The sequence below is a fragment of the Pseudophryne corroboree genome, chromosome 6 (genome assembly GCF_028390025.1).
Source record: "Pseudophryne corroboree isolate aPseCor3 chromosome 6, aPseCor3.hap2, whole genome shotgun sequence".
In the NCBI taxonomy this organism is placed as follows: Eukaryota; Metazoa; Chordata; class Amphibia; order Anura; family Myobatrachidae; genus Pseudophryne; species Pseudophryne corroboree.
The window spans coordinates 685,618,799-685,690,887 of NC_086449.1; the positions used below are offsets into that span (position 1 = coordinate 685,618,799).

At 44.4% G+C, this 72,089-nt stretch overlaps 1 pseudogene; it reads right to left on the reverse strand.

The window, feature by feature from the left end:
- Positions 1 to 39,805: 39,805 nt before the first annotated feature.
- Positions 39,806 to 39,925, reverse strand: LOC134937222 (5S ribosomal RNA; annotated as a pseudogene).
- Positions 39,926 to 72,089: the final 32,164 nt, after the last annotated feature.

Sequence of the window (72,089 nt, forward strand, 5' to 3'; positions counted from 1 at the left end):
TGCGGAGCCGCTATTCCCCATGGTCCTTTCAGGAACCCCAGCATCCACTAGGACGATAGAGAAAATGTAAATTTCGGCTCATACTGTTTGGTATAATGTGATTTTCGGCTCATTCTTTTTTGCTATAATGTGAATTTCGGCTTATACCGTGTGCTATAATGTGAATTTCAGCTCATACCGTGTGCTATAATGTAAATTTCGGCTCATACCGAGTGGTATAATGTGAATTTCGGTTCAAATCGTGTGCTATAATGTGAATTTCGGCTCATTCTGTGTGGTATAATGTGAATAACGGCTCATACCGCGTGGTATAATGTGAATTTCGGCTCATACCGTGTGCTATAATCTGAATTTTTGCTCATATTGTGTGCTATAATGTGAATTTTTGCTCATACTGTTGGGTATAATGTGATTTTCGGCTCATTCTGTGTGCTACAATGTGAATTTCGGCTCATACCGTGTGCTATAATGTGAATTTCGGCTCATACCGTGTGCTATAATGTGAATTTCAGTTCACTCCGAGTGCTATAATGTGAATTTCGGCTCATACTGTGTGCTATAATGTGAATTTAGGCTCATACCGTGTGGTATAATGTGAATTTCGGCTCATATTGTGTGCTATAATGTGAATTTTGGCTCATTCCGTGTGCTATAATGTGAATTTTGGCTCATTCCGTGTACTATAATGTGAATTTTGGCTCATACCGTGTGCTATAATGTGAATTTCGGCTCATACCGAGTGCTATAATGTGAATTTCGGCTCATACCGTGTGCTATAATGTGAATTTAGGCTCATACCGTGTGGTATAATGTGAATTTCGGCTCATACCATGTGCTATAATGTGAATTTTTGCTCATACTGTGTGCTATAATGTGAATTTTGGCTCATTCCGTGTGCTATAATGTGAATTTCGGCTTATACCGTGTGGTATAATGTGAATTTCGGCTCATACCGTGTGCTATAATGTGAATTTTTGCTCATACTGTTGTGTATAATGTGAATTTCGACTCATACTGTGTGCTATAATGTGAATTTTGGCTCATACTGTGTGCTATAATGTGAATTTCGGCTCATACTGTTGGGTATAATGTGATTTTCGGCTCATTCTGGGTGCTATAATGTGAATTTCAGCTCATACCGTGTGCTATAATGTGAATTTCGGCTCATACCGTGTGCTATAATGTGAATTTCGGTTCACTCCGTGTGCTATAATGTGAATTTAGCCTCATACTGTTTGGTATAATATGGAACAGGCACCAGTAAGGGGTCCTACTATTGTGGTGCATAATGTGTTTAAGGCGTATATGGTGTGGTAGACTACACAGAAGGACACGCCCCCTTCTGAGTGGCCATGCCCCCTTTTCCAGAGCGCACATAATTACAGCCTTCACTTGTCCATACTCGCACTTCAAAATTTCCACCTAAACCACTGGGTGCTACTACTGTGGACATTATTACTATTGTGTGACCACCTTACTATTGTGTGACCACTACCTTTATTGCATGGGCGCCGTGGGTTGGGGGGGGGGGTGAGTTCCACCACCTCTCTATGACCACTTTAAGCACTGGATATAACATGTGCAGAAAGAGTTAGATTTGGGTGGGTTATTTTGTTTCTGTGCAGGGTAAATACTGGCTGCTTTATTTTTACACTGCAAATTAGATTGCAGATTGAACACACTCTCTCTGCACATGTTAAATCTGCCTCCCCTGCAGTGCACATGGTTTTGCCCAACTGCTAACAAAATTCCTGCTGCGATCAACTTGCAATTACACCCTATGCCTTTGGCCCAGGTGAGTCATACAGTTATTTTAAATGAGGATCCCTCCAAAGAAAGATCTTTGGACGTGGACTGCCTCTATCAGGAGGTCAGATTCCCTTTTTGTACTTTTTGTTTTTTCACAAATGTGGCTGGCCTGCGAATAAGCAGACCTTGGCCAGATGGATTAGAATGGTGATTGCTCAAGCTTATGTGCAGGCTGGGCTCCCAGCTCCTGCTGCTATCAAGGCCCATTCTACTCGGTTGGACCTTCTTGGGCGGCCCGCCGTAGCGCGTCCGCAGAACAATTGTGCAAGGCGGCTAAATGGTCCTCAGTGAACACATTCATCAGGTTCTATGCTTTTGATACTTCCACCTCCCAGGATGCTTCCTTTGTACGCCGGGTTCTTGTGCCCGCTACAGGGCATCCCATCCCATGAGGAACTGCTTTAGGACATCCCTGATGTTATTCCCTGTGAAATACCAGTGTAACCCGCTGCAGAAATGACATAAGCTCTAAGGGGCTGATGCAGAGTTAAGGCAAAGTCGGCTGTATTTGATCCTACATTGCATACATGGAACTAAATGCGTATATACCTGTACACAGGGTCCTGGTGCCCTTGCTTCTGGCTAACAGGGTGCCTGAATGGTATCCTGCAGCTAGAATCACTGCTGTAGTGCAGCTCCGGGCATTAACTCTGCACTCTCTGCAGCCGCTCGGAGCTGCATTTCTCAGTGCTGGTGGCCCCTCTGTAGAGATATATGCATATTTGCAAATTGACTATCCCTAAACGTATACTTGGTTAGCTATACTTCATATTCATCGGTGTCCACTGTCACCATGCACAGGGTCAGACTGTTCTACAGGGGTACAGGGGGAAACCCTGGTCGGCCCCACTGCCTAAAAGGGCCCTACCCCTTCCTCTGTCAGGTTCCAGACAGTGCTCTCAAATTTGACATTTTAACTCTATTAGAGGGTCAGATACATGGTCTCTAATAGTTGTGGAAAATTCTGTGCAGGCTGTTCTAACCCTGCGGTAAATGGTCACACTGTTTAAGCATGGGCCCCTACCACGGCATTCACCAACGTGGGGCCTTCATGTCCCAGTCTGACACTGACCATGCATATACTAAGTGCAAAAGATGACAGCCGTATGCTTCCAGCTCACTGAGAAGCGGACAGGATGCGGGAGAGTCGCCAACCCTTCCAGAGCTGAGGGGGACTGCTCCAAATATCGGAAGCTTCCCACAGCTTCCGTGAGGGTAGGCAAGTATGATGTAGTGTCATATGCTCAGTTTTGGAGAATAAGCTGTGTAAAAACATACAAGATACACTCTGCCAACTAGTGTATGTTCATCTGTGCTTCAGTCCCTACAGTATGGAATTAGGATTTCATGAAAGCCTGACTCCTAATATGGAACAGGAAATCGAGTTTACAAAGTCATTTGTGTTCTGTGTGGTAATTGTTTTCTCAACAAAGTTATTTCTAAGTGCTTTTTATTGTCTATTATATTGTCAACACACTCTGGCAGTAATGCATTTAAACAACTTAATATTCCAGACCTGTAAATGACCTGTAGGTCATAGAAAAATACATTATCAGTTTTCTTTTAGAGCCATCAGACTTCGAATAGAGAAAATAGAATGTCTGGAACCTGGAGATTAAAATTTGAATCTACTGGATGAAAGTACATTTTATGCAACGTCAAATCAGCAGAATTTTCATAATAATGACAAGCAATAGTATTTTGTTATTGTCTGATCACAGCAGTATCTGCATACAGGTGTCAACCCATACCTTTTTGTTCCAGGTTACGTAAAACAGAGCTCTAGATTTTGTGCCTCAGGGCAAAAGAGCAAAGCAAAAAGACGAATAGAATGTGACAATCTTTCTACAACAAATATGTAATAAACAACAGCATGTTAAAACAGCATGCTTCAGCTTATGAAAAATCCCAATAAACAAATACTGTATACATAAAAAATACAATAAAATAATTTTGCTAGGCAAAGACAATAGATATCAGCTTGCTGTAAATGCAATGAGGTCATAGATCTTTGGTCAGATATTATTTTCAAATATTTATCACTTGCTGCCAGGAGGTGGCGCCATGATTGAATCTATCGCTGACAACACATCCGAGTACTTCCTAGAAAAGCTACAGGTACATTCAATTATTTATGGTCACAACTCTGTCAGACAAACACTATATATCGCATTCCCGACCTTGGTATCTATGCGGTATGCCACATTTTTCAGCTTCCTGCATCCCACCCATAGTGATATGGACATGGCATATAGTGAAATAGATATGATAAATGTAGCAATTGATTTTATATCAAATAAATGGATGTCATATGATTAAATGAATATGATACATAATGAAATGAATATGATACATGGTGAAATGAATATGACACATGGTGAAATAATTATGAGATACAGTGAAATTAATATGACACATGGTGAAATGAATTTGGTACATGGTGAAATGAAAATAACACATGGTGAAATGAATATGAGACATGGTGAAATTAATTTGATACATGGTGAAATGAATATGAGATATGGTGAAATGAATATGAGATACGGTGAAATGAATAGGACACGGTGAAATATATATGACACATGATGGTATGACTATGAGATATGACGAAATGAATATGACTTATGGCAAACCTGCTATAATAAATATGGGGGTGATTCAGAGTTGATCGTAGCTGTGCTAAATTGAGCACAGCTACGATCAGAAGCACTGACATGCAGGGGTAGGGGGGGGGGGGGGCAGCCAGCACAGGGCTAGCCCGCCCTGCATGTCAGTCCCTGCACCACTGCAGAAGTACAAAAGCATCGCAAAGTGGTGATGCTTTTGTTCTTCAGGAGTAGCTCCCGGCCAGTGCAACTCCTGCGTTGGCCGGACCGTGCCCCTTAAACGGCGGCTTTATGCCACCATCCCACTCCCTCCTGCCCAGCGACCCTCCTGCCCAGCCGTCGGCTGTCTGGCATGCACAGTTCAGGCCTGACCACTGCTGTGCAAACACGCACAGCACCGATCAGGTCTGAATTAGCCCCATAGTAAATGAATATGGAGTACATTGGAACAAATATACCTTCCTACCTCTCTGTCTGTTTTTACCCAGTTTTGTTCTATTACTGTTGTTCCAATTGTAAAGCGCAACGGAATATGCTGCGCTATATAAGAAACTGTTAATAAATAAATAAATAAAATAAATAAACCAGGAATAAACAAAATGTTTGCACAGCTTCCATCAGGCAGATGCTACAGGTCCATTCCCGCAAAGTCAACCAGATCCATTAAAAGCTTCTTCCCACTAGCTTTCCACCAGCTGAACAATATATAACAAGTCTAACATGTATAATATGTCTAATATGTCCAGTCTATCGTACAGTTGCAATATGCAGTATGAACTCATACGTGTAATGTTTGTAATGTATGCTACGTTTTTCCCCCTTCTTATGCTATGTATTCCCCCTTCATGTTGCTGCTTGGTGATGCATTGTATCACAAAATATTCCTAGTGTACGTGAGTACACCTGGCCAGTAAAGCTGATTCTGATTCTGAATGTGAGTTACTGTATAGTATACCCCAAAAAGCACTTGACATAATGGACCAATCACGGCTCTCATATTTAGCTGCGCTGTTGCTCTAACTAGGAAAGAACTGACATTTTGCAAACCCAGCCTTCAACACATATTGGGCCTGATTCTGAGTTGGGAATAATGGGGGTCATTCTGAGTTGATCGTAGCTGTGCTAAATTTAGCACAGCTACGATCGCAAACTCAGACATGCGGGGGGACGCCCAGCACAGGGCTAGCCCGCCCCGCATGTCAGTGCCGGCCCTCCCGCACAAATACAAAAGCATTGCACATTGGCGATGCCTTTATATTTGAGGAGTAACTCCCGGCCAGCGCAGCTCCTGCTGCTGGCCGGGAGTTGCTCGTCGCACCTGCTGGCCGCAGCGGCTGCATGACACGGTCTGACAACAGTCTGGCCACGCCTGCATTGGCCGGACCGCTCCCCCTAAATGGCGGCTTAATGCCGCTGTTCAGCCCCCTCCCGCCCAGCGACTGCCTCTGTCTCAGAGGCGATCACTGGGCACCGATGACTGCCATGCGCCGGCGCACTGCGGCGCCAGCGCATGTGCAGTTCCAACCCGATCGCTGTGCTGCGACAAACTGCAGCGAGCGATCGGGTCGGAATGACCCCCAAAGTAAGAAAGAGCAAGTAACTGTGCACCTGGAAACACCATATTGCAATGCATGGAGTGCAAATACATTTCTCTTACGTCCTAGAGGATGCTGGGGACTCCGTAAGGACCATGGGGTATAGACGGGCTCCGCAGGAGATAGGGCACCTAAAAAGAACTTTGACTATGGGTGTGCACTGGCTCCTCCCTCTATGCCCCTCCTCCAGACCTCAGTTAGATCTTGTGCCCAGAGGAGAATGGGTGCACTGCAGAGAGCTCTCCAGAGTTTTCTGTGGAAAAAGAATTTTGTTAGGTTTTTTATTTTCAGGGAGTCCTGTTGGCAACAGGCTCCCTGCATCGTGGGACCGAGGAGAGAGAAGCAGAGCTGGCTTGTCAAGTTGGGCTCTGTTTCTAAGGGGCCCTACTCATTTGACGATGCGCCGCCGAGGTGCCCGACGGCCGAAACGGCCGATGAGCGACCCGGCGGCGGGGGGGGGCAGTGACGGGGGGAGTGAAGTTTCTTCACTCCCCCCGTCACGCGGCTGCATTGAAGTGCAGGCAAATATGGACGAGATCGTCCATATTGGCCTGCATGCACAGCCGACGGGAGACCAGCGATGAACGAGCGCGGGGCCGCGCATCGTTCATCGCTGGAGTCTCCACACTGAAAGATATGAACGAGTTCTCGTTCATTTATGAACGAGATCGTTCATATCTTTCAGAAAATCGGCCAGTGTGTAGGGCCTATAAGGCTACTGGACACCACACAGGTCTCACCTGGGGTTCGTCCCGGAGCCGTGCCGCCGTCCTCCTCACAGATGCCGAAGATAGAAGCCGGGTGAGTATGAGAAGGCAGAAGACATCACAGGCGGCAGAAGACATCAGATCTTCATGAGGTAAGGCGCGCATTGCTCCCAGTCACACACACACAGAGCAGCACTGAAGGGTGCAGGTCGCAGAGGGGGTGCCCTGGGCAGCAATAAACCTCACATTTGGGCACTGACAAGGTAGATTAGGCTGCTGGGCACTAATTCTACGATCCCCCGCCATTTTCTATAAAAAAATCACCGGGACCGAAGCCCGCCGTCGGGTGGGCGGAGCTTGATCCCCAGCACTAACCAGCGCCATTTTCTCCACAGAAGCTGCATGAGGAAAACGCTGGCTCCCTGGTCTCTCCCCTGCTGAACATTCAGGCTGGAAAAAAGAGGAGGGGGGCATTTTGAGCGCAGTGAGTGGGAATCTGGTCATTTTATATATATATAAAAGCGCTATCTGGTCATATTTTTCCAGTGTTATTAAGCCCTGGGTGTGTGCTGGCATACTCTCTCTCTGTCTCTCCTAAGGCCTGGTTTTGTCCCCTTATAGGTTAATCCCTGTGTGTGGGGTGTCGGTACGTGTGTGTCGACATGTCTGAGGCGGAAGGCTTCTCCAAGGAGGAGGTGGAGCAAATGAGTGGTGTGTCCCCGTCGGTTGTGCCGACTCCTGATTGGATGGACATGTGGCATATGTTGAATGCAAGTGGGGCATCTTTACATAAAAAGCTTGATAAGGCTGATTTAGGGGGGACATCAGGGGGTCAATCCTCGGATTGGACCGACTCACAGGGCCCGTCGGGGTCTCAAAAGCGTCCCTTAACACAAGACACTACTACCGACACGGATTCTGATTCCAGTGTCGACTATGATGAAGTAAAATTGCACCCTAGGGTGACTAAAACCATTCAGTGTATGATTGTGGCAATATGGGATGTGTTGCATATTGTGGATGAACCCTCTGTCCCCGACACAAGGGTACACATGTTTAAGGAAAAGAAACAGATTATTAACTTTCCCACATCTCATGAATTAAATGAATTCTTTGGAAAAGCTTGGGAGACTCCGGATAAGAGACCGCAGATTCCCAAAAGAATTTATATGGCATACCCTTTCCCTAAGCAGGACAGGGAGATTTGGGAATCACCCCCCACTGTGGACAAAGCCCTGACGCGCTTGTCCAAGAAAGTGGCGCTACCGTCTCCTGACACAGCAGCCCTTAAGGACCCTGCAGATCGCAGACAAGAAACTACCTTAAAGTGTATTTATTCTCATACGGGTGCTGTGCTAAGACCGACAATTGCGTCGGCTGGGGTGTGTAACGCAATTGCCGCTTGGACAGATGAGCTGACAGATCAATTTGATAATATGGATAAGGATACTATATTCCTAACTCTAGCCCATATTAAAGACGCAGTCTTATTTATGAGGGATGCTCAAAGGGACATTGGATTGCTAGCTTCTAGGGCCAATGAAATGTCTGTCTCAGCAAAAAGATCCTTATGGACTCGCCAATGGACGGGTGATGCGGATTCCAAAAAACATATGGAAGTACTACCCTACAAGGGTGATGTATTGTTTGGGGATGGGCTGACGGACCTGGTTTCCACAACCACAGCAGGTAAATCAAATTTTTTACCTTATATACACCAACAGCAAAAGAAAGTAACACCCTATCAGATGCAGTCCTTTTGGTCGCACAAGTCCAAAAGAGGTCGGGGATCCTCTTTCCTCGCCAGAGGTAAGGGCAGAGGCAAGAGAGCACCTGCTTCGGCAGCTGCCCAGGAACCAAATTCCTCCACGGCTGCTCCAAAACCCACAGCATGACGCTGGGGCTCCCCTGAGGGAGTCCACACCGGTGGGGGCACGTCTTCGACTTTTCAGTCAGGCCTGGGTCAGTTCAGACCTGAATCCCTGGGTGTTGGAATTCGTTTCCCAGGGTTACAAATTGGAATTCGAGGAGGTGCCCCCGCGCCGATTTTTCAAATCGGCTCTACCAGCTTCCACATCAGAATGGGATGTAGTGTTAGCTGCAATTCAAACGCTGTGTATACAGCAAGTGATAATCAAGGTTCCCCTGCACCAGCAGGGAAGAGGTTACTACTCAACCCTTTTTGTGGTCCCGAAACCGGACGGTTCGGTCAGACCTATTTTGAATCTGAAATCCCTAAACCTGTACATAAGAAGATTCAAATTCAAAATGGAATCTCTCAGAGCGATAATAGCCAACACGAAGGAGGGGAAGTTTATGGTGTCTCTGGACATAAAGGATGCGTACCTCCATGTCCCCATATATGCCCCCCATCAGGAATACCTGAGATTCGCTGTATAGGATTGTCATTACCAATTTCAGACGTTGCCGTTTGGACTCTCCACGGCCCCGAGGATTTTCACCAAGATAATGGCGGAAATGATAGTGGTCCTGCGCAAGCTTGGAGTCACAATTATCCCATACTTGGACGATCTCCTGATAAAAGCGAGATCAAGGGAGAAATTGCTGAACAGTGTGGCGCTCTCGTTGAGAGTGCTCTAGCAACACGGTTGGATTCTAAATCTACCGAAGTCACAGTTGATTTCGACAACTCGACTACCGTTCCTAGGTATGATACTGGATACGGAACAAATGAAGGTCTTCCTCCCAATAGAGAAAGCCCAAGACATACAGAACATGGTCATAGACCTGCTAAAACCGAAAAGGGTGTCAGTTCACCACTCGAGTTCTGGGGAAAATGGTGGCTGCCTACGAGGCCACTCCCTTCGGCAGGTTCCATGCAAGGACTTTTCAATGGGATCTTCTAGACAAGTGGTCCGGGTCCCATCTGCACTTACATCGGAAAATAACTCTGTCCCCAGGGACCAGAGTGTCCCTCCTGTGGTGGTTGCAAAGTGCTCACCTCCTGGAGGGTCGCAGGTTCGGAATTCAGGATTGGATCCTGGTTACCACGGACGCGAGCCTCTGAGGATGGGGAGCGGTCTCACAGGGAAAACATTTTCAGGGTCTTTGGTCAGACCAGGAGTCCTGTCTACACATCAATGTGTTGGAACTCAGGGCCATTTACAACGGCCTTCGACAAGCGGAGAGTTTTCTTCGAAACCTACCGGTTCTTATTCAATCAGACAATGTCACAGCAGTGGCTCATGTGAACCGCCAAGGCGGGACAAAAAGCAGAGTCGCGATGGCGGAAGCCACAAGGATCCTTCGCTGGGCGGAAAATCATGTAAGCGCTCTGTCAGCTGTCTTCATTCCGGGAGTGGACAACTGGGAAGCGGACTTCCTCAGCAGACAAGATCTCCATCCAGGAGAGTGGGGACTACATCAAGAAGTCTTTGCAGAAGTAACATGTCTTTGGGGAACTCCTCAAATAGACATGATGGCGTCACGCCTCAACAAAAAACTTCAGAGGTACTGCGCCAGGTCTCGGGACCCTCAAGCAATAGCAGTGGACGCTCTGGTAACACCGTGGGTGTTCAAATCGGTCTACGTGTTTCCTCCTCTTCCTCTCATCACAAAAGCGTTGAGGATCATAAGACGTAGAAGAGTACGAACGATACTCGTTGTCCCAGACTGGCCTCGAAGGGTCTACAAGAGATACTCACAGGAGATCCCTGGCCTCTTCCTCTGAGGGAAGACCTGTTGCAGCAGGGGCCCTGTGTATTTCAAGACTTACCGCGGTTACGTTTGACGGCATGGCGGTTGAACGCCGAATCCTAGCGAAAAAGGGGATTTCGGAAGAGGTCATCCCTACGTTAATAAAGGCTAGGAAGGAGGTGACGATAAAACATTATCACCGTATCTGGCGAAAGTATGTGTCTTGGTGTGAGACCAAGAATGCACCTACGGAAGATTTTCATCTGGGTCGTCTTCTCCACTTCCTACAGACGGGAGTGGATATGGGCCTGAAATTAGGCTCTGTTAAGGTACAGATTTCGGCCCTCTCGATTTTCTTTCAGAAGGAATTGACCTCTCTTCCAGAAGTCCAGACGTTTGTAAAGGGAGTGCTGCACATCCAGCCCCCTTTTGTGCCTCCAGTGGCACCATGGGACCTGAACGTGGTGTTGCAGTTCCTAAGATCACACTGGTTTGAACCGCTTAACAAGGTTAAGTTGAAATTTCTTACCTGGAAGGTGGTCATGTTGTTGGCCTTAGCATCAGCAAGGCGAGTGTCAGAATTGGCGGCTTTGTCACCAAGCCCCTACTTGATTTTTCAAGTGGATCGAGCTGAATTGAGGACACGTCCGCAATTTTTGCCTAAAGTGGTTTCTTCGTTCCATATGAATCAACCTATTGTGGTGCCTGTGGCTACAAGTGACCTGGAGGATTCCAGATCCCTGGATGTAGTCAGGGCCTTAAAAATGTATGTAGCCAGGACGGCTAGAATTAGGAAAACAGAGGCTCTGTTTATCCTGTATGCGGCCAATAAGATTGGCGCTCCTGCTTCGAAGCAGACTATTGCTCGCTGGATCTGTAATACGATTCAGCAGGCTCACTCTACGGCTGGATTGCCGGTACCAAATTCGGTTAAGGCCCATTCCACTAGGAAGGTGGGCTCTTCTTGGGCGGCTGCCCGAGGCGTCTCGGCTTTACAACTTGCCGAGTGGCGACTTGGTCAGGGTCAGGGTCAAACACTTTTGCTAAATTCTACAAGTTTGATACCCTGGCTGATGAGGACCTAGCGTTTGCTCAGTCGGTGCTGCAGAGTCATACGCACTCTCCCGCCCGATTGGATGCTTTGTTATAAACCCCATGGTCCTTACGGAGTCCCCAGCATCCTCTAGGACGTAAGAGAAAATAAGATTTTAAACATACCTGTAAATCTATTTATCCTAGTCCGTAGAGGATGCTGGGCGCCCGTCCCACTGCGGAAACTCTGCAAGACTTGTATATAGTTGTTGCTTATATAAGGGTTATGTTACAGTTGACATCGGTCTTGGACCGTTACTGTAGTTTGTTCATACTGTTAACTGATTATGTATGTTCCAGGTTACATGGTATGATTGGTGTGGGCTGGTATGAATCTTGCCCTTGGATTGCTAAATCCAGCCTTGTATTGTCCATCTCCTCTGGGCACAGTTCTCTAACTGAGGTCTGGAGGAGGGGCATAGAGGGAGGAGCCAGTGCACACCCATAGTCAAAGTTCTTTTTAGGTGCCCTATCTCCTGCGGAGCCCGTCTATACCCCATGGTCCTTACGGAGTCCCCAGCATCCTCTACGGACTAGGAGAAATAGATTTACCGGTAGGTTTAAAAATAAGATTTTACTTACCGATAAATCTATTTCTCGGAGTCCGTAGTGGATGCTGGGGTTCCTGAAAGGACCATGGGGAATAGCGGCTCCGCAGGAGACAGGGCACAAAAAGTAAAGCTTTTTCCGATCAGGTGGTGTGCACTGGCTCCTCCCCCTATGACCCTCCTCCAGACTCCAGTTAGGTACTGTGCCCGGACGAGCGTACACAATAAGGGAGGATTTTGAATCCCGGGTAAGACTCATACCAGCCACACCAATCACACCGTACAACTTGTGATCTAAACCCAGTTAACAGTATGATAACAGCGGAGCCTCTGAAAGATGGCTTCCTACAACAATAACCCGAATAAGTTAACAATAACTATGTACAATTTATGCAGATAATCCGCACTTGGGATGGGCGCCCAGCATCCACTACGGACTCCGAGAAATAGATTTATCGGTAAGTAAAATCTTATTTTCTCTATCGTCCTAGTGGATGCTGGGGTTCCTGAAAGGACCATGGGGATTATACCAAAGCTCCCAAACGGGCGGGAGAGTGCGGATGACTCTGCAGCACCGAATGAGAGAACTCCAGGTCCTCCTTAGCCAGAGTATCAAATTTGTAAAATTTTACAAACGTGTTCTCCCCTGACCACGTAGCTGCTCGGCAAAGTTGTAATGCCGAGACCCCTCGGGCAGCCGCCCAAGATGAGCCCACCTTCCTTGTGGAGTGGGCCTTTACAGATTTAGGCTGTGGCAGGCCTGCCACAGAATGTGCCAGTTGGATTGTGCTACAGATCCAACGAGCAATCGTCTGCTTAGACGCAGGAGCACCCATCTTGTTGGGTGCATACAATATAAACAACGAGTCAGATTTTCTGACTCCAGCTGTTCTTGCAATATATATTTTTAATGCTCTGACAACGTCCAGTAACTTGGAGTCCTCCAAGTCACTTGTAGCCGCAGGCACTACAATAGGCTGGTTCAGATGAAATGCTGACACCACCTTAGGGAGAAAATGCGGACGAGTCCGCAGTTCTGCCCTGTCCGAATGGAAAATCAGATATGGGCTTTTGTAAGATAAAGCTGCCAATTCTGACACTCTCCTGGCAGAAGCCAGGGCTAGAAGCATGGTCACTTTCCAAGTGAGATATTTCAAATCCACCTTATTTAGTGGTTCAAACCAATGAGATTTTAGAAAATCCAAAACTACATTGAGATCCCACGGTGCCACTGGAGGCACCACAGGAGGCTGTATATGCAGCACTCCCTTCACAAAGGTCTGGACTTCAGGGACTGAAGCCAATTCTTTTTGAAAGAAAATCGACAGGGCCGAAATTTGAACCTTAATAGATCCCAATTTGAGACCCATAGACAATCCTGATTGCAGGAAATGTAGGAATCGACCCAGTTGAAATTCCTCCGTCGGAGCACTCCGATCTTCGCACCACGCAACATATTTTCGCCAAATTCGGTGATAATGTTGCACGGTTACTTCTTTCCTTGCTTTAATCAAAGTAGGAATGACTTCTTCCGGCATGCCTTTTTCCATTAGGATCCGGCGTTCAACCGCCATGCCGTCAAACGCAGCCGCGGTAAGTCTTGAAACAGACAGGGACCCTGCTGAAGCAAGTCCCTCCTTAGAGGTAGAGGCCACGGATCTTCCGTGATCATCTCTTGAAGTTCCGGGTACCAAGTCCTTCTTGGCCAATCCGGAACCACTAGTATCGTTCTTACGCCTCTTTGCCGTATAATTCTCAATACTTTTGGTATGAGAGGCAGAGGAGGAAACACATACACCGACTGGTACACCCAAGGCGTTACCAGCGCGTCCACAGCTATTGCCTGCGGATCTCTTGACCTGGCGCAATACCTGTCCAGTTTTTTGTTGAGGCGAGACGCCATCATGTCCACCATTGGTCTTTCCCAACGGGTTACCAGCATGTGGAAGACTTCTGGATGAAGTCCCCACTCTCCCGGGTGAAGATCGTGTCTGCTGAGGAAGTCTGCTTCCCAGTTGTCCACTCCCGGGATGAACACTGCTGATAGCGCTATCACATGATTCTCTGCCCAGCGAAGAATCCTTGCAGCTTCTGCCATTGCACTCCTGCTTCTTGTGCCGCCCTGTCTGTTCACATGGGCGACTGCCGTGATGTTGTCCGACTGGATCAACACCGGTTTTCCCTGAAGCAGAGGTTCTGCCTGGCTTAGAGCATTGTATATTGCTCTTAGTTCCAGAATGTTTATGTGAAGAGACGTTTCCAGGCTCGTCCATACTCCCTGGAAGTTTCTTCCTTGTGTGACTGCTCCCCAGCCTCTCAGGCTGGCGTCCGTGGTCACCAGGATCCAATCCTGTATGCCGAATCTGCGGCCCTCCAATAGATGAGGACTCTGCAACCACCACAGAAGAGACACCCTTGTCCTTGGAGACAGGGTTATCCGTAGGTGCATCTGAAGATGCGACCCTGACCATTTGTCCAACAGATCCCTTTGGAAAATTCTTGCGTGGAATCTGCCGAATGGAATTGCTTCGTAAGAAGCTACCATTTTTCCCAGGACTCTTGTGCATTGATGTACAGACACCTTTCCTGGTTTTAGGAGGTTCCTGACAAGCTCGGATAACTCCTTGGCTTTTTCCTCCGGGAGAAAAACCTTTTTCTGAACCGTGTCCAGAATCATCCCTAGGAACAGCAGACGAGTTGTCGGCATTAACTGGGATTTTGGAATATTCAGAATCCACCCGTGCTGTTTTAGCACTTCTTGAGACAGTGCTAATCCCATCTCTAGCTGTTCTCTGGACCTCGCCCTTATTAGGAGATCGTCCAAGTATGGGATAATTAATACGCCTTTTCTTCGAAGAAGAATCATCATCTCGGCCATTACCTTTGTAAAGATCCGAGGTGCCGTGGACAATCCGAACGGCAGCGTCTGAAACTGATAGTGACAGTTTTGTACAACGAACCTGAGGTACCCCTGGTGTGAGGGGTAAATTGGAACGTGGAGATACGCATCCTTGATGTCCAAGGATACCATAAAGTTCCCCTCTTCCAGGTTCGCTATCACTGCTCTGAGTGACTCCATTTTGAACTTGAACTTCTTTATGTACAGGTTCAAGGACTTCAGATTTAGAATAGGCCTTACCGAGCCATCCGGCTTCGGTACCACAAAAAGAGTGGAATAATACCCCTTCCCTTGTTGTAGAAGAGGTACCTTGACTATCACCTGCTGAGAGTACAGCTTGTGAATGGCTTCCAAAACCGTCTCCCTTTCGGAGGGGGACGTTGGTAAAGCAGACTTCAGGAAACGGCGAGGTGGATCCGTCTCTAATTCCAACCTGTACCCTTGAGATATTATCTGCAGGATCCAGGGATCTACCTGCGAGTGAGCCCACTGCGCGCTGTAATTTTTGAGACGACCGCCCACCATCCCCGAGTCCGCTTGAGGAGCCCCAGCGTCATGCTGAGGCTTTTGTAGAAGCCGGGGAGGGCTTCTGTTCCTGGGAAGGAGCTGCGTGTTGCTGTCTCTTCCCTCGACCTTTGCCTCGTGGCAGATATGAATAGCCCTTTGCTCTCTTATTTTTAAAGGAACGAAAGGGCTGCGGTTGAAAAGTCGGTGCCTTTTTCTGTGGGGGAGTGACTTGAGGTAGAAAGGTGGATTTCCCGGCTGTAGCCGTGGCCACCAAATCTGATAGACCGACTCCAAATAACTCCTCCCCTTTATACGGCAAAACTTCCATATGCCGTTTTGAATCCGCATCACCTGACCACTGTCGCGTCCATAAAGCTCTTCTGGCCGAAATGGACATAGCACTTACCCGTGATGCCAGTGTGCAGATATCCCTCTGTGCATCACGCATATAAAGAAATGCATCCTTTATTTGTTCTAACGACAGTAAAATATTGTCCCTGTCCAGGGTATCAATATTTTCAATCAGGGACTCTGACCAAACTACCCCAGCACTGCCCATCCAGGCAGTCGCTACAGCTGGTCGTAGTATAACACCTGCATGTGTGTATATACTTTTTTGGATATTTTCCATCCTCCTATCTGATGGATCTTTAAGTGCGGCCGTCTCAGGAGAGGGTAACGCCACTTGTTTAGATAAGCGTGTTAGCGCCTTGTCCACCCTAGGAGGTGTTTCCCAGCGCTCCCTAACCTCTGGCGGGAAAGGGTATAATGCCAATAATTTCTTTGAAATTATCAGTTTTTTATCAGGGGCAACCCACGCTTCATTACACACGTCATTTAATTCTTCTGATTCAGGAAAAACTATAGGTAGTTTTTTCATACCCCACATAATACCCTGTTTAGTGGTACCTGTAGTATCAGCTAAATGTAACGCCTCCTTCATTGCCAAAATCATATAACGTGTGGCCCTACTGGAAAATACGGTTGATTCGTCACCGTCACCACTGGAGTCATCGCCTGTGTCTGGGTCTGTGTCGACCGACTGAGGCAAAGGGCGTTTCACAGCCCCTGACGGTGTTTGAGTCGCCTGGACAGGCACTAATTGATTGTCCGGCCGCCTCATGTCGTCAAACGACTGCTTTAGCGTGTTGACACTATCCCGTAGTTCCATAAATAAAGGCATCCATTCCGGTGTCGACTCCCTAGGGGGTGACATCCTCATATTTGGCAATTGCTCCGCCTCCACACCAATATCGTCCTCATACATGTCGACACACACGTACCGACACACAGCAGACACACAGGGAATGCTCCTAACGAAGACAGGACCCACTAGCCCTTTGGGGAGACAGAGGGAGAGTTTGCCAGCACACACCAAAAGCGCTATATATATATCAGGGATAGCCTTATAATAAGTGCTCCCTTATAGCTGCTTTGTTATATCAATTTATCGCCATAAATGTGCCCCCCCCTCTCTGTTTTACCCTGTTTCTGTAGTGCAGTGCAGGGGAGAGACTTGGGAGCCGTCCTGACCAGCGGAACTGTGAGAGGAAATGGCGCCGTGTGCTGAGGAGATAGGCCCCGCCCCTTTTCTGGCGGGCTCGTCTCCCGCTATTTAGAGAAATTAGGCAGGGGTTAAATATCTCCATATAGCCTCTAGGGCTATATGTGAGGTATTTTTAGCCTTTATAGGTAATCATTTTGCCTCCCAGGGTGCCCCCCTCCCAGCGCCCTGCACCCTCAGTGACTGCCGTGTGAAGTGTGCTGAGAGGAAAATGGCGCACAGCTGCAGTGCTGTGCGCTACCTTTTGAAGACTGCAGGAGTCTTCAGCCGCCGATTCTGGACCTCTTCTGTCTTCAGCATCTGCAAGGGGGCCGGCGGCGTGGCTCCGGTGACCATCCAGGCTGTACCCGTGATCGTCCCTCTGGAGCTTGATGTCCAGTAGCCAAGAAGCCAATCCATCCTGCACGCAGGTGAGTTGACTCCTTCTCCCCTCAGTCCCTCGCTGCAGTGATCCTGTTGCCAGCAGGAATCACTGTAAAATAAAAAACCTAGCTAAACTTTTTCTAAGCAGCTCTTTAGGAGAGCCACCTAGATTGCACCCTTCTCGGCCGGGCACAAAAATCTAACTGGAGTCTGGAGGAGGGTCATAGGGGGAGGAGCCAGTGCACACCACCTGATCGGAAAAAGCTTTACTTTTTGTGCCCTGTCTCCTGCGGAGCCGCTATTCCCCATGGTCCTTTCAGGAACCCCAGCATCCACTAGGACGATAGAGAAATCTTATTTTTATTTTTGCATGCAGGGTAAATACTGGCTACTTTTGCCTGTAGCCCGCAAATGCTGGACATGTCCCACCCAAATCTCTGCACATTGGGGGTAATTCCAAGTTGATCGCAGCAGTAATTTAGTTAGCAATTGGGCAAAACCATGTGCACTGCAGGGGGGACAGATATAACATGTGCACCTGGGCAGAACTGCCTGCCACTGCATTCTCTATTTTCCGGGCACCTGCGGCTATGGAAGTTTGTAGATGGTCTGCAGGGAGAGCAGAAAGAAGATATGCAGAGGGTGAGCAAAGATGATCTGCAGGAGGAGAGGAGGAATGATCTGTAAATGGAGAGGAGTGATGGTCTGTAGAGGACTGAAGCAATGATCTGCGTTGGCAGAGGCAGGGGTGTTTTAAGAGAGGAAAGGACCCACATGCAGCCTCTGTTCTTCCCCGGCAGCTAGTAGACTCTGGCATAATGCAAGAGTCTATTGCACATGTGCAGGTCTTCAAGAACATGGTGGCCTCGCCTTATGCCTAGGGACATCTCCAGTGCGCATGCGCAAATCACTCGAAATGGTTTTGTGTCTGCAGTGCAGGGCCACAGCCGCAGGACTTCAGAAGGGTAAGTATATTATACTGTATGGGTGCAGGGTGTGCAGTGTGTGCAGGGAGAGGAGTGATAACCTGCAAGAGGAGAGGGGTGATGGTGTGCGGGGAAAGTAGAGAGAGGATATGCAGGGTGAGATGACGGATGATCTGCAGGAGGAGAGGAGGAACAGTCTGTAGAGGACTGAAGCAATGATCTGTAGGGGGAGAGGAAGAATGGTCTGCAGCAGGGGCGTATCTACCCATTGGCCAGGATGGGGCGCCGACAGAAGAGGGGCGCCGCCTGGAGGTGCCACTCGCGGCCAATGGGTATACTTACATAGACTAGGCACTAGGCAGTTACCTGTTCGGACCGGAGACATGCACAGCAGTCACTCGGTGTAATTAGCGCCGATGTCCGGCACCAGACTTTAGTGAAGCAGCACTAAAACTACAACTCCCAGCAGCCCTTGCTGCCGGGAGCTCCGGGCGGCAAGGGCTGCTGGGAGCTGTAGTTTTACTTAGAGCTGCTTCACTACTGTAGCGCACGCAGGGGGGTTTCTGAGTACCCAGAAACCCCCCACCCCCCTGACAGAGACACTCTTGTCCAGGGTCCCCAGCCACAAAAGGAGCTGCCCGGCGATAGCCAGCTACAACTAGCAGCGCTTCCGCGTCAGGTGGCTTTCATGTCCATACCACCTGAGGCGGAGCACCCATAACGGAACCGAGCAGCTTCAGCGTGCCATTATTACAGCGCCTCCCAACTTGTGGAGAGAGAGAGGGAGAATCGCCCCACCAGGCAGTGTAACGGAGGATGGAAGCTCTGTGTGTATCCATGCTGTGTGTGTAAGTATGCTATGTGTGTATGTGTATGTGTATGTAAGTGTGTTTGTAAGTGTGCTGTGAATGCATGTGTGTATGTGTTTGCCCTGTGTTTGTAAGTAAGTGGCCTGTGAGTATGTATGCTACAGTGTCGGTGTGTGTTTAAGCATGCTGAGAGAACATAATAGACGCATTCCTTATAGAGGCAGGATGATTTTTTTATATGGTGGGCACTTTAGTTCAGAAATCCAGGGTCCTTTTAGCTAATGCTTCATTTAAACTGTGCCAGACGCCTTATCAATAGTGCCTCATATTGTTCCAATGCATGCAATAAAAGGTAACAAAACCCAACAACCGCATGGCATAATATGTTTTAATGCATCAATACAATGAAATACACACAAAATATAAACACTCAAAAAAACTGGGATCAAAGTAGTGGTAGCTGTAATGCGTAAATTACCCGAAATAACGGATCTCGTGTTAAGCAGTTGGGATTCCGGCATCGGTATCCTGATCGCCGGGATCCCAACCTTCAATAAAGTAACTACATCCCCTCCTCTATTTGTCTTTCACCGAAACCAATACCTGCTACTGGGCTGAGTGACCACTCGCACTCAGGACATTAATAGCAGTGCTGCAGTTAGTGGGCCATGCAAGCAATCCCAGGTCAGTGCTACCATCCCCTGTCCCAGCCCAGTGCCTCCCTATCTAACCAACCCTCACCTATCCCAGTGTGTCCCCCTCCACCATCCCAATGTCTTTCACCCTTAGTCCAGTGTATCCCCCCTTCCCTCTCCAATCGGCCAATGTTCCCCAAGCACCTGCCCCCCCCATCTAACCCCCACAGCCAGTACGGTGTATATATATATATATATATATATATGTATACACACACACACACATGTGGCGTAACATGTATAAGGGGTACTACTGTGTGGCATAACGTGTATAAGGGGTACAACTGTGTGGCGTAACCTGTATAAGGGGTACTACTGTGTGGAGTAATGTGTATAAGGGGTACTACTGTGTGGCGTAACGTGAATGACGGACACTACTGTGCGGTGTAATGTGAGTAAGGGGCACTACCATGTGGTATAATTTGAATTGTGGGTACTATTGTGTGACCACACTCTTTATCGGCCTTCCTCATTTTAAATATGGGGGGGGCGCCAGTCCCTTACTTTGCCAGGGGCGCTCCGACCCCTAGATACACCCCTGGTCTGCAGGGAGACCATATAGATGGTATCCAGGGGGAGAGGAGTGATGAATATCAGGAGGAAAGGAGTGATGATCTGCAGGAGGAGAGGAGTGATGGCGTGCAGGGAGAGCAGAGAGATGATATGGAGGGGGAGAGGAGTGATGATGTGCAGGAGAGGAGGGATATCATATGCAGGGGGAGAGAAGTGATAGTCTGCAGAGAGAAAAAATGCAGGGGAGATGAGTGATGGTCTACAGGGAGATGATGTGTAGAAGGAGAGGAGAGATTATTTGCAAGGGAGGAAGAGTGAAAAACTGCCACAATATCATTGGCCATGGCGGCCCCTCCAGTTTTGCAAACATGTATTGCACCAAAATGTCTAGTTACTGCTCTGATTTCAACTATATATTCAATTGCAACAGCTCTTCCACTTGGACTTCTCCTCTTCCTTGTCAGTACGGCTTAAGCAGGGGAGCTGTGATTGGCGGACTCTGTCATGTGCTTCTTGGTATATGTTACACTCACAGGAAAGATAACATAGGAGGTAATTCATACCTGATCGCTGGGCAGCGTTTTTTGTTGCCCTGTGATCAGATAGTCGCCGCCTACAGGGGGAGGGTGAATTTCGCTGTGCAAGTGTGCGATCGGTTGTGTAGCAGAGCTGCAGAAATTGATTTTGTGCAGTCTCTGCTCAGCCCAGAACTTACTCAGCCGCTGCGATTGCTTCTTGCTGATCGGGGCCGAAGCTGACGTCAGACACCCTCCCTTCAAACGCTTTGACACGCCTGTGTTTGTCCAGACACTTCCTGGAAATGGGGACACAGCAGCGATCAGGTCTGAATTTCCCCCATATTCATTTAACTATGCGTTATATCCATCTCACTGTATGTCATATCCATCTTGTTATATATCATATCCGTCTTGCTATATGTCATATCCATTCAGTGGTGCAAGTAGAAAAAATATGTCTTAGTGGTACCGTGTGAGCGTCAAAAATGGGTGTGACCAAAGTCCACATGGGGCATGGCCAATTAAAATGGGGGCCAGATACACATATTCCTCCCAATAGTGCCAGATACACATATGCCCCCACAGTGTCAGATACACATATGCTCCTGTAACGACACAGCCAACGTATTGTGTCACACTGTTGTAAAATACACACGGTTACTTTCCTAGCCCTGGTCCTACCCATGGACTCCACTAATTGCCGATATGTTATTAATTATATGCTAGGCAATTTTGTATTGTGTTATTATATTGTACAGTTATATTTTATCTGTTATATTGGAAACATGTATTTTATTTGGTTATACTGTGTTCAATGTGTGTAATTATTAACAGGAATAGGTCTATGCCAGAGTGTTATTTAACATAGTAAACAATTCATTGTAATGTAAGTCCCCTAGCTGTACAATCAGATGTGATTAGGATGAGTAGGTTCAGTAGTAAACAGGTTATGTATGAGCCTGCAGGTAATCTGATCACATATACCCCATTGTCTGCAGGAGCCCAGACACCTCGTCTGCTCTGTGACCTCCTGACGGACCAGCTTGTGTGATGAATAGACAGGGGAGGGTATAACAAGAGTGAGCTCTTCTGGTGAGGGTGAGATCTACACAGAAGGTCAGAGAGAGTGGATGTACCTCTGGAGTGGAGACACTGACTAGGCATTGCGGTGCCGTCAGTGGCAAAGGGCACTGTATGAGCTGGTATCCCAGACCAGGGGAAACAGAACTACTGCTGGCATGTGACATCAGGAGACTGTAATTCTAAACTACTGTGGGGACTTAGTAAGTAAAATACCATCCTGGCATGTAATAGTTACTGTTTTGTGTACTATGTGTGTATTTTTACAATAAAGGGCATATGCCACTTTACTAAACTGTTTACCTGAGTGATCAGAGAATCCGTATCCTCACAGCCCCCACCGTGCCAGATATGCTAAACCAGTGCCTGATATGCTCCCACAGTGCCAGATACACAAATGCCCCACAGTGCGAGTTACACAAATGCCCCACGGTGCCAAATACACAAATGCCCCCAGCAGTGCCAGATATGCCCCCACAGTGCCAGATATGCCCTCACAGTGCCAGATACACATTGCCCCACAGTGCCAGATACACATTACCCCAGTGCCAGATACACATTGCCCCACAGTGCCCCCCCCAACCCTCTGCTCACTGTTGCCTCTGATGTTGCTGCTATGTGAGCGGAGGAGAGCGCAGCATGCGCCTCTTCTGCCCCTCAATGTTCAGTGACAGTGAGTGAAGCGAGTCTGATCTCCGGTGGCGGTTATCTCAAAGGAGGTGCCAGTTTGTTAGCCAATCAGAGCTCGTGGGACGGCAGCCAATCGGGAGCCTCGGCTGCCTGTCCGCGAGCTCTGATTGGCTTCATTACCAGTGTCTTGAACAAACCATCGCTTACTGAGCAACGTTCCAGGCTACAGACCTCAGACTTCTATTTCCATATTTGTCTCCTGTCTTTATTACCTGTCAGGTTTAGCCTGATTCCTGTGACACTCTCTGTGAGTGCTTGTCAGTTCCAATCTGACCACCAAACTTTCATTGTGTCATCAACAAATTAATGTCAGTTCCAGCCTAACTACTGAACACTCTCTGTGTTTGCATTCTCCTGCAAAACATTATTAGCTCCAGCCTGATTCTACTAGCTCTGTCTATCTATTCAGTCTATTTCATCATACCTGTTGTATTTAGCCTTGCACAGAGCATGCTTCAACTCAGCACAGTGTAATTAATGTTTCCAGTGTGGTCATCGGTTCCAATCCAATAGTCACATTATTGGTTCCAGTCCGATAAGTTTCATCATCGGTTTCAGTATGATAAGTCACATCATCAGTTCCAGACCGATACAAGCTTCAACGGTTCCAGCCCGATACAATCACTGGTGGTTCCAGCCCAACATAAGTCCCTTCGGTACCAGCAATACCATTACTATCCGGTGATTCCTATAATCAGTTTTATCCAGTGATTCTTATTATCAGTTCCGGTTTCATAGCTAAGCTCATAGTCTGCTACCAGTTTATCCAGCCTAGCGTAGTACCAGTAGATCCAGCCAGAGGGCCACAACCTGCACGTCAGACGCAGCTGAGTCTATACCTCCATGTGAGAGTTCCTAGTGAAGATCACCTGCGTGTTAGATTCAGCATCTCTGGTTGGGTATAAGCCAACTGACTGGTACAGTACTTGCTAATCATTCCAAACTGTCCATGAGCAAGAACTATCTCAAGCTTCCCAGTTTCCTCCATCAGACTTCCACCACTGGTCCACCAGTGTCACTACCGGGAACACAGAATACCTCAGACCCGACAAACATCTTGCTATATGTCACATCCATCTTGCTATATGCCATACACACAGTACCAGATTAAGATCTACATGGACCTGGAGCTGAGATTTAGGAAGGGCCTATTATGACCCACCACCGTACGGCACTACCTTCCCGCACCACGTTACTGCGCTATGTTCCCACACCACCGTACTGCACTACCTTCCCATACCACATTACTGTGCTACCTTCCCCAACAACATTACTGCACTACCTTCCCGCACCACCGTACTGCGCTACCTTCCCACACCACATTACTGCACTAGCTTCCCACACCACCGTACTGCGCTACCTTCCCACACCACCATACTGCTCTACCTTCCCACACATTACTGCGCTATTATTATTATTATTATTATTATTATTATTATCCTTTATTTATATGGCGCCACAAGGGTTCTGCAGCGTCCAATTACAGAGTACATAAACAAATAATCAAAACAGGGAAACAGCAACTTACAGTTGACGACAATATAGGACAAGTACAGGGTAAATAAATGACACTGAAATAAGTATCAGGTGGCAGAAAACTGCTGGAGTTGATGCAGTTGAAGATTATTAAAGTAAGAAAAAGGATAAACAAATGAGGGAAGTGGACCCTGCTCGTGAGAGCTTACATTCTAAAGGGGAGGGGTAGACAGACAGTGGTGACACAGATGGGGTACATAGCGAGCGTGGAACAGAGGGTTAGGATGAGATTTGGCTGGGTTTGGTGAAGAAGTGGGTTTTGAGAGTCCATTTAAAGTTTTGCAGAGAGGTGGAGAGTCTGAGGGGGAGAGGTAGGACATTCCAGAGAAGTGGTGCAGCACATGAAAGATCTTGGAGGTAGGAGTGAGAGGAAGTAATCCATAGGCAGGAGAGTTGGCGTGCATTAGCCGAGCGAAGAGGACGGGTGGGAATGTAAAGGGATATAAGGTCAGAGATGTAGACGGGAGAGGAGTGGGTGAGAGCTTTGTAAGTGAGTGTGAGAAACTTGAAATGGATTATGAAAGGGAAGGGGAGCCAGTGAATGTCTTGTAAGAGAGGAGAGGTGGACGTATTTGGTGAGGAAAATGAGCCGGGCAGCAGCATTGAGGATAGATTGGAGTGGAGAGAGGTATTTGTCAGGAATGCCAGTCAGGAGGAGATTACAGTAGTCCAGTCTTGAGATGACCAGTGAGTGGATAAGTCTTAGTAGCATCCTGGGTCAGAAAGGGTCTGATCCTGGAAATATTTTTAGATGAAAACGGCAGGTTTGTGAGAGGTGCTGAATGTCTGGTTTGAAGGAGAGGGAGGAGTCAAGGATTACTCCAAGACAGCACACTTGGGGGCTAAAAGAGATAGTAGTGCCATCAATAGATAATGAGATTGTAGGAGGTGAGGTTATGTGGGAGGGAGGGAAGATGATCAGCTCGGTCTTAGACATGTTAAGTTTAAGAAAGCGCTGGGACATCCAAACAGAGATAGCAGAGAGACAGTAGGAGATACGAGTGAGGAGTGCAGAGGAGAGGTCTGCAGAGGAAAGATAGATTTGAGTGTCATCAGCATAGAGATGATATTGGAAACCAAAAGAACTAATGAGCTTAGCTAGTGAGGACGTATACAGAGAGAAAAGAAGAGGACCAAGGACAGAACCTTGGGGTACACCTACAGTTAGTGGAAGTGAGGGGGAGGTGGAGTCATGAGAGGAGACAGAGAATGAACGGTCAGAGAGGTAGGAAGACAGCCAAGAGAGGGCAGTATCACGCAGACCAATGGCTATCTTCCCACTTCCCATTACTGCGCAACCTTCCCACACTACATTACTGCACTACCTTCCTACACTACATTACTGCGCTACCTTTGCACACCACAATACTGCGTTACCTTCCCACACCACATTACCGTGCTACCTTCACACACTAATACTGCGCTACTTACTGCGGGGTAGTGTGGGTGATGAGATCCGGGCGGCAAGTGTCTGGCATCAGGCTGCTCAACGTGACCTATGACATCACATCATGCTTTGCAGTGTGTACATCTGAGGAAAGAAGAGCTGAGCAAGGGAAGCCGGTCAGCATCTGAGCCTTCTGAGGAAGCTCGCCACTGACCAGCATTGAAAAATGAGGGGGGGAGGCTAATCCCAAAATCCCTACAATTTGAAACTCCAATCCCGGAATTGAATCCCAACAAATTTTTGCCCAAAATTCCAGGATCCTGCCAATTTCGGTACCAGGATTGGCCACCATACTCCCAACACATTACTGCACTACCTCTTCAAACACTGTCACTACACTACATCACTACATTACCTACCTACCCATACTACAACAATACAGTACCTACCTACCTATACTATATTACTACACTACCTACCAACACTATATAACTACACTACATCACCAGAGCTCCCCCACAAACATTACATAAAAGCACAAACTCCCCATAAAACATAACTGCATTGGACTCCATTAATCCTCCTTCCCATTACATAGAACACACCCTGCCTCCATAGGCAATTACACGTACGGAGGATGTACAGTATATGTCTCTTTCCTCAGGTCCCTGCTTGGTACATGTACAGAAGCTCTACCTCCGGAGAACAGAATTAGAAGGAGGCAGTCTCACACAGGATAAGGGGAAAGCATAGGCGGGCATGTGAATGGGAGGAACAGAAGAAAAGAGGGAGGCAGCTGGGGGTATATGATCAGGAGAGGGACGTGCCTGGTCCTGGAGGGGTTTTTGAGGGGTTGTCTGGACATTTCTGCCTACTCACAATGCAGCAGCAGCAGGTCAGACTATGGCTGGGGGAGGGACCAGCCACAGAATCCCAGCGTGTACACCAGCAGAGGTGAGCAACAGGGTGGTCTGGACTCGGCACAAAGGTGGGATGGGGGAGGGGGGGGGGGTTGATGCCAGAAGGGATGGAGCCTAGGACGATACAGGCTGCAGTAGAAGAAAACATTTGCTTCCTATCTACTAGTGATGAGCGGGTTCGGTTTCCGAGAAACCGAACCCCCCCGAACTTCACCCTTTTTACACGGGTACGAGCCATACTCGGATTCTCCCGTATGGCTCGGTTAACCCGAGCGCGCCCGAACGTCATCATCCCGCTGTCGGATTCTCGCGAGATTCGGATTCTATATAAGCAGCCGCGCGTCGCCGCCATTTTCACACGTGCATTGAGATTGATAGGGAGAGGACGTGGCTGGCGTCCTCTCCGTTTATATACGAGACAGTTGATCTGATTGCTTTGCTTGTTTATTTTACTATTGTGGGGAGGATTGGGGAGCAGCTGTTAGGAGGAGTACAGTGCAGAGTTTTGCTGATAGTGAACACCAGTTTTTTATCCGTTCTCTGCCTGAAAAAAACGCTCCATACCATATCTGTGCTCAGTGTGCTGCATGATATATCTGTGCTGAGTGCTCACACTGCTTAATTGTGGGGACTGGGGAGCAGCTGTAGCAGGAGTACAGTGCAGAGTTTTGCTGACAGTGACCACCAGTATACGTTTGTCTGCCTGAAAAACACTCCTGTGGCTTTTTTTTTTATACTAGTAGTTTAGCAGTTTGCTGACAGTGTCCACCAGGTCCATTATACTGTATATAGCAGTACGGTAGGCCACTGCTGTACCTACCTCTGTGTCGTCACTTGTCATCCATTAAGTATACTATCCATCCATCTACATTGTATACCTGTGGTGGCTTTTTTTTTATACTAGTAGTTTAGCAGTCTACTGACAGTGTCCACCAGGTCCATTATACTGTATATAGCAGTACGGTAGGCCACTGCTGTACCTACCTCTGTGTCGTCACTCGTCATCCATAAAGTATACTATCCATCCATCTACATTGTATACCTGTGGTGGCTTTTTTTTTTACACTAGTAGTTTAGCAGTCTGCTGACAGTGTCCACCAGGTCCATTATACTGTATATAGCAGTACGGTAGGCCACTGCTGTACCTACCTCTGTGTCGTCACTCGTCATCCATAAAGTATACTATCCATCCATCTACATTGTATACCTGTGGTGGCTTTTTTTTTTATACTAGTAGTTTAGCAGTCTGCTGACAGTGTCCACCAGGTCCATTATACTGTATATAGCAGTACGGTAGGCCACTGCTGTACCTACCTCTGTGTCGTCACTCGTCATCCATAAAGTATACTATCCATCCATCTACATTGTATACCTGTGGTGGCTTTTTTTTTTATACTAGTAGTTTAGCAGTCTGCTGACAGTGTCCACCAGGTCCATTATACTGTATATAGCAGTACGGTAGGCCACTGCTGTACCTACCTCTGTGTCGTCACTCGTCATCCATAAAGTATACTATCCATCCATCTACATTGTATACCTGTGGTGGCTTTTTTTTTATACTAGTAGTTTAGCAGTCTGCTGACAGTGTCCACCAGGTCCATTATACTGTATATAGCAGTACGGTAGGCCACTGCTGTACCTACCTCTGTGTCGTCACTCGTCATCCATAAAGTATACTATCCATCCATCTACATTGTATACCTGTGGTGGCTTTTTTTTTGTACTAGTAGTTTAGCAGTCTGCTGACAGTGTCCACCAGGTCCATTATACTGTATATAGCAGTACGGTAAGCCACTGCTGTACCTACCTCTGTGTCGTCACTCGTCATCCATAAAGTATACTATCCATCCATCTACATTGTATACCTGTGGTGGCTTTTTTTTTTATACTAGTAGTTTAGCAGTCTGCTGACAGTGTCCACCAAGTCCATTATACTGTATATAGCAGTACGGTAGGCCACTGCTGTACCTACCTCTGTGTCGTCACTCATCATCCATAAAGTATACTATCCATCCATCTACATTGTATACCTGTGGTTGCTTTTTTTTTATACTAGTAGTTTAGCAGTCTGCTGACAGTGTCCACCAGGTCCATTATACTGTATATAGCAGTACGGTAGGCCACTGCTATACCTACCTCTGTGTCGTCACTCGTCATCCATAAAGTATACTATCCATCCATCTACATTGTATACCTGTGGTGGCTTTTTTTTATACTAGTAGTTTAGCAGTCTGCTGACAGTGTCCACCAGGTCCATTACACTGTATATAGCAGTACGGTAGGCCACTGCTGTACCTACCTCTGTGTCGTCACTCGTTATCCATAAAGTATACTATCCATCCATCTACATTGTATACCTGTGGTGGCTTTTTTTTTTATACTAGTAGTTTAGCAGTCTGCTGACAGTGTCCACCAGGTCCATTATACTGTATATAGCAGTACGGTAGGCCACTGCTGTACCTACCTCTGTGTCGTCACTCGTCATCCATAAAGTATACTATCCATCCATCTACATTGTATACCTGTGGTGGCTTTTTTTTTATACTAGTAGTTTAGCAGTCTGCTGACAGTGTCCACCAGGTCCATTATACTGTATATAGCAGTACGGTAGGCCACTGCTGTACCTACCTCTGTGTCGTCACTCGTCATCCATAAAGTATACTATCCACCCATCTACATTGTATACCTGTGGTGCCTTTTAGTTGTGCGCATTAAAAAATGGAGAACAAAAATGTGGAGGTTAAAAAAATAGGGAAAGATCAAGATCCACTTCCACCTCATGCTGAAGCTGCTGCCACTAGTCATGGCCGAGACGATGAAATGCCATCAACGTCGTCTGCCAAGGCCGATGCCCAATGTCATAGTACAGAGCATGTAAAATCCAAAACACAAAAGATCAGTAAAAAAATGACCCAAAAATCAAAATTAAAAGCGTCTGAGGAGAAGCGTAAACTTGCCAATATGCCATTTACGACATGGAGTGGCAAGGAACGCCTGAGGCCCTGGCCTATGTTCATGGCTAGTGGTTCAGCTTCACATGAGGATGGAAGCACTCATCCTCTCGCTAGAAAAAAGAAAAGACTTAAGCTGGCAAAAGCACAGCAAAGAACTGTGCGTTCTTCGAAATCACAAATCCCCATGGAGAGTCCAATTGTGTCGGTTGCGATGCCTGACCTTCCCAACACTGGACTGGAAGAGCTTGCACCTTCCACCATTTGCACGCCCCCTGCAAGTGCTGGAAGGAGCACCCGCAGTCCAGTTCCTGATAGTCAAATTGAAGATGTCAGTGTTGAAGTACACCAGGATGAGGATATGGGTGTTGCTGGCGCTGGGGAGGAAATTGACAAGGAGGATTCTGATGGTGAGGTGGTTTGTTTAAGTCAGGCACCCGGGGAGACACCTGTTGTCCGTGGGAGGAATATGGCCATTGACATGCCTTGTCAAAATACAAAAAAAATCAGCTCTTCGGTGTGGAATTATTTCAACACAAATGCGGACAACAGGTGTCAAGCTGTGTGTTGCCTTTGTCAAGCTGTAATAAGTAGGGGTAAGGATGTTAACCACCTCGGAACATCCTCCCTTATACGTCACCTGCAGCGCATTCATCATAAGTCAGTGACAAGTTCAAAAACTTTGGGCGACAGCGGAAGCAGTCCACTGACCAGTAAATCCCTTCCTCTTGTAACCAAGCTCCTGCAAACCACACCACCAACTCCCTCAGTGTCAGTTTCCTCCTTACCAAGGAAAGCCAATAGTCCTGCAGGCCATGTCACTGGCAAGTCTGACGAGTCCTCTCCTGCCTGGGATTCCTCCGATGCATCCTTGAGTGTAACGCCTACTGCTGCTGGCGCTGCTGTTGTTGCTGCTGGGAGTCGATCGGCATCCCAGAGGGGAAGTCGGAAGACTACTTGTACTACTTCCAGTAAGCAATTGACTGTCCAACAGTCCTTTGCGAGGAAGATGAAATATCACAGCAGTCATCCTGCTGCAAAGCGGATAACTGAGGCCTTGGCAGCCTGGGCGGTGAGAAACGTGGTTCCGGTATCCATCGTTACTTCAGAGCCAACTATAGACTTGATTGAGGTACTGTGTCCCCGGTACCAAATACCATCTAGGTTCCATTTCTCTAGGCAGGCGATACCGAAAATGTACACAGACATCAGAAAAAGAGTCACCAGTGTCCTAAAAAATGCAGTTGTACCCAATGTCCACTTAACCACGGACATGTGGACAAGTGGAGCAGGGCAGACTCAGGACTACATGACTGTGACAGCCCACTGGGTAGATGTATTGCCTCCCGCTGCAAGAACAGCAGCGGCGGCACCAGTAGGAGCATCTTGCAAACGCCAACTCGTTCCTAGGCAGGCTACGCTTTGTATCACTGCTTTCCAGAATACGCACACAGCTGAAAACCTCTTACGGCAACTGAGGAAGATCATCGCAGAATGGCTTACCCCAATTGGACTCTCCTGGGGATTTGTGGCATCGGACAACGCCAGCAATATTGTGAGTGCATTACATCTGGGCAAATTCCAGCACATCCCATGTTTTGCACATACCTTGAATTTGGTGGTGCAGAATTATTTAAAAAACGACAGGGGTGTGCAAGAGATGCTGTCGGTGGCCAGAAGAATTGCGGGCCACTTTCGGCGTACAGGCACCGCGTACAGAAGACTGGAGCACCACCAAAACCGCCTGAACCTGCCCTGCCATCATCTGAAGCAAGAGGTGGTAACGGGGTGGAATTCAACCCTCTATATGCTTCAGAGGATGCAGGAGCAGTAAAAGGCCATTCAAGCCTATACATCTGCCCACAATATAGGCAAAGGAGGTGGAATGCACCTGTCTCAAGCGCAGTGGAGAATGATTTCAACGTTGTGCAAGGTTCTGCAACCTTTTGAACTTGCCACACGTGAAGTCAGTTCAGACACTGCCAGCCTGAGTCAGGTCATTCCCCTCATCAGGCTTTTGCAGAAGAAGCTGGAGACATTGAAGGAGGAGCTAAAACAGAGCGATTCCGCTAGGCATGTGGGACTTGTGGATGGAGCCCTTCATTCGCTTAACCAGGATTCACGGGTGGTCAATCTGTTGAAATCAGAGCACTACATTTTGGCCACCGTGCTTGATCCTAGATTTAAAACCTACGTTGTATCTCTCTTTCCGGCAGACACAAGTCTGCAGGGGTTCAAAGACCTGATGGTGAGAAAATTGTCAAGTCAAACGGAACGTGACCCGTCAACAGCTCCTCCTTCACATTCTCCCGCAACTGGGGGTTCGAGGAAAAGGCTAAGAATTCTGAGCCCACCCGCTGGCGGTGATGCAGGGCAGTCTGGAGCGAGTGCTGACATCTGGTCCGGACTGAAGGACCTGCCAACGATTACTGACATGTCGTCTACTGTCACTGCATATGATTCTCTTACCATTGAAAGAATGGTGGAGGATTATATGAGTGACCGCATCCAAGTAGGCACGTCAGACAGTCCGTACGTATACTGGCAGGAAAAAGAGGCAATTTGGAGGCCCTTGCAGAAACTGGCTTTATTCTACCTAAGTTGCCCTCCCTCCAGTGTGTACTCCGAAAGAGTGTTTAGTGCCGCCGCTCACCTTGTCAGCAATCGGCGTACGAGGTTACTTCCAGAAAATGTGGAAAAGATGATGTTCATTAAAATGAATTATAATCAATTCCTCCGTGGAGACATTCACCAGCAGCAATTGCCTCCAGAAAGTACACGGGGACCTGAGATGGTGGATTCCAGCGGGGACGAATTAATAATCTGTGAGGAGGGGGATGTACACAGTGAAAGGGGTGATGAATCGGACGATGATGATGAGGTGGACATCTTGCCTCTGTAGAGCCAGTTTGTGCAAGGAGAGATTGATTGCTTCTTTTTTGGTGGGGGCCCAAACCAACCAGTCATTTCAGTCACAATCGTGTGGCAGACCCTGTCGCTGAAATGATGGGTTCGTTAAATTGTGCATGTCCTGTTTATACAACATAAGGGTGGGTGGGAGGGCCCAAGGACAATTCCATCTTGCACCTCTTTTTTCTTTCATTTTTTTTTGCGTCATGTGCTGTTTGGGGAGTATTTTTTTGAAGGGCCATCCTGCGTGACACTGCAGTGACACTCCTAGATGGGCCAGGTGTTTGTGTCGGCCACTTGGGTCGCTTATCTTAGTCACACAGCTACCTCATTGCGCCTCTTTTTTTCTTTGCGTCATGTGCTGTTTGGGGAGTATTTTTTTGAAGGGCCATCCTGTCTGACACTGCAGTGCCACTCCTAGATGGGCCAGGTGTTTGTGTCGGCCACTTGGGTCGCTTATCTTAGTCACACAGCTACCTCATTGCGCCTCTTTTTTTCTTTGCGTCGTGTGCTGTTTGGGGAGTATTTTTTTGAAGGGCCATCCTGTCTGACAATGCAGTGCCACTCCTAGATGGGCCAGGTGTTTGTGTTGGCCACTTGGGTCGCTTATCTTAGTCACACAGCTACCTCATTGCGCCTCTTTTTTTCTTTGCGTCATGTGCTGTTTGGGGAGTATTTTTTTGAAGGGCCATCCTGCGTGACGCTGCAGTGCCACTCCTAGATGGGCCAGGTGTTTGTGTCGGCCACTAGGGTCGCTTATCTTAGTCACACAGCTACCTCATTGCGCCTCTTTTTTTCTTTGCGTCATGTGCTGTTTGGGGAGTATTTTTTTGAAGGGCCATCCTGTCTGACACTGCAGTGCCACTCCTAGATGGGCCAGGTGTTTGTGTCGGCCACTTGGGTCGCTTAGCTTAGTCACACAGCTACCTCGGTGCAAATTTTAGGACTAAAAATAATATTGTGAGGTGTGAGGTTTTCAGAATAGACTGAAAATGAGTGGAAATTATGGTTATTGAGGTTAATAATACTATGGGATCAAAATGACCCCCAAATTCTATGATTTAAGCTGTTTTTTAGGGTTTTTTGAAAAAAACACCCGAATCCAAAACACACCCGAATCCGACAAAAAAATTTCGGTGAGGTTTTGCCAAAACGCGTTCGAACCCAAAACACGGCCGCGGAACCGAACCCAAAACCAAAACACAAAACCCGAAAAATTTCCGGTGCACATCGCTAATATATATATATATATATATATAATTATATATACTGTATGTATATATATATATATATATATATATATATATATATATAACACTTGGGTTTAGCACAAAAAATTATATATATATATATATATATATATATATATATATATCTCCAATTGCAGATCAATAAAAGGCAGTCATGAGGCAAAAATACACAGAGAAATACACGTTTCAGAGCAGGCGCCTCCTTTATCAATACAGTATTGGTATGTCTTGATAAAGGGGTCCCAGCTCATTAATTTAATGTGGATTCTATGTCACAGTGATCTTATTTGTTAATGTGGATCCTTTGCCAAAGGGATTTTGTTTTAAATAAAAGTGATTTGCACTATGGGGTAATTCAGAGTTGATTGCAGCAGCAAATTTGTAGAAACTCCAGACTCCTGGAGTAAGATAGTCTAAATACAGAAACATAAGAAGGGGGCGCACATAGGGCCTAATTCAGAGTTGATTGCAGCAGCAAATTTGTTAGCAATTTGGCAAAACCATGGGGGTCATTCCGACCCGTTCGCACACTGCTTTTTCACAGCCGTGTGAACGGATCTGGAATACGTATGCGCAGCAGGCGCGTCGCTGCATGGCGACGGGGAACGCTGGGCAGTGACTGAATCAATGAGGAAAATGATCGCTGCCGGGATCGCAACGAGATTCACAGGAGGAAGGTGTTCCGGGGTGGCAACTGACCGTTTTCTGGGACTGGAGTGGAAAATGCAGGCTGTAAGCACAACCCCCACCTGTGGACGTCGGGCCCTCATACCACCCTCATGGAGTCTGTTTCTGATCTTTTGAGTAGACACATGCACATTTGTGGCTTGCTGGAGGTCATTTTGCAGGGCTCTGGCAGTGCTCCTCCTGTTCCTCCTTGCACAAAGGCAGGGGTAGCGGTCCTAGTGCTGGGTTTTTGCCCTCCTACAGCCTCCTCCACGTCTCCTGATGTACTGGTCTGTATCCTAGTAGCGCCTCCATGCTCTGGACACTAAGCTGACAGACACAGCAAACCTTCTTGCCACAGCTAGCATTGATGCGCCATCCTGGATGAGCTGCACTACCTGAGCCACTTGTGTGGGTTGTAGACTCCGTCTCATGCTACCACTAGAGTGAAAGCACCGCCAGCTTTCAAAAGTGACCAAAATATCAGCCAGAAAGCATAGGAGCTGAGAAGTGGTCTGTGGTCACCACCTGCTGAACAACTCCTTTATTGGGAGTATCTTGCTAATTGCCTATAATTCCCACCTGTTGTCTATTCCATTTGCACTACAGCATGTGAAATTGATTGTCAATCAGTATTGCTTCCTAAGTGGACAGTTTGATTTCACAAAAGTGTGATTGACTTGGAGTTACATTGTGTTGTTTAAGTGTTCCCTTTATTTTTTTGAGCAGTGTATATATATATATATATATATATATATATATAATGGATGTATACATATATATATATATATATATATATACATACATATATGGTTTCCTGCTAATATAATTACATTATGAAATATATATAAACCATGGGTTAGGTGTATTTTAAACTATGTGTAAGAGAATATAAATATTATACATTTGCTATATCATACATCATTGTCTAGTCTGTACTATATTGAATGTCTCCTTTTGGTGGTCTTACTTGGATCATCAAAGGTTTTAAGCAAACAAGGTTCTGGCTTGTGTTTGTGTATGTTATATTGTGTTCTTGTTTGTTCTGACCTCTAGTGTAACAATGACAGTCCAGTATCGACTCAATACACAACTCTCAATTGTTCGTGGTTACAGTCAGGTACATATAAGGTATTTACTTTCCCAACAAAGAAATCCTATGAGTATTTGTGTTCCTGGAGATTCCACATTTGAGTGTGTGTAAGAGAGATTTGCTATTTTGTGACAGTATGATATTTATTAACAAATGCATCTTCTACCGTAATGCCCACAATAACTTGCCGTTATGGTCATTTGCGCCTTACCGTATCGATGCATGCATCGTAGATACATCCATCAATAAATGCCATAGCATATTCTAAATATCGAAATATGCAATTTGACTTTGCATGTCCAGGCATTTGGAGGGCGGATGTCTGACGTCAATTCCAGGACCTGACAGGCTGAAGTGATTGCAGTGATCGGCTGCACAAGCGATCACAGCCCTGCTATGCAAAAATACACTCCCCCATAGGCGGCATCTAGTTGATCGCATGGGCTGCAAAAAGTTGCAGCGTTTGTTCAACTCGGAATGACCCCCATGTGCACTGCAGGTGTGGCAAATATAACATTTGCAGAGAGAGTTAGATTTGGGTGGGTTATTTTGTTTCTGTGCAGGGTAAATACTGGCTGCTTTATTTTTACATTGCAATTTAAATTTCAGTTTGAACACACCCCACCCAAATCTAACTCTCTCTGCACAAGTTATAGAGGCCAATTATGTGCAGGGGCCGTAATGCGCACGCACGTCGTTGCCTGAATGGAAAGAAGAAAGCGATCGCATCGATGATCGCTTGAAGATTGAATGGCAGTGGCCGTTCCTGGGTGGCAACACAGCATCCGGAGCCATTTTCAGGGAGTGATAAGAAAAACGCAGGCGTGTCCAGGGCGGGTGTTTGACGTCAGAGCCAGGACCGAACAGGCTGAAAACGTCACAGCTGGTAAGTAAGTCTAGCCCTCCTTACAAACTGCACAAATGTATTCCCCTTAGCAGGACTGCACAAGCAAATGCAGCCTTGTTATGTGGAAAAACCCACCCCCATAGGCAGAGTATACTAGTTGATCGCACGGGCTGAAAAAAGTAGCTACGTATGATCAACTCGGAATGAGGGCCATGGTTTTGCCCAACTGCTAACAAATTTGCTGCTGAGATCAACTCTGAATTAGGGCCTATGGGGATCATTCCGACCTGATCGCATGCTGCCGTTTTTTGCAGTGCAGCAATCAGGTCACTACTGCGCATTCATATGCACCGCAATGCGCAGGTGCGTCGTACAGGTACAAAGCGGATCATTGCTGGGCAATGGCTTTAACAAAGAATCCATTCGCACAGCCGATCGCAAGAAGATTGAAAGGAAGAAGGCGTTTATGGGTGTCAGCTGACCGTTTTCAGGGAGTGGTTGGAAAAACGAAGGCGTGTCCAAGCATTTGCAGGGCGGGTGTCTGACGTCAATTCCGGGACCGGTCAGGCTGAAGTGATCGCAGCGGCTGAGTAAGTTCAGACCTACTCAGAAACTGCACAAACTATTTTTGTATAGGAAACTCCTTCATGTTACGTCCTAGAACATGCTGCTCCGTATCTCACCTGAAGCCTGATACATGCTGTAAAGCCTCAGGTAAAGCCACCAGGTGCTAGGATTCGATCAGGAGCGTAGGGAGACTGGAGCTGTCCCGGTGGAGTATATGTGTTAAGCCATGTGGTAGCCAGCCCACACAGTTGATTTTTATGGTACCGGAGGTTACTTGGTTTTAGAACATGTTCTTTCAGGTAATTTAAAAAATAAATCTTTTAATGCACTATGGAGTACCTCCACTATTTGTTTTCCTGATTGATTTGCATTGCCCGGTGGACTACGGGATATAATAGAAGAGAGGATGCGGGTCCAAAATTTCACTTCATTGATTAATGGGACTCTGGTGCTTTTAATAAGTTGTATTAGTTAAAAGAATTCATTGTTCTCCACCTCTTTTCTAAGTGTGGACAAACAGTCATCATTGTTATATACTAATTTGGGCGCAGTGAGCATGTTTCTAAATATATATGTATATATATATTTTTAAAATATTAGCGGCACCTATACACCTGACTGAACACTAAAAACACTCAGTATTGATAATGATGCAAATAGAGCAATGCATAAAACAATGGGTGAATAACCTGTATAAGAGGTTCAGATCGTTTACCTCCTATATAGGTTATTCACCCTTTGCTTTATGCATTGACTATTCGCACCTTTATCATTACTGAGTGTTTTTAGTATTTTGTGTAAATGTAATTGTCTTTGTACATAGCCGGCTGTGTCGCTGATTTTTATGTCAATTTTTATGTATACAGTTTATTAGATAAATATATCCTTTATAATAATAAATATAAATGTATAGCATCCATATATTTCTAATTGTGTTTTTTTCTCCATATCAGATGCTATTATCATAGCTAGCTATCAGAACTAGCGCAAAACTCTTATTCTATTCCAGTTTTTACATGATAAAGATAAAGGTACACTTTTATACAGGAACTATAACAAATATTTTACTTATGTCTGCGGCAAAAACACTTTAGAGCCTACTATGCTGTTGGCATTACTATCGCAAAAAATAAACATGAAAAAAGAACATAGGCTTGTGTTAGTGATCGATCAGCCAAACGTATGAGCAAAGCTTGATTTGAACAAATAGTATTTTTCAGTTGCTGAAAACAGGATTTTCTCTATACACCACATCAATTGCTGTATTTTTTTTAAAATAAGCAATTTTAAATTATTTAAACTCTTTATTTTTCCCCAAAATTATTCTCGATTGTTATTGATTTGTAGGTTGCTAAACATTTTAGTGGACCAATTTATCACAACCTACAGCCACTCAGTCGCTGCAGTACCACTTCACATTTCTAATCTGTTCAAAAGAAATAAAAGGAAAAAAAATAACTTGGTATAATCAAGTAACTCAAGACAGAATGTTACAGAACTGTACTACTTCAAAGCAACTACTGTTTCAGATTATTGCCTACAATATCAGGAAACTTAAAAACAGTAGGGATTTATGGGAGAAGCAGTAAATTGGTCAAGTTGATAAAGCCTCTTTTTATGCTTCTTAGAGGGATGAGTTCACAGTCTGACTCACTTTAATATCAACAATGTACATTGCAAATTAAATGATTGCTCTATAATCAGATCACTACAATGTTTTGATGACTAAATTAGACAGTAGTGTTATTAATTTTAAAAAATGGGAAAATTACTTTTTGTTAATGTTCTGTAAAAATTGCTGTTACATCAGTTTTATTTCATTACTGAATTTTCATGGTTTTGATTATGAATAGTTTTTAGCCTGAGCCGTCTGTGGAAAGCCTTCACTCAGAACAGCAACAATAGACCTGTAGACTGAAATGTTAGTAATCTGCCATGTTCTGCATGCATTCCATCCAATCTTATTTGCAAATCAGCAATTTTATTTTAAAGAACTCTAGATCTACAGCCACTGTGTAACCAAAGCCAATCCAATGTTGTCACACCACAAGATTACGGAATCTCTCATTTTTGTGTGTCACTTGTTGGGAAGAAATAACGAGATCCACAAGACATCTACTGGGCTGAGAACAAGGAAAGCATGATGAATAGAGAAGGATAGTTCAAGATAAATAGGTGCATAAAGAAAAAATTATTATTAATAGAGCTACTAAGGAGCTAGAATATAATAATAAAACAACTGCATGATATAAAAATTAAAGCATTTTCAAAACATACTGTAGCATACAGTAATCAATTTGTTCTAATTAAAAATAAATAAGTGTATACTAAAGTTGCCTTGTTTTCTTCATGGAGTCTTTATTTATTTGCCAACATACTCATTCCATGTTAATAAGAAAACTATTGACTAAAATTTGTGGATAGACATTTTATTGCTTTAGATTTCAGGTTGGCAGACTAACACATACATTTAGGAAATGTTATATGAAACATATATACATTACTACTGTACTGTATGTAACTTTTAGATATCACAATAAGAGAGTAGAAAGTAGAAGACTTGTTGGGGAGCACTCTAATACAGACAAACTGTTGTTGTCAAATGCCAATAATTAGACAAAATAAAAATATTTTAATAAATTCTCATTAAAAGATAGTTTAGAGGAGTTCAGTTGATGCCGATATGTGTTAAACAAACAAAGCGAAAATATAAAGAGAAAAATATATACACAATTTATAGCTCAAAGGCTATAATGTAAGCCGAAGTGAGTATAGATTGTAAGCTTGCGAGCAGGGCCTTCCTACCTCTGTCTTTCTGTTTTTACCCAGTTTTGTTCTATTACTGTTGTTCTAATTGTAAATCACAACGGAATATGCTGCTCTATATAAGAAACTGTTAATAAATAAATTAAGAAATAATAAATATGGTCAAATAAAAGTCACAATGTGGTTATAATAATAGCATTATACTGTGAGGAATATGACTGTCATTTATGCTGCATAGATCACAAATGGAAAAATTATTGCAGACAGTTGAATCATAGGTCAAGACCGAGATACCAAAAACTGCTCTTAATAGTGATAAGTAAACAGGCGGCAATTATTGCAGTACCAGGGTGTTCCAAGGTGGTCTCCCATCCAAGTACTGACCCGGCCCTCCACTGCTTGGCTTCCAAGAACAGATGAGATTGGGCATCTCCAGTGGGGTATGTCCGCAGCGCAGATTTTATGCTTACCTTTGTTGTCCCTATATTGTTTGCGATATATGAAAGATCACAAAGGGTAATAAATACTCACAGTAAGTGTGATTTATGTGAAACACATGTGTAAGTGCTAAGAGAAATGGTTATTGAGTATGTGGAAATAATTTTTATCACTATGGATACCACAATACAAAAATGTATGCACAATAACCAATCTTATATACCCACATAGAAATATGGTTAGTCCGCTGTAATTACCAGTAAACAGTAAATTGCATTATTTTCTGTGCAAAATCAATTCTTCTCATGTCTCACTTATATCCCGCATCTTGCCCCACAATGTGGGATGAAGACCATGAAAATAAAAATAGAAAATGAGGTGAGAGTCAGAGAGAGATAAAGTTGCCTAATTGTATGGCGACCAGCGCAAAAATGTCCTATTATACATGTCCTATTATATTTTATAAAATTATAAGATTATATTTTATTTATATTTTATAAAAATGTCCTGTTGTATTTTTACATCCTGGTAAACAGGTGTGGACTGAAAACACTCATACGCATGTCTTTTTGCTAGTACGGCTGGGGAAGTAGTAGAAAATGAGGAACAAAATGGGGTGCCTTCTCCAGGGGAAGAAGAAGCTGTAGATGGTGCTGAAAGTATGCCTCATCTTGAAGTGAGAATGGATGTTTGCATCAGAACAGTAAAGGGACCCCACCTTAATAAGAACCAAATAAAATGTGAAAGGTATAAATGGGGAGTTAGTAGATGCTGATAACAGGCATACGTACTCATACATAGCCTGCACATTGAGCTCTTGTGCCAAGTGACAAAAAGGGTAGAGCAGTTTGTGGTTCCCAAGCCAGATACTGTAGGAGAACTGTGTTGGATCTAACTCATGTTCAAATCACAGCAGGACACTGAGAGGATTTTGCAGCAGTTATTTTGGCCCAGTGTGTATAAAGATGTGTCTAAATATTGTTCTTCCTGCCCCAAGTGCCAGTATCATGCTCTGAGACCTCATTTAAAAAGCCACCTGATGCCCATGCCTGATATAGAGGTCTCGTTTGACAGGATAGCCATGGATCTGGTTGGGCCCTTGTTAAGGTCTGTTCGGTGTCATCAGTATATTCTTGTAATAGTGGATTATTCTACTTGATATCCTGAGGCGTAATGTGTCAACCAAGATAACGCTTGGCGTAATATGTCAACCAAGACAATAGCTAGAGAGCTGGTGCATGTTTAAAGTAGGGTGAAAATGCCAAAGAAATTTTGACTGACCAAGGTACCCCTTTATCTAGAATTATGAAGGAATTATGCAAATTGTTTAAAGTTACTCACCTGAGAACCTCAGTTATCATCCCCAAAGGGATAGGTTGGTAGAGAGGTTCAACGAAACCTTAAAAAAATATGCTGAAAAAAGGTTGTTTATAAGGATGGGAGACATCCCAATGTGTTGCTAGATGTTGCTAAAGAGGCTTGGGAAGGGCAGTCCACACCTTATACATGTGTAATTAAACATGTATTACAGATGCATCAAAGGATTGCATGTGGTGCCCATTGTCAAGGAATATATGGAGAAGGCCCAACAAGCTCAACAGAGAGTATATAATTGCAATGCTCATGTATGTATGTACATTTGCCCATGGGAATAGAGTTCTAGTTTTGATACCCACAGTGGAAAACAGGTTTTTGGCTAAATGGCAAGGTCCATTTGAGATCAGGGAAAAAGTGAATGAGGTTAACTATAAAGTGTACCAAACAGGCAAAAGGAAACCTGAACAAATTTACCATGTTAACCTAATTAAACACTGGAACAATAGGACAGCACTGTCAGCTGAACCTTGCCCACCAGTATCTTCAATCCCCACTGTTACCAAAGTAAAAGTGTCAGAGACACTATCAGCTACTCAAAAGAACAAGGCTAAAGAATTCCACATTAGGAACAGGGATATGTTCTCAGTGCTGCCTGGCCAAGTGGCCATACCCAAGTGGCCATAATAAAGCATGACATAGTCACAGAACCATGGCTCTGTCACAGAAGTTCTATCTAGCTGCCTACAGTTATAATAATAATTATAATAATAATTTTATTTATATAGCGCTCTTTCTCCAACAAGACTCAAGTTGAATTAATTGTGATGTCACAGAGGTACTGTCTAGATGCCTGCAGCTGAATGTATTGTGATGTCTTAAGCCACCTGCAGCTGAATGCATTGTGATTTCACAGAGGTACTGTCTAGCTGAATGCATTGTGATTTCACAGAGGTATTGTCTAGCTACCTGCAGCTGAATCTATTGAGGTGTCACACAGGTACTGTCTAACTGATTGCATTGTGATGTTACACAAGTATTGTCTAGCTGCCTGCAGCTGAAATCATTGTGATGTCACAAAGGTGGTGTCTAGCTGCCTGCAGCTGAATGCATGTGATGTCACAGAGATACTGTCTAGCTGAATGCATTGTGATGTCACAGAGGTACTGTCTAGTTGGCTGCAGCTAAATGTATTGTGATGTCACAGAGGTACTGTCTATCTGCATGCAGCTGAAATCATTACTATTATTATATTTTATTTATAGGGCGCCACAAGTGTTTCGCAGCGCCATACAAAGGACAGTACAGGGAGACAAAACTTAGCATAACAGTAAATAAATAACAAAAATTAAGTGCAGGTAACAAAGAACACCACAATTCTCAAAAAACAAAATACAGCTTAGATGTAAGTAGCGAGGGAGTAATCATTGTAGTACTTGGGGCTGGCGGCCATAGATAGAGAGGGTCCATTTACCAGTAGGAGAAAAAGCAGGTAAAGATGGTCGCTGAGTGAAATGTATCGAGAAGAGGGCTTAAACAAGAGGAAAGAGGGCCCTGCTCTGAAGAGCTAATAATCTAGTAGGGAGGGGTGACAGACAGATGACATGAGGTGCAACCAAGCAGGTAGAAGCCTGATGGTGGTATGCGAGCAAAGCAGATATGTCCAAGGCATGGGGCAGGGGGATGGAGGAGCAGCCTAAGGACTAGATTATGCATTGGAGGGGTACGCTTTGATAAATAGGTGGGTTTTCAGTACCCGTTTGAAGCTTTGCAAGGTCGGGGAGAGTCTAATGGAGCGGGGGAGCGCATTCCACTGAAGGGGTGCAGCACAGGCAAAATCCTGAACTCGTGCATGGGAAGCAGTGACCAAGGCAGAGGAGAGGCGACGGTCATCAGCCGACCGTAGTGGGCGGGAGGGAGTATGAAGGGAGATGAGGTTGGAGATGTAGGGAGCAGTGGAATTGGAGATGGCCTTGTATGTGAGGGTGAGGAGTTTGATGAGGATTCTGTAGGGTAATGGGAGCCAGTGTAGATTTTGTTGAAGGGGAGTGGCAGAAGTGGAGCGGCGGGAGAGGAAGATGAGCCTAGCTGCGGAGTTAAGGACAGATTGGAGGGGAGCGATGTGGGAGCATGTGAGGCCAGTGAGGAGCACATTGCAGTAGTCGTTGTGATGTCACAGAGGTATTGTCTAGCTTAATGCATTGTGATGTCACAGATATTATCTAGCGAATGCATTGTGATGTCACAGAGGTATAGGTCTAGCTGCCTGCAGCTGAATGTACTATGATGTCACAGAGGTACTGTTTAGTAGCCTGCAGCTGAAATCATTGTGATGTCACAGAGATACTGTCTAGCTGCCTGCAGCTGTATCTGTATTGTGACATCACAGAGGCACTGTCTAGCTTAGGGCTGGCCAACTTGTGGCTCTCCAGCTGTTCTGAAACTACATATCCCAGCATGCCTTGCCACAGTTTTAACATTCTCTAATAGCATAGTACTGTCTAGCTGAATGCATTCTTATGTTACACAGGCACCATCTAGCTGCCTGCAGCTGAATGTCTTATGATGTCAGAGAGGTACTGTCTAGCTTTATGCATTGTGATGTCACAGAGGTACTGTGTAGCTGAATGCATTGTTATGTCACAGAGGTGCTGTCTGGCTTCCTGCAGCTGAATGCATAGTGATGTCACAGAGGTACTCTTTAGCTGCCTGCAGCTAAATGTATTGTAAAGTCACAGATGTATTGTCTAGCTGCCTTTAGCTGAATGTATTGTGATGTCTTACTGTCTAGCTTGAATGGTCCTGCCCCATAATTCTAATATCGAAAACCAGATGGCAGCCCATGCTTCTGCAATGATTTTTGTTAGTAAAATGCAGTGTTCAAGTTTGATGTGTACTTCATGTCCTCTGCGGATGAGTTGCTAGAGTGGGTAAGTACAGCCAGATATCTCACCACACTGAACAAAAACTGGCAGATCCCAAATAACAGACAGGGTTAAAGAAAAAAACATCTTTCTCCCAGTTCTAGAAGATCTGTTTCAGTATAGGATGTTGCCTTTTGGGTCATATGGGGCCCCTACAATCTTCCAATGGGCAATGGATAGAATATTGAAGCCTCACAGGTTGTATGCAGATCAACTTAATAGAGCCAGATTAAGCTTCATAACAATGTATCTATAAATATGTTTCATGGGTTCGCTATGGCTGCAAAACAATAGGACTCAAACCTTATTGAGTGTGTCTCTCCCGTTTTTGCAATGACTCTTTCCATCTGGTTAAGTGAATGAAAAATATTTTCACCGCTGACTGCACATTTAATTGATTTTTCTCTTTGAACTATACCCCGGATGAAGTCCCTCATGTGGATGAAATGCATAGGGTCATCATCATCATAACAGCCTGCATCCACCATAGGGGACATTCACCTAGGTGTGGTTCATTAGGTCGGCATATATTGGGTCGACCATGTTTGGTCAACATGCATTAGGTTAACATGATCACTAGGTCAACATGGTCATTAGGTCGACATGTACTAGGTCAACATGGTAAAAGGTCGACATGGGTTCTTTTTTTCTTTTTTGTGTCGTTTTTTCGAAAAGGGACGGAAAACCCCAATTAGTGCACCGTAACCCCTCGCATGGCTCGCTTCGCTACTGCTGCACTTTGCACAGGTTGCCGTTCCGATTGTAGTCCACGTGGATCTTTACGTATGAAAAAGGTCAAAAAATGATAAAAATTGTAAAAAAACTAATGTCGACCTTTTTCCATGCCGACTTAATGACCATGTCAACCTAGTGATCATGTTGACCTTATGCATGTCGACCAAATGTGTACGACATAATGATCGCCATCCCACACACCTATGAGCTCACACCTGTAAGGGTGAGGTGACAGTTAACATCGTATCTCCTATATTGAGGCTGGTCTATATGTTACTACTTCTGAAAATCTATGTAAACTCTCTGTATATGTCACGAGATTACTTTTTATAATAAACATTCAGGTTTTGAACTGATGTTATTAATTGTTTTGTTTTAGCCTGGAGTGACAATTAGTTAAAAGGGCTAAAGGGCATATTAATTTTATAGGGATCACTCCCCTGACCAATACATCCAAGTTACCATTAGCACACCTGAGTTCATTTTATATATACAGGTTGAGTATCCCATATCCAAATATCCGAAATACGGAATATTCCGAAATACGGACTTTTTTGAGCGAGAGTGAGATAGTGAAACTTTTGTTTTCTGATGGCTCAATGTACACAAACTTTGTTTAATACACACAGTTATTAAACATATTGTATTAAATGACCTTCAGACTGTGTATATAAGGTGTATATGAAACATAAATGAATTGTGTGAATGAAGACACACTTTGTTTAATGCACAAAGTTATAAAAAATATTGGCTAAAATTACCTTCAGGCTGTGTGTATAAGGTGCATATAAAACATAAATGCATTCTGTGCTTAGATTTAGGTCCCATTGCCATGATATCTCATTATGGTATGCAATTATTCCAAAATACGGAAAAATCCGATATCCAAAATACCTCTGGTCCCAAGCATTTTGGATAAGGGATACTCAACCTGTATATATATATATATATATATATATATATATATATATATATATATAAATATATATTAGACCTTCTTCATGAAAGATTCCAGTGCAAACTCCAGATTTAAGTCACCTGCATGTAGGTTTTTAAGCTTATAAATATCTTTGGTCTCTGCTCTGGACATTTTCTCCAAAAAATGTCCTCTTCTCCAGTCTAGCACCACTAGTTCAATGGCCATGAACTTTAAACCTCTATAGTTCTTACCATGATGAGTAAAAACATTATCAGAAACACTGAGTATTCTAAGACCTCTCTTTATCTATATATATATAAAAATGGATGGATGTATTTATATGTGTATGTATGTTCCAGCTTAATTCTGGAATGCCTTGAGCAATTTACACCAAACTTGTTACACATACTGTATGACTTACAATCTGGACAAAAATACTGTGGGGGAAAGACACCCCTAGCACCCCTAGGGGTGGGGGTGGGAAGGGGGTGACATGTAAAAATTCATTGTTTTTGGAGTCGCAGACATGAATAGTGACATTCCCAATGCCGTTTCAGTCCAAGTTCAGCCCCCATCAGCATGGGGGGTGAGAAGGGGTGAAAAATAAAATGACCGATATTAGTGTCAAATGCATAGTTGTTGAGGGCACTAAGCTGATTGGTGACAGTTTCGATGACATTTAAGCCCAAGTATGTATCTTCACGCTAATTCTTTTAGGGGTTGGGTATTGCCGAACCTCTGAGAGAGCAATAGACTAGAGTCGGCCTTTCCCTGCAAACCTTACATATTTAACATACTGTACAGTGGGCGGAGCATGGCCTGCCGTCCAAGCATTTACAGCACTGAGCAGGGCAGCATCAGAGATGGGACGGGGCAGAGAAGGAGGCAGATTATTCTCAACAGCGCCAGCCTTTTAACAGTATCAATCTGGGGAAGGCACGCCCGGAGGTGCGGCCTGACAAAGATTGGCATTATACTTTAAATTCCATAGCGAACTACGGGTATTCAGCTAGTATGATATAATGTATGTGCTTGCTGATTCGTGTCTTTCATTTTCTCTTGGTTCGGCCCACATACAGTATTTTGAGCTGCAGATACACTCGAAAAGTTAAATAACACCTTCAGTATTGCAGTTCAGATGTTTTTTCAGTGTCACGGTCTGGGTAACAAAACAGACTTTCTTACCTGTCAAGTACCTATCCACGCTGTCGCTGCGCTCCAGGTCTGGTTGCTATCAGCGCTGTCTGCATCCACTGCGCAGTGTGGCAGTCCTGCATCCATTCCTGAGGTCACCCGCTGCCACTGTCCCCAGGACTATACAGCATCATCAGCCCATCATGTCTGACTCACAGTCTCAGCTACCCACGGCTTCCATGCCACCGACATTGCTGCTAGGCCTCAGCCACATGTAATACAAACACAGTTTCCCTCTTAAACCAAACATGGGTACTGCAAAGTTTGACCCAGTCACCTGATCCTCTGAGCCTTTCCTGAGCATCCTGCTGTCCAGCTGACTGTCCCAATGGCTGCTATAATAATGCTGGGAAAGAACTCCCTAATCACCAGTGCTATGTTTGTCATACTCTGTATGGATGTTTGCTCTTATCTGCTTCCAGGTTACCTTGCTCCAGGAAATTCCATTCTACCTAGAGACCTGAGTTCCATCCAGCTTGCAGCTCTGCCTGGCTCCTTCAGTGTTCTGCCATCGATCTCTAGCTCCATCGGTGTTCCACCATCATTCTCTAGCTCCATTGGTGTTCCACCATCCATACTCACCTCCATCGGTGTTCCGTCATCGATCTCTAGCTACGTTTGTGCTCCGCCACCAATATCCAGTTTCATCAGAGATCCACCATCGATGCTCCACATCATCGATATTCTTCCTATCTCCAGCGGTCAGTAACCTTGTGCTAGTTACCATCTGAGTCTGCTGCTGTGTGCTCACCTTTATTGGGACTTCATCAGTGGTTCACACTGCATCTGTTATTTCATCTTGCCATCAATGTTACATCTGCTACAGCATTGCCTCAGACTCTAAGCATTTGTTACTGCATTTTCTGTGATACCGATAACTAAGTCTATTACCAACTGCCGCTATTTGTACCATCACCTGCGTGCTGAATAAAAGACATATTTTATTATACCCTCTTCTCCATTCTGGTCACGCCTTCGGGCCTACGCTCAAGTGATACCACATCCTGGTATATGTCTAAGAACTTTATTAAAGCTCCCAGGTTTACATTCCAGTCAGCCCCTACGCCTGAGACCTCCACTGGTCACAGTCTGACCTGAGGTGTGACATTCAGTTACCATTAAGTTAGATTTAAAACACTACTGTATATCGGTTTTGTTGTTACATTCTCAAAGTTTCTGCAATCCTTGCAATCATTACAATAATGGAAACCTTTGTTAAATAAGTTTCTGCTGTTCTTTTCAAAAGGGATGTAGCTAGAAGTCAATGTGTTTTGTAGGGTATGTGCCTTTCTGTAAATCAGAGTGGGCTTGTTTAGAATAACATTCTCCAAGATAGATAGAATTCCCCAAAAGTTAGTTATATGTTCATTCCTCAAAACATTGTTTGAAGGTAGCACTTTGTGATTCAAAGGCAGCTTCACTGGAACCATTTCTTTTTAGCCTCTGAAGGTTTAATACAGCTTAATAGAGTGCATTTTTTTTACAACATATCTATATACTGTATATATAAATGTGAAAGCCCTCACTCACTTACTCACTGATCACTAAGGGGCATATTCATATTGAAAAAATTGTACAATGAGAATTTTTTGTTTTCAAATCTCATTGTATTCTTTCACAATTTTTTCATGATTCATCATGCCCCCATGAGAAAATTATCACTTTCGAAACACTGGCCTTTTCGAGAAGGCAATTTTTCGGAAAGTGACAGTTTTCCCCTGTGTTCATCATGCTGCGCATGCGCAGCACCCGAACAAGGGAGTGAATATATATATATTTATATATTTCACTATAGAAGCGGCGGATCCCACAATACCCCACTTCCCCCACCACCAGCACCTAAGAGCTGGCCGGCTGCTGCATAGTCACTACACCATACACATACACACATTGTACTGCCGGGCAGCCCGGAATTTAGTGTAAGCAGCTGCAGCGGCTCCCCCCACTCTGCCGGGTTGTGCTTCACTGGCTTCCTCTCCTCAGCGCCCCTGGCATATTATTACCAGGGGTGCCTGTGTGCAGATGGTGCTGCAGCCGTGGCCCCTGCTCATCCCCCGCAGCCGGAAGATGAGCGGGGGAGTGCCCAGCTGCAGACATTGCACTGCAGCCATGCCCCTCCCCTCCTCTGCTGCACAAGCAGCCATGTGAACGTGTGCGGAGATTCGGGAGCTTCAAGATGGTAAACAGATTCCTCACTCCCGTGGGGAGTGCAGAAATTGTGACATTTTAAGGATGATGAATACGCCCCTGATTATCTTACTTCCCGATATGTTAGGAAGCTGAAAATTAACATAGGTATTCTTCAGGTGGGAAATAGGAAAACTATTAACTGTAATTAGAATTTTAATAAATTTCCCCTAAGAGGATGAACAGGGGGTTAACATAATAACGTCATCACTGATGCGTGGCCTGTGTTGCGTGACCGATAATGCCCAAATGGACATTCGGATCAAAATTTGGATTGCACCTCCAGTGTGTAGAATTGAATAAACTACAAAAATGCGAAAGCACTCACTCACTCACTCACTCACTCACTCACTCACTTATCACTAATTCTCTTACTGCCCAATATGATAGGAAGCTGAAACATAACAGGTTTTCTGCAGGTGGGAGATGAAAAAACTACGTAATTAGAAATTTAATAAACCTCCCCTAAGGGGATGAAAAGGAGGTTGACATAATGACATCATTACCGAGGCATGGCTTGCGTTGTGTGAACAATAATGCCCAAATGGACAATCAGATCAATATTTGGATTGCACCTCCAGTGTGTAGAATTTGATAAACTACAAAAATGGTCCTGTCACTTTTTAGCGTATCTGCCACAGGTGCACCTCGGGTAACGCCACGGACCATAGATTAATATTTATTTACATTAAGACATCTCAAATTTACAGCTCTATAGATTTTCTATATTTTTAACACTCATTTATATTAACAATCGTAAAAATCAGAAACTCATGTGCGAAGAACGGGTAGAATAGCTAGTTTTACATATATATTTCTTTATACTGTATATAAAAAATTGTCACGAAAAGCCATGTCATGGAATACCCAGTCTGGCTTGGTTACATCTGATGTGACCTTGCCAGACAAATGGTTAAACTTGACTGGGGCATTTGTCTGGGAGGCTAAACTATTGTAGTTGGCCGGTGGCTAGAGAGCTATACTCTTTTAGCAAGTGGTAGGGCTGTGAGTTTTGTTACTGTGTGTACGCATATGGTATACCTGTAAACAACGTCAAAAACTGACATCGCTTTGGCTGTGCAGCACAGCCGATTTGGCCAATATATCTACAGATATATTGGGGCATCTGTCTGTGTGTATGGGTGGTCCACCGACTTGACAGGCAAATTCAAATGACCGCCTGGATGTCATGTGAGACCAACACATCAAGCTGCCAATTGGTAAGTGTATTTGCTTAGTGTAGACGGCTTCTCTGTTGCTGCGATGGTGGGTCTACCGTGAAGTCATGATTTTTTTTTTTACAATTGTGTTTGCCCGTGATTGCATATTCGGGAGTGTGTAGTCTTTTTTCAAGCTTGGGAATTAAGTAAAGGTAAACATGGGAGTAAAATATAAATTTGAACTGCAAAACATGTCGAATCAAATAGAAATCAATACATCATCGAACCAATTACTTTCACTAGAATAGAGTACAACATGAAAATTTACTATGAATCATGTTTTTAAACAGTGCAAACTGGGGACAAAATATACTTTTCAAATAGATGTCCCACTGTGCATCATGTTTGCGGAAGCCTGCATAGATCATTGTGATCTGTTCAGTGCTTCTCTGTGAGTAATAGCAAACAAAATGTTAAAAATGAGAAAAAATATGTATGTGATCTCATAGCATAACCAGACCCAAGCTCTCTGAGGTAGTCCTGGTTCAAAAAATAAATGAAATAAAATTAGTTGGGTTCCCCATTTGTAATGAACTAGCACCAAGCTCTTGAAGCCGGCCCTGGTTCTAAAAATACAGGGGGGAAATTAGCAGGGCTCCCCCATATTTTTAGAACCAGTACTAGGATCCACTAGCAGTGGGTAATGCCAAAGCCAGGGGACGCACTTCATGGAATCACCCCTGCCAAAGCATTAACCTCCCCAGCTAGTCTGCCCAGGCTGTAAGCTCAGGGATGCCCAATAAAGGGGTTCCCCCTCTCCAGTGTTCTCCAGTAACAGTTTATTACAAACACTAATTTTTTTTTGTGTTTTTTTTTTTTTTTTGAAGAGGACTGACCTGCTCCTAGGATACCTACTGGAGAAGGGGACTGACTAGCACCAGGGACAAGGTACTGTAAGGATGTAAAATGTGTGTGCATATGTACTGTAAATGTAATAAACTGGTACAATCTATGGTGTGCATGTACTGTATTTATTTTTATATTTATTTTACAGGAGGACTATAGGTGACACCAAGCCCTTAATGCCCTGCATGCTGGAACTTGTAGTTCTCTAAGTACTGCTAGTAAAAACAAACAATATAATTTAAATCTAACTTTAATTGAAATCTATCAACTCTAGACCCACTGCTCAGGGGTGCAGGGGATAGCTCTGGGCTTCACCCAGACCTGGGGAACACTGGAGAGGGGAAACGCCTTTTTTGGGGGGTTCCCAATACCCCAGGAATGCCTGGCATGGGTTCACTAGTTGGCGTGTTAATGCTTTGGCAGGGATGACCCTGTGAAGTGTCTCCTGGCTGTGGTATTACCCCATACTAGTGGAGCATGGTGCTGGTTCTAAAAATACAGGGACAGCAGCAAGAGCTCGTTCAGGTTCATTAAATACAGGGGACCCCTACACAATTTGTTTCCTGTATTGTTAGAATCAGGGCCAGCTTAAACAGACAGGAACTGGTTATGCTTGTGGGGGATCCCACACATTTATTTTCTGATTTCTAACACTTTGTTTACTTTTACCCATAGAGAAGAACTGCACAGTTCACACTGATTCTTAGTAAATATACTCCCTTATTTTTAGAGCCAGGGCCGACTTCAATATCCGGTTCAGGTTTATTAAATACAGGGCACCCCTACACATTTTGTTTTGTGTATTGTTTGAACCAGGACCAACTTAAACAGACCGAGGCTGGTTGTGCTTGGTGGGGACCCCACACATTTATTTTCTGATTTTTAACACTTTATTTACATTCACACACAGGAAAGAACTGCACTTATCACATTGATCTGTGTAGGCTTTTGCAGAACACGATTATTAGTAAATTTACCCTTTAGTCTCCGTATCATCCTGACAAATAAATTATATGTGTTGAACCTGAAAAACACACCCCGCCAGCATTTCGTTGCCCTCCCCCCGCGTCGGTATGCTGCCGGCGGTCTCCTGTCAGCCGGTCACACATACCACACCCGTATAGAGTCATTGCCACAAGATATTTTCTTATATTTCCAAAATAAGTAAGTGAGTAATAGGTAGGATATATTGAGTTACAGTACATTTCTCCAGTTCAGGCTTTAGAACTAGAGATGAGCGGGTTCGGTTCCTCGGAATCCGAACCCCCCCGAACTTCTGCCTTTTTACACGGGTCCGAGGCAGACTCGGATCTTCCCGCCTTGCTCGGCTAACCCGAGCGCGCCCGAACGTCATCATCCCGCTGTCGGATTCTCGCGAGGCTCGTATTCTATCGCGAGACTTGTATTCTATATAAGGAGCCGCGCGTCGCCGCCATTTTCACACGTGCATTGAGATTGATAGGGAGAGGACGTGACTGGCGTCCTCTCCGTTAGAATAGATAGAGACACTTGAGTTGATTACTTAGTAATTTTGGGGAGCATTAGGAGTACTCAGAGTGCAGAGTTTTGCTGATAGTTACCAGTGACTGACCACCACCAGTTTTATTTATTATTTAATATAATCCGTTCTCTGCCTGAAAAAAAACGATACACAGTCACATACCATATCTGTGCTCAGCCTCAGTGTGCTGCATGATAATATCATCTATATGTATATCTGACTGTGCTGAGTGCTCACTGCTCACACAGCTGAATTGTGGGGGAGACTAGGGTGCAGTTATAGCAGGAGTACAGTGCACACTTTTGCTGCCAGTGTGACTGACCAGTGACCACCAGTATATTGTCTGCCTGAAAAAGTTAAACACTCCTGTGGTGTTTTTTTTTTTTTTATTCTATAAACGCATTCTGCTGACAGTGTCCAGCAGGTCCGTCATTCATTATATTATATAAATATTTACCTGCAGTAGTGTTATATTTTTTTTGTTCATCTCTATCATCTTTATCATCTCTATATTAGCAGACGCAGTACGGTAGTCCACGGCTGTGGCTACCTCTGTGTCGTCAGTGCTCGTCCATAATTGTATACCTACCTGTGGTGGTTTTTTTTTTTCTATCTTCTTCATACTAGTAGTTTAGGAGTTTGCTGACAGTGTCCAGCAGGTCCGTCATTATATTATATATACCTGCAGTAGTGATATATATATATTTTTTATATCATTATCATCTCTATACTAGCAGACGCAGTACGGTAGTCCACGGCTGTAGCTACCTCTGTGTCGTCAGTGCTCGTCCATAATTGTATACCTACCTGTGGTGGGTTTTTTTTTTCTATCTTCTTCATACTAGTAGTTTAGGAGTCTGCTGACAGTGTCCAGCAGGTCCGTCATTATATTATATATACCTGCAGTAGTGATATATATATATATTTTATATCATTATCATCTCTATACTAGCAGACGCAGTACGGTAGTCCACGGCTGTAGCTACCTCTGTGTCGTCAGTGCTCGTCCTTAATTGTATACCTACCTGTGGTGGGTTTTTTTTTCTATCTTCTTCATACTAGTAGTTTAGGAGTCTGCTGACAGTGTCCAGCAGGTCCGTCATTATATTATATATACCTGCAGTAGTGATATATATATTTTTTATATCATTATCATCTCTATACTAGCAGACGCAGTACGGTAGTCCACGGCTGTAGCTACCTCTGTGTCGTCAGTGCTCGTCCATAATTGTATACCTACCTGTGGTGGTTTTTTTTTTTCTATCTTCTTCATACTAGTAGTTTAGGAGTCTGCTGACAGTGTCCAGCAGGTCCGTCATTATATTATATATACCTGCAGTAGTGATATATATATATTTTTTATATCATTATCATCTCTATACTAGCAGACGCAGTACGGTAGTCCACGGCTGTAGCTACCTCTGTGTCGTCAGTGCTCGTCCATAATTGTATACCTACCTGTGGTGGTTTTTTTTTTCTATCTTCTTCATACTAGTAGTTTAGGAGTCTGCTGACAGTGTCCAGCAGGTCCGTCATTATATTATATATACCTGCAGTAGTGATATATATATATTTTTTATATCATTATCATCTCTATACTAGCAGACGCAGTACGGTAGTCCACGGCTGTAGCTACCTCTGTGTTGTCAGTGCTCGTCCATAATTGTATACCTACCTGTGGTGGGTTTTTTTTTTCTATCTTCTTCATACTAGTAGATTAGGAGTCTGCTGACAGTGTCCAGCAGGTCCGTCATTATATTATATATACCTGCAGTAGTGATATATATATTTTTTTTATATCATTATCATCTCTATACTAGCAGACGCAGTACGGTAGTCCATGGCTGTAGCTACCTCTGTGTCGTCAGTGCTCGTCCATAATTGTATACCTACCTGTGGTGGGGTTTTTTTTTCTATCTTCTTCATACTAGTAGTTTAGGAGTCTGCTGACAGTGTCCAGCAGGTCCGTCATTATATTATATATACCTGCAGTAGTGATATATATATATATTTTATATCATTATCATCTCTATACTAGCAGACGCAGTACGGTAGTCCACGGCTGTAGCTACCTCTGTGTCGTCAGTCACTCGTCATCCATAAGTATGCTAGTATCCATCCATCTCCATTGTTTACCTGAGGTGCCTTTTAGTTGTGCCTATTAAAATATGGAGAACAAAAATGTTGAGGTTCCAAAAATAGGGAAAGATCAAGATCCACTTCCACCTCGTGCTGAAGCTGCTGCCACTAGTCATGGCCGAGACGATGAAATTCCATCAACGTCGTCTGCCAAGGCCGATGCCCAATGTCATAGTACAGAGCATGTAAAATCCAAAACACAAAATATCAGTAAAAAAAGGACTCAAAAATCTAAAATAAAATCGTCGGAGGAGAAGCGTAAACTTGCCAATATGCCATTTACCACACGGAGTGGCAAGGAACGGTTGTGGCCCTGGCCTATGTTCATGGCTAGTGGTTCAGCTTCACATGAGGATGGAAGCACTCAGCCTCTCGCTAGAAAAATGAAAAGACTTAAGCTGGCAAAAGCACAGCAAAGAACTGTGCGTTCTTCGAAATCACAAATCCACAAGGAGAGTCCAATTGTGTCGGTTGCGATGCCTGACCTTCCCAACACTGGACGTGAAGAGCATGCGCCTTCCACCATTTGCACGCCCCCTGCAAGTGCTGGAAGGAGCACCTGCAGTCCAGTTCCTGATAGTCAGATTGAAGATGTCAGTGTTGAAGTACACCAGGATGAGGAGGATATGGGTGTTGCTGGCGCTGGGGAGGAAATTGACAAGGAGGATTCTGATGGTGAGGTGGTTTGTTTAAGTCAGGCACCCGGGGAGACACCTGTTGTCCGTGGGAGGAATATGGCCATTGACATGCCTGGTGAAAATACCCCAAAAATCAGCTCTTCGGTGTGGAAGTATTTCAACAGAAATGCGGACAACAGGTGTCAAGCCGTGTGTTGCCTTTGTCAAGCTGTAATAAGTAGGGGTAAGGACGTTAACCACCTCGGAACATCCTCCCTTATACGTCACCTGCAGCGCATTCATCATAAGTCAGTGACAAGTTCAAAAACTTTGGGCGACAGCGGAAGCAGTCCACTGACCAGTAAATCCCTTCCTCTTGTAACAAGCTCACGCAAACCACCCCACCAACTCCCTCAGTGTCAATTTCCTCCTTCCCCAGGAATGCCAATAGTCCTGCAGGCCATGTCACTGGCAATTCTGACGAGTCCTCTCCTGCCTGGGATTCCTCCGATGCATCCTTGCGTGTAACGCCTACTGCTGCTGGCGCTGCTGTTGTTGCTGCTGGGAGTCGATGGTCATCCCAGAGGGGAAGTCGTAAGATGACTTTTACTACTTCCACCAAGCAATTGACTGTCCAACAGTCCTTTGCGAGGAAGTTGAAATATCACAGCAGTCATCCTGCTGCAAAGCGGATAACTGAGGCCTTGGCATCCTGGGCGGTGAGAAACGTGGTTCCGGTATCCATCATTACTGCAGAGCCAACTATAGACTTGATTGAGGTACTGTGTCCCCGGTACCAAATACCATCTAGGTTCCATTTCTCTAGGCAGGCGATACCGAAAATGTACACAGACCTCAGAAAAAGACTCACCAGTGTCCTAAAAAATGCAGTTGTACCCAATGTCCACTTAACCACGGACATGTGGACAAGTGGAGCAGGGCAGACTCAGGACTATATGACTGTGACAGCCCACTGGGTAGATGTATTGACTCCCGCCGCAAGAACAGCAGCGGCGGCACCAGTAGCAGCATCTCGCAAACGCCAACTCTTTCCTAGGCAGGCTACGCTTTGTATCACCACTTTCCAGAATACGCACACAGCTGAAAACCTCTTACGGCAACTGAGGAAGATCATCGCAGAATGGCTTACCCCAATTGGACTCTCCTGTGGATTTGTGGCATCGGACAACGCCAGCAATATTGTGTGTGCATTAAATATGGGCAAATTCCAGCACGTCCCATGTTTTGCACATACCTTGAATTTGGTGGTGCAGAATTATTTAAAAAACGAGAGGGGCGTGCAAGAGATGCTGTCGGTGGCCAGAAGAATTGCGGGACACTTTCGGCGTACAGGCACCACGTACAGAAGACTGGAGCAACACCAAAAACGCCTGAACCTGCCCTGCCATCATCTGAAGCAAGAAGTGGTAACGAGGTGGAATTCAACCCTCTATATGCTTCAGAGGTTGGAGGAGCAGCAAAAGGCCATTCAAGCCTATACAACTGACCACGATATAGGAGGTGGAATGCACCTGTCTCAAGCGCAGTGGAGAATGATTTCAACGTTGTGCAAGGTTCTGCAACCTTTTGAACTTGCCACACGTGAAGTCAGTTCAGACACTGCCAGCCTGAGTCAGGTCATTCCCCTCATCAGGCTTTTGCAGAAGAAGCTGGAGACATTGAAGGAGGAGCTAACACTGAGCGATTCCGCTAGGCATGTGGGACTTGTGGATGGAGCCCTTAATTCGCTTAACAAGGATTCACGGGTGGTCAATCTGTTGAAATCAGAGCACTACATTTTGGCCACCGTGCTCGATCCTAGATTTAAAACCTACCTTGGATCTCTCTTTCCGGCAGACACAAGTCTGCAGGGGTTCAAAGAACTGCTGGTGAGAAAATTGTCAAGTCAAGCGGAACGCGACCTGTCAACATCTCCTCCTTCACATTCTCCCGCAACTGGGGGTGCGAGGAAAAGGCTCAGAATTCCGAGCCCACCCGCTGGCGGTGATGCAGGGCAGTCTGGAGCGACTGCTGATGCTGACATCTGGTCCGGACTGAAGGACCTGACAACGATTACGGACATGTCGTCTACTGTCACTGCATATGATTCTCTCACCATTGAAAGAATGGTGGAGGATTATATGAGTGACCGCATCCAAGTAGGCACGTCAGACAGTCCGTACGTATACTGGCAGGAAAAAGAGGCAATTTGGAGGCCCTTGCACAAACTGGCTTTATTCTACCTAAGTTGCCCTCCCACAAGTGTGTACTCCGAAAGAGTGTTTAGTGCCGCCGCTCACCTTGTCAGCAATCGGCATACGAGGTTATTTCCAGAAAATGTGGAGAAGATGATGTTCATTAAAATGAATTATAATCAATTCCTCCATGGAGACATTCACCAGCAGCAATTGCCTCCACAAAGTACACAGGGAGCTGTGATGGTGGATTCCAGTGGGGACGAATTGATAATCTGTGAGGAGAGGGATGTACACGGTGATGAATCGGAGGATGATGATGAGGTGGACATCTTGCCTCTGTAGAGCCAGTTTGTGCAAGGAGAGATTAATTGCTTCTTTTTTGGTGGGGGTCCAAACCAACCCGTCATTTCAGTCACAGTCGTGTGGCAGACCCTGTCACTGAAATGATGGGTTGGTTAAAGTGTGCATGTCCTGTTTATACAACATAAGGGTGGGTGGGAGGGCCCAAGGACAATTCCATCTTGCACCTCTTTTTTCTTTCATTTTTCTTTGCGTCATGTGCTGTTTGGGGAGTGTTTTTTGGAAGGGCCATCCTGCGTGACACTGCAGTGCCACTCCTAGATGGGCCAGGTGTTTGTGTCGGCAACTAGGGTCGCTTATCTTAGTCACACAGCTACCTCATTGCGCCTCTTTTTTTTCTTCTTTGCGTCATGTGCTGTTTGGGGAGTATTTTTTGGAAGGGCCATCCTGCGTGACACTGCAGTGCCACTCCTAGATGGGCCAGGTGTTTGTGTCGGCCACTAGGGTCACTTATCTTAGTCACACAGCTACCTCATTGCGCCTCTTTTTTTTCTTCTTTGCGTCATGTGCTGTTTGGGGAGTCTTTTTTGGAAGGGCCATCCGGCCTGACACTGCAGTGCCACTCCTAGATGGGCCAGGTGTTTGTGTCGGCCACTAGGGTCGCTTAGCTTACTCACACAGCTACCTCATTGCGCCTCTTTTTTTCTTTGCATCATGTGCTGTTTGGGGAGTGTTTTTTGGAAGGGCCATCCTGCGTGACACTGCAGTGCCACTCCTAGATGGGCCAGGTGTTTGTGTCGGCCACTAGGGTCACTTATCTTAGTCACACAGCTACCTCATTGCGCCTCTTTTTTTTCTTCTTTGCATCATGTGCTGTTTGGGGAGTATTTTTTGGAAGGGCCATCCAGCCTGACACTGCAGTGCCACTCCTAGATGGGCCAGGTGTTTGTGTCGGCAACTAGGGTCGCTTAGCTTACTCACACAGCTACCTCATTGCGCCTCTTTTTTTCTTTGCGTCATGTGCTGTTTGGGGAGTGTTTTTTGGAAGGGCCATCCTGCGTGACACTGCAGTGCCACTCCTAGATGGGCCAGGTGTTTGTGTCGGCCACTTGGGTCGCTTAGCTTAGTCATCCAGCGACCTCGGTGCAAATTTTAGGACTAAAAATAATATTGTGAGGTGTGAGGTGTTCAGAATAGACTGAAAATGAGTGGAAATTATGGTTATTGAGGTTAATAATACTTTGGGATCAAAATGACCCCCAAATTCTATGATTTAAGCTGTTTTTTAGGGTTTTTTGAAAAAAACACCCGAATCCAAAACACACCCGAATCCGACAAAAAAAATTCGGTGAGGTTTTGCCAAAACGCGTTCGAACCCAAAACACGGCCACGGAACCGAACCCAAAACCAAAACACAAAACCCGAAAAATTTCCGGTGCACATCTCTATTTAGAACTGGAGATAATGCTATTTTCTGTAATGCTCTTAGCCTCAGGAATGTCTCATAACGATCAGAAATTTAGATAACTATGGTCCAGACAACACAGGAATATGCAATAAGTGGATAAATATGTAGGCCATATTAGTCAATTAGTACAAAGCTAGTCTTTGGTTTTATGAAAATAATGATGCTTGTTGCTCAGATGCAGAAATCCTCCTCTACCATATATCTTCACAGAGTGCTCTATTAGTCTAACTCAGTATCTTTGTACTAGATTCAAGTAAATAGCTAATATTATCCTTGTGTTCCCTAAATAGTCGTTTTAATGCATACTAATTAGGTTGCCATGATTATGCTTTATATAACATTGGTTATAACTAATTCTTTCATTTCTTTGATCTGTAACATAATGAAATGATGTATTTCCCTGATTAATACAAATATGACTCCCAATATCATCTATTATAGCTTCACTTCATGTAAGTAATTAAGTTAAAGTCAATTGGGGATACATTGCTCAAAAGATGTGTGCATTCAAACAGAGCCAGTGCTAGAGTGTTCGACACCCCCCTGCAAACTTAACACCCTCCTTCAAATGGAAAAGACAGAAGGTGACACTGGGAGAGGTGATGCTGTGGAAAAGTAGCATGGAATATTCATTGTGGAATGCAGATAACAATCACTCCTGTATATCGATCAACATTCACTATGTTAACATTCTGTCCATGATGACATTTTAATCATGTTGACATAGTGAAAATGTCGATGCTAGGGTTAGATTTAGGTGTAGGGGTTTGGGTTAGGTTTACATAAAAGTTAGGGTTAGACTAACCTGAAAAACACATTGTCAACATTCCTTGATGTCGACATTTAGTCAGTGTTAACTTGTTGTCATGTTAAATGTCAACATGATGAACATGTTGACATTGTAACCAAGAGCGTAGCTACCATAGGTGCAGGCAGTGCAGCTGCTATGGGGCCCAGAGCTGAGAGGGGCCCACCTTCCTTGTCAAAGTTACATGTGTTATATACATTTTTTGCTACTGGGTGGTACGCAGGGGTCCTTTCAAACGTTTTCCGTGGGCCCTGCAATATGTGTAGGTATGCCTCTGGACCTGCTCATTGTAGTGTAGTATAAAATGAACTGGAGGGCATTTTAATGTTATATAATATGAACCAGGGCACTGTACTGAGGCACAATATGAACGGGGAGCACTATATATCATAAAGTGAATTGGGGGTACTGTGCGGCATAATGTGTACTAGCAACTCTGAAATGTGACATAGGGTGAACTTAAGCACTACAACAATTCATAAAAGAAACTAGGGCACTAATATTTGGTATAAAATTAACAATTGCTGCAGAGAAGTGTCTCTCTCAAAGCATTGGGATGGAGGCCCCTTCAAAATGTTGCTATGGGGCCCACAAAGTTCTGGCTACATCCCTGATTGTAACCATGTCAGAATTATCATGTTGACATTATGAATGACATACCGAGCTCTCCAATGCAGCAGAGAATTGGTGTTTCCAGTGTAGTATACAGTATGGGCTAAAACACGCTACCCGGCTGGCGCCGCCCGGCAAAAACTCGGCCCGCTTTTAACCGCTGCCGTGATACAAAGACACATTGAGTGCAATGTGTCCTTACACACGGCACGGTCCCAGCCCGGCTGCCGGGTTGCAGCCGGAACTATCCACTGGAAGGTCCGGCTGCCGGGCCGGCGCCGGGCCGTCTTTGCAGCCAGTTAACCATATGTGTAAAGAGGAGCTTTCACACACAACGGTTTTTTCCCAAGCCGTGTCTAATGCTGCGCATGTTCACAGCATCACACACGGCTCAAAGCCGTCCTGTGTGAGAGACGCTGCTGGTTTCTCCCGGATGGCAAAAAGCCGGACAAAGTTTGTCCAGCTTTTTGCCATCCGGGAAAAACCGGAGTGTGTGTTATAGCCCTATGTGCATAGTGACCTCAGTTTTTGTCTGTCACACAAAGTTTGAAGAAGATTAAACTAATATTGTAGGACATTTTCTAACTTAAGAAGAAAAAAAAAAAAACGAACAACAAGAGTTAAAGTCAACTTACAAATTTATGACATACTGAAAATCTGGCAAAAAAACTGTCAAGTTTTAAAGGACATTTATAAGGTGTGCATATGTAAGCATATCTGTAACCATCTCTAGTGGTTTCAACAAAAATGAATTACGGATATGTAGTTTTATGCAAGGAAATGTGGTTCCAGAGGGTAAATTAAAATTCATAGGACTGTGAAAAAGTTGCCATTTTGCTCTAATTGTTCCCAGAAGACAGACTGTTTGATAGTATAGAATAGGTTTCCTTTTCTTATTGTCCTTGTATCAACATATCAGTTTAAAAACAAATGCTTTACTTCCCTCAGGCATATAAATATAACAAAAATGATGAGTGCCGTGGAAAATAAGCACTTTGTTTTCCATGGTTTCTTGCATGCAGAGTTTTAGGTGATATAAAGATTAAAGTTGTATGATAGATGTGAGGATAAGTCTTTATTTTTATTTTAGAGCAGTTAATTTCATACCAGTGGTACTACTCATTTAGTGAAGAAGCAGTGGGAATTGGAGCTGTTGTTTCATGGAACTACTGTGCTGGAGAAAGGTCTCAGGATAATTTTTACATAGAGGTGTCCTGGAGCATGTCTGATACACTTTTACACTGGATACAATACAAACATTTTTTTCCAGATCCTCCTCTGTATGTTTCATTTTCACCTGCAAAGGACGATGGTAACAAAACTATTATTAACACAGAGGAGAGCTCAAAGTAGTGGTTAGTCTCCAGGGCAGTTAGTCTCCAGGGTCATAGACCCTCCCCTAGTTACCCCGTTAACGTCTTTCCGTACGTCTTTCTTTGACGTAACATGCATGCATCATGTGACTGGACTACTGCATAGTGCTGGGAATAAGCAACTGGATGTAGAAGAGTCACGTGGTTTGTTAAAGGGAAGCAGGTGATTGGAGTTTCCATAGTAATGTTTATGTGGGCGGACCTGGCACACGAGTGTCATGAATAATTAGGATCATTTGTGCATAGAGACCAGCTGTGCCGGGACCAATAGGGTAGGAAACACGGGTTTTTAAACTAGATTATGAGACTGTGAAGGCATTCACCAATGGAGCTTACCTTGAGAAAGACCCAGGCAAGGTTGGAACGCGTGGGTGCCCTATTGGATGACCCTGGGTTGAGGAGGACGTGGTGCATAACATTGTCGATCCAGAAAAACAGACTGGAGCCAGAAGAAGTCCTATTGCTGCAGCCGGGAGGATCTGGTACTATTGTGTGCTTTAAAGAACTGCCCATTGTCAGTGCTTGCCTAAATCTGGTAATTAGCCATTGTCCATTCCATACCAGGATATTATCCAATTGTGAATGCCTTGATACTGTGCCGATCAGCTAGGCACTGGATGTTTTTATGTGCATTTGTCTATTGTCATTAATTAACTGTTTTTAAAAGAGAGGTTTTACACTATGTTCTGTCCCTTAATTTCTCTATTCGGTTTTAACTTGAACTAACATTCCGAGAGAGAAAGTGACAGCAGGAGAACATCAAGTAAACCGACCCCCATACTGCACTGGTTCAGTGGTATTCTATGTATTGTGTTGTATCTCCTTTGTGGCGTAACGTGTATAAGCGTCTCCCCTGTGGTGTAACGTGTATAAGCGTCTCCTCTGTTGTGTAACATGTGTAAGTGGTTCCTCTGTGGTGTAACGTGTATATGCGGCTCCTCTGTGGTGTAACGTGTATAAGTGGCTCATCTGTGGTGTAGCGTGTATCAGCGTCTCCTCTGTTGTGCAACGTGTATAAGCGGCTCCTCTGTGGTGTAACATGTATAAGCAGCTCCTCTGTGGTGTAACGTGTATAAGTGGCTCATCTGTGGTGTAACGTGTATAAGCGGCTCCTCTGTGGTGTAACATGTGTAAGCGGCTCCTCTGTGGTGTAACGTGTATCAGCGTCTCCTCTGTTGTGCAACGTGTATAAGCGGCTCCTCTGTGGTGTAACATGTATGAGCGGCTCCTCTGTGGTGTAACGTGTATAAGTGGCTCATCTGTGGTGTAACGTGTATAAGCGGCTCCTCTGTGGTGTAACATGTATAAGCGGCTCCTCTGTGGTGTAACGTGTATAAGTGGCTCATCTGTGGTGTAACGTGTATAAGCGGCTCCTCTGTGGTGTAACATGTATAAGCGGCTCCTCTGTGGTGTAACATGTATAAGCGGCTCCTCTGTGGTGTAATGTGTATAAGTGGCTCATCTGTGGTGTAACATGTATAAGCGGCTCCTCTGTGGTGTAACATGTATAAGTGGCTCCTCTGTGGTGTAACGTGTATAAGCGGCTCCTCTGTTGTGTAACATGTGTAAGTGGTTCCTCTGTGGTGTAACGTGTATATGCGGCTCCTCTGTGGTGTAACGTGTATAAGCGGCTTCTCTGTGGTGTAACGTGTATAAGCGGCTCCTCTGTGGTGTAACATATATAAGCGGCTCCTCTGTGGTGTAACGTGTATAAGTGGCTCATCTGTGGTGTAACGTGTATAAGTGGCTCATCTGTGGTGTAACGTGTATAAGCATCTCCTTTGTGGTGTAACGTGTATAAGCATCTCTTTGTGTGTAACGTGTATAAGCGGCTGTACTGTGATGTAACGTGTATAAGTGGCTCATCTTTGGTGTAACGTGTATAAGCGGCAGTACTGTGGTGTAACGTGTATAAGTGGCTCATCTTTGGTGTAACGTGTATAAGCGGCTCCTCTGTGGTGTAACGTGTATAAGTGGCTCCTCTGTTGTGTAACATGTATAAGTGGCTCATCTTTGGTGTAATGTGTATAAGCGGCTGTACTGTGGTGTAACATGTATAAGTGGTTCGTCTGTGGTGTAACGTGTATAAGAGACTCCTCCGTGGTTTAACATGTATTAGCGGCTATACTGTTGTGTGGCGTAGCATGAATAAATGGGCTTTCTGTGGCATAGCATGTATATTGGGCTCTACTGTGCAGTGTAATGTGAATTAATACTATTCTGTGGCTTTGCCCCTTCCCCGTGAAGCCACAATGCTATATATTTTATTAAGGTGCGCCAAAATATATTTGCATGCCAAAAAAATTAAGCTAAGGCCGGCCCTGCCCGGGCTGCACCATGGGAGGATTTGTACCCATAGTTCACTACAGTAATGTCACTGGTGATTAGACAATGTATGCCGCTACTAACAGCTCTCATAGAAGGCGGAAGCAAGATGCGGCTGTGAGCTGTATTAATGTCACAGTCCTGATGCTGTGGATAAAGACCAGCATGAGAGACTCAATACATTTCCTTCATCAGAGGAGTTGATCTAAACAGGTGCATCCCTAAGTTTTATTCTGTAATAATAATGGCTGATACCTGTGTGAGGGAAGAAGGCACAGGGTTTTATCATGGAGGGTGGCTGCATGGGGTGTCATCATGAGGGTAACCCGGGGATGAAGGTTGCATTGGTTTAAAAGGAAGGGGGAGTTGGTGTGATGAGTATTATATGGGATGGGGGGCCTGTAGGCTGTTCAGTGACGGGGAGAGAGTGATATACTTTGAAATGCATTCAGCACTGATGGAATTTGATTAATAATATTATAAGGGATGGCATGTCCCCCATCCCTTATAATACCCATTATTACACTCCTAAATCATATATCAGTGCTTCCCCCTCTCCCCCAGCTTACTCATTATACCAGACACCTATCCCTTATAATACTTACTATAAGTGATATAGTTAACATCCCGATCAGGAGACTAGCGCCGGAATCCCGAAACCAGAATGCTGACGACGGAATCCCAACAGCCAGAATCCCTAACGTAAGTATGCCAGGGAGGCTTAGGCTGCAAGGGGAAATTAGGTTGTGGAGGAGGGAGGGTTAGGGTTAGGAAGCAGGAGGAGGGGTTAGGGTTAGGCTGCAGGAAAGGGAGGGTTAGGGTTAGGAAGCAGGAGGAGGGGTTAGGGTTAGGCTGAAGGAGGAGGAGTTAGGGTTAGGAAGCAGGAGGAGGGGTTAGGGTTAGGCTGCAGGAAAGGGAGGGTTAGGGTTAGGAAGCAGGAGGAGGGGTTAGGGTTAGGAAGCAGGAGGAGGGAGGGTTAGGGTTAGGAAGCAGGAGGAGGGGTTAGGGTTAGGCTGCAGGAGGAGGGGTTAGGGTTAGGAAGCAGGAGGAGGGGTTAGGGTTAGGAAGCAGGAGGAGGGGTTAGGGTTAGGCTGCAGGAAAGGGAGGGGTTAGGGTTAGGCTGCAGGAGGAGGGAGGGTTAGGGTTAGGAAGCAGGAGGAGGGGTTAGGGTTAGGCTGCAGGAGGAGGGGTTAGGGTTAGGAAGCAGGAGGAGGGGTTAGGGTTAGGAAGCAGGAGGAGGGGTTAGGGTTAGGAAGCAGGAGGAGGGGTTAGGGTTAGGCTGCAGGAAAGGGAGGGTTAGGGTTAGTTTAGATGCTCATTTTTGCCAGGATTAAGACAGTCATGATACCAATGTTGGCATTTTGATCACCAGCATCCCGACTGCTGCTATCCCGTACCCACCCCATTAGTGTGACTGCATTATATATGTCGGTGCCTTCCACCCTCACTGATTGTAGCACTGCTACCATTCCCTATTAGCATGTCCCCCATACCTTATAATATCCATTATTTCACCCCTCAGTCAGTGACTGAGATGGCGGACCTGCTACATTCCATGAAGGTGGGAAGCAGTGATATAAAATGCAGTCCGTGAGTGAGGGGGGGATAAAAATGTGTATTTTCGGCGATAGGGCTTGCTAAAATCAGTAAGCCTGGGTTACGCATATACAATGCAGTCAGTTAATGAGGGTGTAATAATGGGGTGTGGGGACCTAGTACATTCATTAAGGGGTGGCACTGACTTAAAATACGGTGAGTGGTATAATAATGGGAATTAGACGGGGGGGACATGGGGCCAATCAGACCTGTTTGCTCACTTGGGGGATTTTTGAAGTCCTGCATTTGCATAGTCATTGCCCATAGGGGCCAATAGGGGCATAGTCGCTGCCCATATTTTTGCTGTGCAAATGTGCGAATGCATGTGTAGCAGTGCTGTACAAACAGATATTGTGCAGTCTCTGAGTAGTCCAGGACTTACTAAGCCACTGCGAACACTTCAGCCTGTCGGGGGAGCAGAATTGATGTCAGGAACCCTCCCTACAAATGCTTGGACACTATAATTAACCAATACAGAGAGTGTTAGCTCTGTGTTTTGATCAGGCGCAATAAATAAAATAACACTTTAAATAATATAGGTTTCTTTTTAAATATATACAATTGCTGATCAGTCTTCTTTATATCCTGCAGCTCCTACTAGGTAATCTGGAATGTTACCCTTTAACCACACGAAATATGTTCAGTACTATAATTAGTATAGACTTAGGAGCGCAAAATAATTTTTATATATTTTTAATCGATAAAATTATTTTAACAATTATTTTAACAATTTATAAACAATCCTAAATGGATAAGATATAAATATAAAGGTAGTACATACATTTCTAATACAAACAATTACATTAAAAAATAAAAAGTATATAGAGGCCCCCATGGCATTGCTATGGGAATACAAATAAATATATATATATATATATATATATATATATATATATGTACACACACAGCAAATAAAGATGGGTCTCAATAGAATTATTTACCAGTCAAATGGCCCAGTGGTTAGAGCTCTGAGCTGTTAAACTATGAGTCCACGGTTCAAATCTACCCTTAGATAATTTTCCAATTTTACTCTATTTTTTGTTTATTTTTATTGTTACTATTTTACTTTATTATATTTTATTCAAAGTTAACAATTTAATCTTATCTAGTAGATATTCTCCTTATAACACAAAAGACCAGAGAACTATTTGGACATCTCTCGAATATAGATCAGAGTACAGGCTACTTATTAATATTATAATCATAGTATCATATACAACACTAATTAGGAAGTCTAAAACATGAAAATAGACACATAAAAATATCAATGTTGATTATTCCCAGATTATCAGCTTAAATATCAATGGCCCAATGGTTAAGGTGATAGTCCACGGCGCTCAGGGTCCCCGGTTCGGGCTTACCTCATTGTCTGAAATTTACTTCTTCTATTGCTTTACATTTATTATACAATTATTATACATTTTGATATAAAGATCTAAAAATATAATGTTCATACTACATAGAGAAGCTATGTCATGCTGACAAACTTTCAATATTCATGGGAGTATATATGTATATTTTTAACACCAAGGACCTAAAAATCAGGACAAAGAGCACACATATACAATATATACAGATCAGCAACACATTTTATCTTCTCCTTTAGCATTCCAAATACTGTATAGATTGTTTGTTGTTTTTATATCTAATCAGAATTTCAACTTTATTTTTCCTTTTTGCTTCCAATCTAAATAGATACAATTGGATAAATTCAAATATAGGTGATCATTCCGAGTTGTTCGCTAGCTACATTCGTTCGCTGTGCAGCGATGAGGCAAAAAAAGGCACTTCTGCGCATGCGTATGCGGCGCAATGCGTACGTGCGACGTACTATTACAACGAACGATGTAGTTTCACACAGGGTCTAGCGAAGCATTTCAGTCGCACTGGTGGCCGCAGAATGATTGACATGAAGTGGGCGTTTCCGAGTGTCAACTGACCATTTTCAGGGAGTGTTCATAAAAACGCAGGCGTGCCTGGGCGAACGCTGGGCGGGTGTGTGACGTCAAAACAGGAACTGAACAGTCTAAAGTGATCGCAAGTGCTGAGTAGGTTTAGAGCTACTCAGAAACTGCACACAAAAACTTTGTAGCCGCTCTGCGATCCTTTCGTTCGCACTTCTGCTAAGCTAAAATACACTCCCAGTGGGAGGCGGCATAGCATTTGCACGGCTGCTCAAACTGCTAGCAAGCGATACACTCGGAATGACCACCATAGTTTGGAGGTCAAAAGTTACACCGCTAATGTTTATTATAGAGGAGAAGAAAAAGTTTTTTATATTATAGGTATATACAGATGGGTCCACGGTTATCTTGGTTAGTTTGCTGCGCATAGGCACAACATGGTTTATTAACATAAACCCTTCATCTATTGTTCTCAGCTGCAATACAATACAGAGAACAATACAGCAGGGGATTAAGGGGGTCATTCCGTCCCGATCGCTCGCTGCAGTTTGTCGCAGCGCAGCGATCGGGTCGGAACTGCGCATGCGCCAGCGCCGCAGTGCGACGGCGCATGGCAGCCATCGTTGCCTAGCGATTGCCTCTGAGATGGAGGCGTTCGCTGGTCGGGAGGGAGCTGGACGGCAGCGTTAAGCCACCGTTTAGGGGGCGCGGACCGGCCAACGCAGGCATGGCCGGACCGTTCGGGGGGCAGGCTGCGGTGGCTGCGTGATGTCTCACGCAGCCGCTGCGACCAGTGGCAGTGACAGTCAACTCCCGGACAGCCGCAGGAGCTGCGCTGGCCGGGAGTTACTCCACAAATACTAAAGCATCGCCGTTGTGCAATGCTTTTGTATTTGTGCGAGGGGGGACTGACATGCGGGGTGGACTAGCCCTGTGCTGGGCGTCCCCCTGCATGTCAGGGAAGATGATCGTAGCTGTGCTAAATTTAGCACAGCTACAATCAATTCGGAATGACCCCCTAAATCATTATAGCAGGGGATTAAGTACGACTGCCCAGTCTCAATTAATCCTATTAAAGGTCAAGATAAACATGGACCCATCTGTATATCTAGTTTGCATTGTGGGGGACAAACTATCACTAGGTTACACTAAACCACAGAGCCTATCCATAGCATTATTATATTTGCACTACATCAAGGGATGATCCTCTATTAGGGATATCTGCATATTCATAATCATTTTATAACGCTATTATAGTTTTATACAGTTATCTTAATAGATCTTAAATATATTAAATATTGTTCATTTCAATGTTTTCGTTTAACTACAGCGGAGTTAGATTCCCTAATGAGAAAATCCAAAATGCCTCCTTTTTACATAAAAAGTTATATCTGTCGCCACCCCTCTCTGTCGACTTGATGTGTTCAATACCCTGTAGGGAGATATTTTCTATTTCTCCTTTATGTTTATATTTTATATGTGCCAACAAACTATGTGATTGCACAGCTTTCAGGATATCTCCTGTGTTCCAAGAATCTTATATTTAATTTTCGAATAGTCCTTCCTACATATTGTACATATTGTACTTCACAACTGCAGGTATTCAAATAAACAACATATGAGGTCTGACAGTTTATTCGGCTGTTGATATCAAATGTGGTACCGTGAGTGATGGATTGAAATTTGACACTTTTATCATTAATATATTTGCAAGTGATACAGCTCTTACATCCACATTTGAAGCAGCCTTTATTCTGAAGTGTGTTATTTATAGCAGGATTAATAGATATACCTCTAAAATGGCTTTGTGCTAAGAAGCTCTGTAAATTTCTTGCTTTCTTAAAAACCATCTTGGGGTTATCCTCCAGATTTAGTGCTAAGACTCGATCTGCTATAAGGATGTAAAAGTTTTTTTTTTATAATTGTTTTCACATCTCTTGAGCATGAGTTAAATTTTGAAATGTATATGGGGTTGGATTCCCCTTTCTTATATAGTTCTTGTTTATCTTTTTTCTTACTGAGAGATCCTCCTTATTGACATTTTGTGCATCTTTAAGTGCCTGATTAATCATTTCAATTGGATAATTCTGCTCTTCCAAAGCTAAAGTCAATTCAGCTGCCTGAATGTCAAATTGTTTTACATCTGAACAGTTACGTCTGTGTCTGTAATACTGACTTTTTGGAATGTCATTTAGCCAAGGTCGATAATGGCAGCTACGATAATTTAAGAATTTGTTATAGTCCACATCTTTCTTATATAGTCGTAATAATATAATCATGAATATTGAGGGAAATATCCAAGAAAGTGATGTAAGTGGGGTGAATAGTGCTTGTAAAGTGTAAACCAAAGCTATTATTGTTGAGAAATTTAAAAAAATAATTTGCTGACTTGTAATCACCATTCCAAACAAAAACATGTCATCTATGTATCTACCATAGAGCACCAACTTCGCCCCAAATGGACCGCCCCAGATATATATATCATCGAATTGGCCCATATATAAGTTGGCAAAACTAGGGGCGAACCTGGTGCCCATGACAGTACTGTGAATCTGTAAATAAAATTGACCATCAAAGGTGAAATAGTTGTGTGATAAAATTAATAATACGGAATCCAGTAGAAATTTACATAATGGGCCAAATGTAATAGAGTGAGAGTTTCCAAAAGTGAGAGATTTGGTAAGGTTTTGCAGGTTTTTTTTTAAAGTGGCAATCATTCACACAGCAAGATCAACCTGGTTTTGCCACTTTAAAAAAACTGAAAAACCTTATCAAATCTCTGACTTTCTGAAACTCTCACTTATTACATTTGGCCCCTTGTCTCACTCAGACTGTCATCAATATTTAGATAACTTTTCAATGACTCAATACCTCCGATATGTGGGGTATTTGTATAAAGAGACTCAACGTCACATGTCTTTAATAGATAATTAGACTTGCATTTTATATTCTTGATTAAATTCAAAAAGTGTGAGGAGTCCCTTATATAAGTGAAACAAATTGTGGCTGTAGAAATGAATCAATAAAAGCTAATAAATTGTAGTGAGGGACCCGATTCCAGAGATGATGGGATGTCCAGGTGGTGAGAGGAGTGTTTTGTGGATCTTAGGGAGGTGATAGTATGTAGCAATAACAGGGTAGGGATTAAATAAAAAAGAACTCTTTCTTGGATATTGCCCCCTCGTGTACTGCTCTATCTAGAAATTGCCTATATTCATTTATAATTTTTTTGTATAGGGTCACAGGTCAATGTAGTATAAAATTTGATATTACTCAACTGTCGGTGAGCTTCTGCTATATAATCAGGTGTATTTTGTATCACAGTCCCCCCACCTTTATCTGCAGCCTTGATTATTATAGAGGTATCTCTCATTAGATTCTTTAATGCTCTTCTCTCGTTCCTCTGTAGGTTATCATTCTGTATTGTTTCAGTAGAGGATTTTTCACAGAAGGCTCTTAAATCGTTTAACGTTAAGGTGTAAAATGTTTCAATAAACCCGCTCTTTTGTTGGGTGGGGTAGAATTCAGATATTTTTTTTAAATCTCTCAATCCTAGATTCATTAATGTTGTACAGTTCTACCTTAGATTGAGTACTTTTTTTGTTCCAAATCCTTCAAAAGGTCTAAAGTTTCTTGATCTGTTACATCTAAGGTAATGGGTGTACCATCTTTTTTCAGATTTTTTAATGACTTATTGGTGAAGTACCGTTTTCTGCAGAGATCTCTTTTGAATCTGTTTAATTCTACATATAAATCAAATAAATCGGGTTTTTGATATGGTGCATATTTAAGTCCCTTTGCTAGTATGGCTTTCTCGCTTTCACTTAAGATCTTCGATGATAAAATAAATAGACCGCTATTTCTTATTCTTTTCTTGCATTCTTGGACGCGTTTCTTGTATCCCCCTCTGACTCCTCTAGTTATTTTATTTTGGGGGATTCTGAGCTTAATATGTTGTACCTGTTTTGATTTTTCCATATAGGGTAAAGGTCTTTGTCTG